At 48.6% G+C, this 63,223-nt stretch overlaps 1 protein-coding gene across 1 annotated transcript; it reads left to right on the plus strand.

Moving 5' to 3' along the window:
- The first annotated feature begins 9,207 nt into the window (after positions 1-9,207).
- LOC146019995 (cytoplasmic phosphatidylinositol transfer protein 1-like) lies at positions 9,208-59,357 on the plus strand. The gene is made up of 9 exons (XM_083152734.1): positions 9,208-9,359; positions 14,686-14,771; positions 45,097-45,245; positions 52,335-52,423; positions 52,936-52,943; positions 54,627-54,698; positions 57,295-57,390; positions 58,366-58,521; positions 59,220-59,357. The coding sequence occupies exons 2-9, from the start codon at positions 14,724-14,726 to the stop codon at positions 59,340-59,342; spliced, it is 741 nt and encodes a 246-aa protein (XP_083008860.1). The 5' UTR covers positions 9,208-9,359; positions 14,686-14,723; the 3' UTR covers positions 59,343-59,357.
- Positions 59,358-63,223: the final 3,866 nt, after the last annotated feature.

The following is a 63,223-nucleotide window of genomic DNA, read 5'->3' on the forward strand; positions in this document are numbered from 1 at the left end:
CCGCTTTAGACTGCGATTCCAATCGCTTCCCCGGCAGCACGGTAACTTCGGCGGCGCTGGGCATGCCCCCTTTTGTGACGTCGGCTGCCCGGAACCGCCCACAACTGTGACGTTGGCGGGCCCGGTCCGCCCCCCTTGCGCTGCCCCCGTGCAGCAGCGCCCTGCCCGCCCTCATTTCTAGAGGGAACACTACATATAATGACGGTTTCCTCTATTTTTTGTTCATGTTGGTGTTGGTTATTTAGGAGCAGCATACTAATTTGATTGATGCTGTGGTATATTGATTGATAGCTAATCCATAATTTAAAACTATAAATTTATTCTTTTGCGCCTAATATACCTTTGGTAGATACTGTATACCACAGCCAACAGTACGGGGATCCCATTTATCTCTATGGTACATGATATTTGGTGCGCTTCCTATGCTCACTGGATAGACAGATTTGAAACAATCTACTTTAATCTGATGTGGATAAATAAATTGTGTTATTTCGTGGATTCAGAGTCCCTTTTTTTCTATGGAGGAGTGTGAAGCATGTTTAATTTTGTGAGAAGTATTTCAATGCTATAAAAGGTACTGCTTTAAATTATAAATACAAAAATACCTTTATGGCATAATTACCTACCCTCCCCACACCTGCAGGAGGCTCCTGTTTCAGTTATAATTCTCCTGCTGGCCAGAATTCTATGTCAAATCTCCCAGATTCTCTTCGAATTCTGCCAGGGGTGCCGCTAACGGTGCCCACAAGATTTATAAACAATCCAATCTGTCGCCCATTTCCTTTGATAACCTGAACACTCAATTTCATGCCCACACACATCAGCGATGAGATGGGTCAATAAACGACTAAACATCATTAACATAATTAACACGACTACACACAGAACAATGTGTGCCAAATCCTGCAAGAAAGGTTGTTACCTTTCCGCATGTTGAAGGGATCAGAACGCTAGATGAATGACCAGCGGGTGTGCGCATTGCATCGACACACACATGAAAAGTTTATAAACGATTGGTTGTTCCAATTGGTCGAAAACGACCGTAGCATTTAGAATATCTTACGTGTATGCAGCTTAAAGAGTTTCTTTGCAAGGACGGTAATTTGCTGTAATCACTTTGATTTGTTGTAGCAAGAGTCCCTGCTGATGACTCTTACTATCCCCCCTTGTGGGAACCCATGATAAGAGAGAGCAGAAGCACATTATCACACAGGGTCTTCTTTTTGTTTGAAAGGCTTCTGACTGTGCTGGGGAGGCCGCAGGGACCCAGTCGCTGACTGCCCATCCACGGCAGGGACCCTGCTGCCTCCCCAGCGCTGCAAGGACCATGCTGGCCAGGTACCAGGGGAGGAGGGGGTCCTGCCTCTGTTCAGGGGGGAGGGAGGGGGGCGGTGCAGACCTTTTGTTGTCCAGGGCCCTCAGAGACCTTAATACGGCCCTGCCCTCTATAGATAAGCCACTGGACACACCCATATTTTGAGATAGACACACCCTTTGGGCAGAGTTTGACACGCCCCCTCCATAGCACATCCTGCTATAACCTCCCTGATTCTAATTTTTATGGCTATGTCCATGTGTGTGAGCCCAAGAGGAAAGTTAACTCTCCACCCTGAGCATTCCAAGACTTTGTACAAATACATTGAGGGGTATTCAATCTTTGTCGACCTCCCGCAGCCATCTCCCGACGGGGGAGATGGCTGCGGGGCCCTATTCAATGCTGTCTTCCCCGACAGCATTGAACAGGGTTTCTCCGCAGAACGAGCCCGACATCACAAGCTGTCGGGCTCGTTCTGCCGAGAAAAGCCGGAAATAGGCGAGCTCCTGGCCGAGGCTCGTCTATTTACGTCGTCAACTCGTGGTCACGCCCCCTTCTCGCCGCTTGGCGGCCGGGACATTGAATCCCGACTGCCGAGCTCCAGGAGAGCTGACCGAGAACGGGACAGGGGCACGGCTGTCGCACTAGCTCGACAGCCGTGCCCCTGACATTGAATACCAGCCATTGGCTGGGATGTTATGGGAGATGATTTTAGCGGAAGGTAAAAATTGCTTGAAGTCAGACATTATGGGATGCGGGGTGTTTTTGCAATTTTTTTCGCAAAAACTGCCAAAATCGCATGTTTTTACATTTTTGCATATTTAATGAGCTGCGAAAATGTGAAAAAAGTGCGAATTTGGCCAACAAATTTGACATTCTGGAAATACGATGGCTGTTTTTCGCAGCACATCGCATCCAGATGTTTTCACATTGCAAAGTATACAAATTGCATATTTAATGGTATGCGATTTGTATAAATGTATCTAAAATTCGCCCAAAAATCAGACCAGGTTCTGATGGGCGAATTAGCCAGAACCCTGCACAGATCATTGAGATCTGTGCAGGGTTCTGGTGGAAAAAAAAGGGTTAAACAGTTAAAAAAAAAAAAAAACTGCGCGGGGTCCCCCGCCAGAGCATAACCAGCCCCGGGCTCATTTAGCCGGTGCTTAGGGTGGCCAATCCCGGGATCGGCGGGATCCCGGGATTTGGCCTCCAAAATGCCGGGATTTCAATCCCGGGATTGGAGATTCCAATCCCGGGATTAGAAGACGCTGCCCGGCTTCTCCCATACCCGGCGTGCGGCCTGCGCAGCGTGATGAGGTCAGCTGTCACGCTGCGCAGGCCACACAGCGGAGCCGCCCACACACCCAGCAACCCGGCTTATCAGCACCCACCCACCCGACAAGCTACGCGACCACCCGAACAGCTACCCAGCCGCCCAGCTGAAGCTGCCCGCCCGCCCAGCTGAAGCTGCCCACCCGCCCAGCTGAAGCTGCCCACCCGAAGCTGCCCACCCGCCCAGCTGAAGCTGCCCACCCGAAGCTGTACACCCGCCCGCCCAGCTGAAGCTGCCCACCCGTCCAGCGGACATACCTGCAGCCCACCCGGCTCCCGGCAATATCTGCACGCTCGCCCACCCATCCAGCACCCGCAAATGTAAGTTCTGTGAATGTGCAGGGTGGCCGGGGCGTTTTTTTTTTTCAAATTAGGGAAGCCAATCCCGGGAATCCTGGTATTGAGCATTTTTCAATCCCGAATCCCGGGATTGAAAAAATGCCCCGGGATTGGCTTCCCTACCGGTGCTGGTGACATAAAATCACGGTCCCCGACAAATAGGGGTCCCCTTGATTTACTGAAACCAGCACCAGGCTCAAGGTCCGGCGCTGGTTCCCAAAATACGGGGGACAAAATGACTAGGGGTCCCCCTCATTTCAAGAACCAGACCCAACCAGCCAGCAGGGTAATGCCACAGCCGGGGGACACTTATTATATAAGGTCCCGTGGCCAAAGCATTATCCCCCTGGCTGGTCAGCATGGGCAGGGGTCCGGGGGAAGTGGGGACCCCCCCAAAGAAGGGGTCCCCCCCCCCCTCCAGGACTTACCAACCCATGCTGAAAGTCCGGGGCTGTCCCCGATGCCCCTGGGCGGTGGGCATCGGGCTGATGAAAAGTGTAAAAAAAGAATAAAAACTATTGTCTTATACTGTAGAACTATGAGTCCCAGCAAGCCTACCCCGCATGCTGGGACTTGGAGAACCACAAGTCCCAGCATGCGGGGCATTACAGGGCCCGCTGGCACTTGTAGTTCCACAGTACAAGAAATAGTTAAATAAAACACACTGACACCCAGAAAAATAAACGTTTAATACATCCACAGCCCACACATACTGATACTTACCTACCTTAAACCCGTGGGTCGGTCCCTGGATCTGGGGTCCGGGGCTCCAGGGCTGAAGAGTCTGGTTCCGGGGCCTTGGTCCTGGTTCCGGGGCTGGTCCGGGGCTCCAGGGCTGAAGAGTCCGGTTCTGGGGCCTTGGTCCTGGTTCCGGGGCTGGTCCGGGGCTCCTGGGCTGAAGATTCCGGGGTCCTCGATCCGTAGTAATCCTAAGGGGTACCTGAGGAAGGAAATCCTACTCACCTGGTCCCCGGCGACGACCCCGGCATCTTCAGCTCCAGACGCGCTGCTCCCGGCTGGTACCCGCTCACGGACTGGAGAGGCGCAGAGATGTTCATCTTCCGCGCCTCTCCTCAGACTGATTCTATTGGCCGCCTAGCGGCCAATCAGGAGCCGACTTTCTCAATGAGCCCGGGGCTGGTTATGCTCTGGCGGGGGAACCCGCGCAGTTTTTTTTTTATTTTAAATTGCGATTTCCTGCAAATGTGCGATTTTCAGACCTGAAAATCGCACATTTTCAGGACTAAATAAATCGCATCAAATCGCACTATTTGGCCCGTTTTTCGCATCTCATTAAATATGCGAAAAACGGCCCAATCTTGCGATTTTCAAAAGTGCGATTAGGTGCGATAAAAAACATGCGGATTTTACCGCATCCCATAGAATGTCACCCTATATGTTCAATTTTTTAATCAATAACAAACACACAATTCCAGCAAATTTGCAACAAATAAACATTTTTTAAATGATTTCTAACTTTAAAATCCCAAATATACGTTGATATCTCAAAATAGCCCATGTACTGTACAGGTTATTTTTCCATTTTTTGCATCTTATTCACAACATTATATGAACCGGACGCACAAGCAGCTTAAACTGATTAAAATTACATTTACAGTATACATTATATTCTGTGTGTACTTGCCACTGTATCTACATTGGAAATGTTGCACAACAGTGTTTTCTGGGTATGGTATAACTCTCCGACTGTCGGGGGATTCTGACGGTTGTTTCTCCAACACCGGATTCCCGAATGTCAGGAGCTAGCACCTAACCCCATCACCTTCTTCAGGTCCCAGTCCCATCACCATCCTAAGCCCCATCACCTTCCTCAGCACCCAGTCCTATCACCTTCCTCAGCACACAGTCCCATCAGCTTCTTCAGCACCCAGTCCCATCACCTTCCTCAGCACCCAGTCCCGTCTGCTTCCTCAGCACCCAGTCCCATCGCCTTCCTCAGCACCCAGTCCCATCACCTTCGTTAGGCCCCAGTCCCATCACCTTCCTCAGCACTCAGTCCCATCACCTTCGTCAGGCCCCAGTCCCATCCCTTTCCTTATCCACAGTCACATCACCTTCCTCAGCACCCAGTCCCATCACCTTCCTCAGGTCCCAGTCTCATCACCTTCCTTAGGCCCCAGCTTCATCACCTTCCTCAGGCCCCAGTCCCATCACCTTCCTCGGCCCAAGTTCCAACACCTTCCTCAGGCCCCAGTCCCATCAACTTCCTCAGCACCCAGTCCCATCACCTTCAGGCCCCAGTCCCATCACCTTCCTCAGCACCCATCACCTTCCTCAGCACCCAGTCCCATCACCTTCGTTAGGCCCCAGTCCCATCCCTTTCCTTATCCACAGTCCCATCACCTTCCTCAGGTCTCAGTCCCATCACCTTCTTTAGGCCCCAGCTTCATCACCTTCCTCAGGCCCCAGTCCCATCACCATCCTAAGCCCCATCACCTTCCTCAGGCCAAACTTCCATCACCTTCCTCAGGCCCCAGTCCCATCACCTTCCTCAGCACCCAGTCCCATCAGCTTCCTCAGCACCAAGCCCCATCACCTTCCTCGGGCCCCAGTCCCATCACTTTCCTCTGGCCCAACTTCCATCACCTTGCTCAGGCCCCAGTCCCATCATCTTCCTCAGCACCCAGTCCCATCACCTTCCTCCGCACCCAGTCCCATTACCTTCCTCCGCACCCAGTCCCATCACCTTCCGCAAGCCCCAGTCCCATCACCTTTCGCAAGCCCCAGTCCCATCACCTTCCTCAGCACCCAGTCCCATCACCTTCCTCAGGCCCCAGTTCCATCACCTTCGTTAGGACCTAGTCCCATCCCTTTCCTTATTCCCAGTCACATCACCTTACTCAGCACCCAGTCCCATCAGCTTCCTCAGCCCCATCACCTTTCTCAGTCCCATCAACTTCCTCAGAGCCCCAGTCCCATCACCTTCCTTAGGCCCCAGTCCCATCACTTTTCTCAGCATCCAGTCCCATTACCTTCCTCAGCACTCAGTCCCATCACCTTCCTCAGCACCCATTCCCATCACCTTCCTCAGGCCCCAGTCCCATCACTTTTCTCAACACCCAGTCCCATCACCTTCCTCAGCACCCAGTCCCATTACCTTCCTCAGCACCCAGTCCCATCACCTTCCTCAGCACCCAGTCCCATCAGCTTCCTTAGCACCCAGTCCCATTACCTTCCTCAGCACCCATTCCCATCACCTTCCTCAGGCCCCAGTCCCATCACTTTTCTCAGCACCCAGTCCCATCACGTTCCTCAGCACCCAGTCCCATCAGCTTCCTTAGCACTCGGTCTCATTACCTTTCTCCGCACCCAGTCCCATCACCTTCCGCAAGCCCCAGTCCCATCACCTTCCTCAGCACCCAGTCCCATCACCTTCCTCAGGCCCCAGTTCCATCACCTTCGTTAGGCCCCAGTCCCATCCCTTTCCTTATTCCCAGTCACATCACCTTACTCAGCAGCCAGTCCCATCAATTTCCTCAGTCCCATCACCTTCCTTAGGCCCCAGTCCCATCACTTTTCTCAGCACCCAGTCCCATCACCTTCCTCAGCACCCAGTCCCATCAGCTTCCTCAGCACCCAGTCTCATTACCTTCCTCCGCACCCAGTCCCATCACCTTCCGCAAGCCCCAGTCCCATCAACTTCCTCAGCACCCAGTCCCATCACCTTCCTCAGGCTCCAGTTCCATCACCTTCGTTAGGCCCCAGTCCCATCCCTTTCCTTATTCCCAGTCACATCACCTTACTCAGCACCCAGTCCCATCACTTTCCTCAGTCCCATCACCTTCCTTAGGCCCCAGTCCCATCACTTTTCTCAGCACCCAGTCCCATTACCTTCCTCAGCACCCAGTCCCATCACCTTCCTCAGCACCCATTCCCATCACCTTCCTCAGGCCCCAGTCCCATCACTTTTCTCAGCAACCAGTCCCATCACCTTCCTCAGCACCCAGTCCCATTACCTTCCTCAGCACCCAGTCCCATCACCTTCCTCAGCACCCAGTCCCATCAGCTTCCTCAGCACCCAGTCCCATTACCTTCCTCAGCACCCATTCCCATCCCCTTCCTCAGGCCCCAGTCCCATCACTTTTCTAAGCACCCAGTCCCATCACCTTCCTCAGCACCCAGTCCCATCACCTTCCTCAGCACCCAGTCCCATCACCTTCCTCAGCACCCAGTCCCATTACCTTCCTCAGCACCCAGTCCCATCACCTTCCTCAGCACCCAGTCCCATCACCTTCCTCAGCACCCAGTCCCATCACCTTCCTCAGCACCCAATCCCATTACCTTCCTCAGCACCCAGTCCCATCACCTTCGTTAGGCCCCAGTCCCATCCCTTTCCTTATCCCCAGTCATATCACCTTCCTCAGCACCCAGTCCCATCAGCTTCCTCAGCCCCATAACCTTTCTCAGTCCCATCATCTTCCTGAGGCCCCAGTCCCATCACTTTCCTTAGCCCCAGTCCCATCACCTTCCTCAGGCCCCAGTCCCATCAATTTTCTAAGTACCCAGTCCCATCACCTTCCTCAGCACCCAGTCCCATCACCTTCCTCAGGCCCCAGCCCCATCACTTTTCTAAGCACTCAGTCCCATCACCATCCTCAGCACCCAGTCCCATCACCTTCCTCAGCACCAATCCCATTACCTTCCTCAGCACCCATTCCCATCACCTTCCTCAGGCCCCAGTCCCATCACTTTTCTCAGCACCCAGTCCCATTACCTTCCTCAACACCCAGTCCCATCACTTTCCTTAGCCCCAGTCCCATCACCTTCCTCAGCACCAATTCCCATCACCTTCATCAGGCCCCAGTCCCATCACTTTTCTCAGCACCCAGTCCCATTACCTTCCTCAGCACCCAGTCTCATCACCTTCCTCAGCACCCATTCCCATCACCTTCCTCAGGCCCCAGTCCCATCACTTTTCTCAGCACCCAGTCCCATCACCTTCCTCAGCACCCATTCCCATCACCTTCCTCAGGCCCCAGTCCCATCACTTTTCTAAGCACCCAGTCCCATCACCTTCCTCAGCACCCAGTCCCATCACCTTCCTCAGCACCAATCCCATTACCTTCCTTAGCACCCAGTCCCATCACCTTCCTCAGCCCCAGCCCCATCACTTTCCTCAGCCCCATCACCTTCCTCAGGTCCCAGTCCCATTACCTTCCTCAATCCCCAGTCTCAGAGGAAGGAATGTACAAGAGTACTGTAGTGTGTGTGTGTGAGAGAAAGGAGTGTGAGAGCACTGTAGTGTGTGTGTGTGTGTGTGTGTGTGTGTGTGTGTGTGTGTGTGTGTGTGTGTGTGTGTGTGTGTGTGTGTGTGTGTGTGGAAGGAGTGTGAGAGCACTGGACTGTGTTTGTCAGGAAAGTGTATGAGAGTACTGTAGTGTGCAATAAGAGGGAAAAGAGGGGGCGGCGGTACAGAGTAGAGGGGGCAATAAGAGGGCAAAGAAAGGGCAGCGGTACGGAGGAGAGGGGGCAATAAGAAGCCCAGCAGGGGCAGCAATACAGAGGAGATGGGGCAATAAGAAGGCACAGCAGGTGACAGCAGCACAGAGGAGTGGGGGCAATAAGAAGGCACAGCAGGGGCAGGAGCACAGAGGAGAAGGGCAATAAGAAGGCACAGCAGGGGCAGCAGCACAGAGGAGAGGGGGCAATAAGAAGACACATGCAGCAGCACAGAGGAGAGGGGGTAATAAGAAGGCACAGCAGGGGCAGCAATACAGAGGAGAGAGGGCAATAAGAAGGCACAGGTAGGGGCAGCAGCACAGAGGAGAGGGGGCAATAAGAAGGCACAAGCAGCAGCACAGAGGAGAGGGGCATTAAGAAGGCACATGCAGCAGCACAGAGGAGAGGGGGCAATAAGAAGGCACAGCAGGGGCAGCAATACAGAGGAGAGGGGGCAATAAGAAGGCACAGCAGGGGCTGCAGCACAGAGGAGAGGGGGCAATAAGAAGGCACATGCAGAAGCACAGAGGAGAGGGGCAGTAAGAAGGCACAGCAGGGGCAGCAATACAGAGAAGAGGGGGCAATAAGAAGGCACAGCAGGGGCAGCAGCACAGAGGAGAGGGGGCAATAAGAAGGCACAGCAGGGGCAGAAGCACAGAGGAGAGGGGGCAATAAGAAGGCACAACAAGCAGCAGGTGACAGCAGCAGTACTCCACCACACACCACGTCCCCTGCACACATATAACGCCGGCTCCCTAGCAGCGGCAGCAGCAGCAGCACAGGGGAGGGGCGGCCTGGGGAGGGGGAAAACCGTGGCAACGGCATAGGAGAGAGGAGGAGAGGGTAATAAATACATCTCGCACATGTAGCTGGGGAGAGAGCAGGACCAGCATCCTCCGCACAGGTACAGGTAAGTCATGCACCTGCTGCTGCCCATCTGCCTGCCGGGACTATTACCCCTGCCTGCCTCACCTGGACTATTACCCCTGTCTGCTGCACCCCGGACTACTACCCCCCCCCCCCCCGCCTGCTGCACCCCGGACTACTACCCCTGTCTGCTGCACCCTGGACTACTACCCCCTGCTTGCTGCACCCCGGACTACTACCCCTGTCTGCTGCACCCTGGACTACTACCCCCCTGCTTTCTGCACCCCGGACTACTACCCCTGCCTGCTGACCCCGGACTATTAATCCTGCCTGCTGCACCCAGGACTACTACCCCTGCTTGCTGACCCTGGACTATCACCCCTTCCTGCTGTCCCTGGACTATTACCCCTGCCTGCTGACCCCGGACTGTCACCCCTTCCTGCTGTCCCTGGACTATTACCCCTGCCTGCTGACCCCGGACTACTACCCCTGCCTGCTGCCCCCCGGACCATTACCCCTGCCTGCTGCCCCCCGGACCATTACCCCTGCCTGACCGCTACAGTCCCCTCATTGCCGCACGGGCAGGGGTAGAGGTGCAGCAGCCACCGGGCGAACTTTGCCTGGCGGGGAGCGGTGCTGGGGGTGAATCACTTGCCGGCTCTCTGCTTCCCTAGCGCCGCCCTATACAGGTGCAATGTGCGGCACAGGGAACTAGAGTGCAAGCTCTGCGGAGCTGCTGGTGGGGGGTGAGTGACCCACAGTACATTGTGAGTGGTGAGAGATGTGGTCAGCAACCTGCCATTCCGGTCTGTATGTATATAAAATATACATACATACATACATACACATATGTATGTGTGTGTGTGTGTGTATGTATGTATATAGATATATGTATATATCTATATATATACACACACACACACACAAAATCAAATCATATCTGTAGCATTTTAATTATAATTATATATATATATATATATATATATATATATATATATATATATATATACATAGTTCTGTATGTTGGAGGAATATATTGGATACAGGAATAGGAACTTCACATCCGCTACCTCTAGTGACTGCCAGTACAGTATTAGTGACTGCTGGATGTTCCAGCGTCTGGTGTGATTACACATGTTCCACATGTAATGTGTCCGGCTGGGCACACCATCGCTGGACGATGTTTATTTTTCCTCTATTAACTCCTCTGTGTACATAGTGTATGTGTATTTTATTGTAAGATGGAAGCCGGCTGGGCGTTTCAGTGTGTCATTTATGTACTTTCCTCAGGGAGATGGGCCATGTTACTGTAGTATTTACGCCTCTTTCCTGTTTATATAGATCTGTACATAAGGGTCCTGCAGCTATATTAATCTCCCATCAGTTATCAGGGAGAAGAGGCTAGGCCAGTGGTTCCCAAACTTTTTTGAATCACAGCACCCTTGAGCATCAAAACAATTTCACGGCACCCCTAGGCCAAATGTAAACTATTGAAAAATTCTGAAAAAAAATATTAAATTATGTAAATTGTGTTTATATGTCATCCATCAGTTACATGGAAAGAGACAGGATTTGGTACTGTTTGTCCACGTTATAATTAACAGCACTGGTTTCGCCTGTGATATTGGTCATAGACAATTTTAATTGGTCCTGGGCCACCAACTAAGGGCACCCCCTGTAAGTGTCCTGAGGCACCCCAGGGTACCACGGTACACAGTTTGGGAACCACTGGGCTAGGCAGTACATATCCACCTTCTGTTGTGGTGTAATCAGAGCTCACAGTTTGTGACTTTTTTTTGTGTAGAACGTTTGAATTGTAAGCTTTGGTGATCAGGGCACTGCTTGGAGGTGTATTGATAAAAATGTTAATTGCTTGTGTATTTATTGTTGTGCGTTATTATATTGCTAAGAACGTTGGTTCATCTCATTGCACAGAGCTGCAGAAGATACTAATTCAGTATTAAAAACTTTTAGGCTACTTCACAAAATATTACTAAAACTTTTAGTCATATTGAGTATTTTTCTGATGTAAACGGGAACACCTTTAGGGTTGTTAGCTTGTCCACCTGTCGCACATTGCCGATATTCATGGAGTTCGGCCACAAAACGGCGCTGTTGCAAGTAAGATGTGCGGTAATGGAAACGTCTTGTAAAAGTTCTGGGTGGTGACTGGAAGGTGCCTGTGTAGGTCGCACCTAGATGGTCCGCTTTCTAGAGCTTGCTATGAATGTGTTGCGGATATGTCACACAGATGCTCTTTCGTTCCCATCGGAGGCCATAACCAGATGATACATCTTCACCTGTACATATATCTATGATGCACCCAATGGTGGTGCCTGTGAATGCACCAGGCGGCATACAAAGTGCCCATACACTACAAGTGCTTGTCTCAGGCCTTGCACCTTCAGAGTGGCAGACGGGCAACAGACAATACATACAGCCGCGTCCCATCCTCCTCGCAATCAGGCAGTTAGGGTTCATCTAGAGCAGGGGTCGGGAACCATTTGTGTGCCAAGGGCCGTTTGTATGGGGAAAAAAATCCTTCGGGGGCCATAAGTAAAAATGTCTCTTACAAATTGTCCTGCTGCAGCCGTCCCACACTCCGGCGGCTGCCGCTGAATAGGACTGACAGTCTCCGGCTGCTGTTGATTAAGAGGAATATCGCAAGAACTACCGACCTCTTGCGAGAATTCCCCTGTAGTTGACTCCCGGCAAAGCCGCCGGGCGGGTGGGAGGGCCACTCAGACCGGCTACGGGGGCCGCATATGGCCCCCGGGCCTTAGGTTCCCCACCCCTGATCTAGAGGTTATCTATTGTAGTCACCACCTGGATAAAGAAAAACAAAGTTATCTGAAGGTGCAAACAGATCACCGCACTTGTACGAGACGTGGTTCTGGCCTGACAGCGGCAAAATTGAACTAGTCCTAAACATTTCCTTATCCAAATGACGGTAAAGCAATTATTGTACCTGTGGAAATAATAGCAATACATTTTAAGTGTTCGCTCTTTCATTACGGCAGGTCATTGATCGGTGTATAATTAATATGAAAGCGGTTACGATAAGCCATCAGTAATGGGCGCGTTAGGATTTAATTAGGCGGCTTAAACCAATTAGAGGCATCCTTCTGCATTACTGGGGATAAATTGCTGTAGTACATGTACACTAGGAAGCCAGAATCACCAACTGATTACCAGATACACACGGACAGGCCTAATCATCCGCACACGCCTGGTAGAGGGGAAGCATGTACTCTGGTCTGCTGAGGACAGCATCGTGACATCACCCGGAGAGAGGTCTCTGAGGTGATTGGACCACTGTGATGGACGCTGAGATCGTAATCTACCGTCCAATGTCGTGCTTCCTCATGCCCAGGCTATAATTAGCAGCGTGAGGTTTATAATGTGAGTCATGTACTCCCGAGACGTCATTTATTTATCGGATATCATGCTGGAGAGGTATTACTTCTCTGACATGATATGAAGAGTCTTGTGGAGAACAGTGATTATTAGCTCGCTGATTTACAGCCAACTGCAACTACCAATCAGCTGTCGCCTCGGAAATTAGGCAGTGTAAGGAAGGATCTGATTGGCTGCGGTGGATTAGCCCAGAAGCATACTTGCCTACCTGACCCTCTCCATGAGGGAGAAAATGCTCTGTTCCTGGACTTCCCTGGTAATGTATGATTGCCATCACCTGTGGGGAGCTAGGTAATGGACAAGAAAGGTGTTTCACCACAGGTGATGGCAATCACACATTACCAGGGACTTCCAGGAACAGAGCATGTTATCCATCATGGAGAGGGTCAGGGAAAACGCAGGTGTGCCATGTGCGCCCTGTTTGTGGAAGAGAGGAGAAGGCGCTGGTTTAGATCACGCAATGAGTGTCAGAGTGTAACAGCAGGTTAAGACGGCCGTAAACACATTGCCTTACAGCACGCTGGATGCAGCTGCACTCCCCGGTGTTCTGAGGATGTGATAAGTCATTTAAAAGGAGAAAATATTATTTCTAAGTTTATCTGCGTGGATTACATGGCACAGCAGCTGGCATGTCAGCGCGTCTGCTGAGCTCAAATGAACTCTCCTCTATGGATTTGAAAGGATCAGAGGTCCTGGCATACACAGCTATAACGAGAACATTGGCCTGCTTTCTGGATAAGACTGGGTGCTTAGGTCCCTGATTTACAGCAGACGCCACTAGAGCACTTTACTGCACTGCTGACAATCTAATACTGCCAGGGGAATCCCAATGGCCAAATTCCAACGCATTTTGCTAAGCATGCTAATCCTAACCGTCCCCTTTTGCATCCTGCTAGAGTTTTGACCGCTGGTGTACCAGAGCCTTTATTGCGACCGTCAGAATGGTTGGCATCGGGATCCTGACCATATCCTCACTTCGAGATATGTTGGTGTTAAATAATGAATGTATACAACCTGATAGCAAAAGTGTTCACTTGTAGCATTGAAAAGATTGAGTCTGATACTGAAGCGACGCGTTTCTTGGGACACACTTTGTTTCATCAGGGTACTTCCAGGTTAGGAAGGTAATTTCTAACCTGGAGCCGGCCAACCGCTTGTTAAATGATATATACTGTACTTACAGATAGCACAACTGGCTGCAGGTTATGGGATGCAGACGGTATTGAAGTTATCTTGGTCTCCGACCTGTAGATTGTCATGGAGGCAGAACAGCCGGAATGAATAAGTACAGTGACCCAAAGGTTAAAAAACAATATATGCTACTAGTTAAAGGTTCACTTTGAGCTGTGACAGTTTTTAGCCCTCAAAACTCTCTAGCCCACCCCCCCCCCCACACACACACACACACACCCCAGTCACCATCTGCTTCTACCTCCAATCTCTGTCTTCACAGCTCCCGCTCTCCATATGCTGCAAGTTTGAGACAGATCAGTGTCCCTGCAAAAATTACTTTCACTTTTGGTCCGTGGAGTGGCCGCTAGTGGTCAGTGGCAACACTTCACATCGTAGAGGTGAGGAGTAGTTAGCCTTTTATATATATATATATAGATGCTTGTAACGGGACCGGCTCAACTGGAAATGTGGAAATTATTGGCGCTGGACTGCACACTCTCCTTTTAAATGTAATGAAGAGTGTTACCATGCTGAGACTTGTAGTTCCACACTGAAAAAAAGAGTATTTAGTATTTGAAGTGTGGAAAATGCATAAAGGTTTTATTGCTTACGTGGGGGAGCGTCAAAGCATTCCGCATCAACAGGCCCCGCCCCCCACTGCACAATGCCGTCTCCGCCCAGTTCTCCTGGGAGTCAGCGTGGACTCTCAAAATGGTGTCAGCAAGCATGAGATTACTGTTTATCTTGGCATTTTCTCATCCATATTCATTTTCTCTTAGAGCGCCCTCCAGAGGGGACTCCTGGCTATTACATCAGGATGCTGGTGAAAGAATACCGCATTTGCATGCCTCTCACAACAGATGAGGTAAGCCCCGGTTTTATGACACCGCTGAAGTTTTATATCATATGTTATCTTAACTAACAGCAATGCTGTTGTGGACTCAGCAACCAGGTAATAGGAGATAGTTTACAGAAATGTTGGGTTGTGTTTATTCATATTTTTCGGACAACAAAAATTTGAGGACGCTCAGATTTATTTATGTTTGTTTGCTTCCATCTTGCGCTGGGTTGGGAGAGAAAATGGCAATGGGTCTTTGGGTAAGAGTGGTGTACAGCGCTAGGTTTTACTGAAAGAAATGTACACTACCACATGTACATAATAATACCATTTATTATACAAAAAAACTATTAATGAAATGAGAGCTCTCATAAAAACATATATAATATATAATAAAATTATATAATAAAAACAGTGATAAGACAGAGGCTCTCTGATGAGTATAAAACTCCACAGTGTATGCACCAGCACATTAATAGTTACCAGGGGGAGACAAGAAGATGTAAACGGTCTCCTGGGTGAGGTTACTGCATGAAATATGTCCCAATCCGGATAATTTGCCCAGTGGAGTCCAGGTGTCAGATGAGGTAGATTAGGCAGTCCTTATAGTATGGGTGTACCAAGCATGATGTTGCAAATGGCTGCTGGAAGATGGACGTCCTGGAGTGAAAAAACTGGTCCGGAAATAAAGTGCAGGGTTTTAGTGCAGTCCTGGTCTGGTGCAAAAAGAGCAATAAGGTGCAGTGGAGTAGTGCTGGAAGCTGCTCAACGCGTTTCGACGCTGTCTCACGTCTTCATCAGGAGCTCAGGGTCTTTGGGTATTGCTTGCTCTGTCGTAGAGTTAATAATTAGGCGGTCCTAACCCAAAAGGGAAGAACCCGCGGATAAGGCGTGCCCAGACCCAGGAGAGGGAATGACGTCATCTCCGCCCTCAATCAGCCTAGGAATAGAATACTAATAGCCTTGCACAGAGTGGATTTTTGATCGCAATTTTGCAGAGCAGCGATAAGGTCTGAATAATCCCTTTTGTTATAAGTATACCAATCCGGTTCAAGGTTCCAAGCGGAGCACGGAGATGCCTCACACCTCCATGTGAGGATTGGTGCCTCAGAGATGCTGCGAAGCTCAAAGTCCTCAATACTGACGCGTTTTACTTGTGCCTCACATTTCATCAGGGTTAGTCTGAGTTATTAACTGAGCATTCAGGGCGGTACCTCATTCAGTTGCTGTGGCAACCGATACCATGATGTAGCCCAGGTAGTCTATGATGAAAATATAAACCAATGAGATTTATATTATTATTATTGTGATTATTTATGTATATATCATCACCATATTATGCAATGCTGTACAGTAGGTATTTACATCAGTCTCTGCCCTATCGGACTGGCAGTTTAAACCCCTTTCACATGCACACTTACACTCTGAAGACCTCCAGGTAGAATGCGTCCTACACTGAGGTTTGAGACACAACGTGAGCTGCCGGTCTCCTGGCATGCATCATTCCCAAACATTCCGGGCACCTCACCCGTGTAACAACAGTCCATCGCTCTCTCACAGGCGGTGGGGCCCTAATCTGGTTGACTCGGTCCCCGGCGTATTCACACCAGGGACTGCTGTTTTGCCTCTATTAGCAAACGCGCGTGAGCCTTTGGCTGCTTGCACAGTAGCTAAGACATTCACATATGGGGGGCGAGATGGAGACGGGCAGGGGGCGTTTGCATGGGTTTGCAAGACTGACTTATATTTGCGAACAGGGGAAAAATCATTTGACGGTCCCCTGTACGATCTCCCCACGAATGGATGTTAATGCAAAACCTCCATTCGCTATGTAACGGGGAAATTCGCATGGCGGCGGGGGGGGGGGGGGTGGGTGGCGATTTTACGCTGCTTAATGAGTCAAGCGCCCGAATCAGGCCCGTGGTGTATTATACATTGCTTTATATGCAAACACTGAGTGTCACTACTTGTCACCAACCTCACAGCTCCATCTCATTACCAGCGACCAGATTATTTATAGATAGACTCTGGTACTGATTTTTTTTTTTTGTGCTGAACTGGGAAACGACGCGCACTCTCCTAGATTCTGCTAACAGAGCAATTAGTCCCCGAAAACGAGACAGCTTTATTTAGAGACGTCAGCTGACGGGGTAAATGTGTTTGAATAGGAGCGTAGCGGCGAAAACCAACACGGAACACATACAAAAAAATGTATCCCTGATTAGGAGCCTTGATTCTCACTGGCGTCTTAAGAACCAGGCCCACGTCCTTTATGTATCTTCAGCGACTTTATCATTTTAGTGGGTTTTTGTTCCCGAAAATAAATCTTGATCGCAAGTAAATAAATAAATAAATAAAATATTTATTGCCAGGAACGTTCTCCTCCGGCAGTGACGGAGTTAAGTTGCTGCTTTGAGTTAATTGGGGGCGGAGGAAAGCACGACTTAGGGTATGACGATAAAGTCAGTGACAACATGTCAGGTCCCGAGTGTTACCGTAGTAACACCGGCAGGGCGGCATTGTCTAAGTGAGATTTGCCATTAGTAGGTAAATTACACAGGAGGCAACAGAAGTGCTGCGGGGAGATGGGGGGTGGGGGGGGGGGGGGATTAACACTTCCATAATAACTTTATCATATGATTATATAATACATATGTCATTGTTGTATAATACATTGGATGTGCAGCTATTTAGTTCAGCAGTTTACCTGCCACCGTGGGGAATGGGGGATCTTGCTTTGAACAATGCTAATGTACAATATTACAGCGCCTTATTATTAATGTAGACCAGAGGGCATAGGGTCACCAGGTCGACAAGTATTAGTTTGACAAGTATTAGGTCAGCCGCTGAAGGTTGAAATGCACGAAGGTCGACATGACTGAAGGTCGACATGGGTTAGGTCGACTGGAACATTATGTCGACATGTTGAAGGTCGACAGTTAAAATGTCGACATGGGGTTTTTTCACTTTTTTTTTGAGCCGACATGTGCCGACAGGCGGTATTTCATGCCCTACCATCCACTACAGTGCGGTGGGAGAATAAAATAGTGTGTTGAGTGCAACGAGCCATGTGAGTGGACGCGGCGCACTTTTTTAGTGTCCGTGTCGACTGTGTCGACATTTGAGACAAAAAAGGTGAAAAACCCCATGTCGACCTTCCCCATGTCGACCTAATGCTTGTGTTGACCTAATGACCCTGTCAACCTTCAGTCATGTCGACCTTCAGTAGTCGACCTAATGGTTAGACCTAATGTCTGTCTAACCAATGACCCGTACCCGACCGGAGCCAGAGTAAGAACTGATTGTTACCCTATGGGCATGATTCAGCCCTGTCCGCTAGGCTGCGTATACTAGCCCAGCGAACAGGTAAAACGCCCAACCCTACCCTGTTTATGCTAAATATCCATTCGCAATGTGCCTGAAATGTATGCGCGGCTGCGGGGAATGGGCATTTGCTCGACCGGCAGGCAGCATTAGTCAACCTGAATCACCCCCATGGGACAGGCTACAACAGCTGAAGTCAACTCCTGGCAGCTTGAACTTGAATAATTGTGTTCTGGATCTCACGCTCCTACCCTTTAACCCAGGGCTGGGCAACACCGGCCCTCCAGATGTTATTGAACTACATATCCCAGGATGCTTTGCATTAGTTTTGCTATGTGGCCATGCTGAAACTGATGCAAGGCATGCTGGGATATGTAGTTCATCAACATCTGGAGGGCCGGTGTTGCCCAGCCCTGCTATAACCCCATGTGGTAAAAAAGAAAAAAACGGTCAGTCCTAAGGGCGAGATGTATCAAATGGAAAATGCGGTAAAACCCTATAGAAGCCTATGGGCTTCTTTTCGCCGCCCGCCGCGTCGCCGCAACCCCGCCGCCTCGCCGACCCCCCCTCTCCCCCTCCCTTGGGCTTACCTTCTTGCAGGTCCTCCTGGACCCCGGAAGGTAAGCCCTTCCTCCCCCTATCAACGCAGCCGGACGTCCTTCCGGCTGCAGGGGGGAGGAGGAGGCGCCGGGGACAGCCTGCTTAGCTGTCCCCGGCGTGAAAGCAGTAGAAGCCGGCTGGGAGGTGACGGAGACCCCCACAGACCACAGTACAGGTATCGCGGGGGGGCCTCCGTCACCGCATCGCGATGCCAGCCGCATATGTTAGTACATATGCGGCAGCATCGCGGCGGGGGGGGGGGGGGGGCGCGAAGGGCGGCAATGTATTTTAATACATCCCGCAATAAATCCACAGAATTCCGTGGAAGCAGAGAATTTTGTCAGAACGCATCTCAGTTGCCCTGTTATGTGGATTGTCCTTCGGCACCTGTCATAGAGGTGAGAAGTAGGAAAGTGAGGCCAGGCGTAATGGAAAGTACAACAGGAGGAAGTGAAGGCTATAAAACAATCTAACACTGGAAAGCGTTTTCCTGGCCAGTCCTGTGCACTGGGCCCCTGGGTCGCAGAAGCTGCTGTCCCCTGTGTAATCTTCTCTCCCAGTGCAGGTGTCAGTGTATTTCCATTCAGATCTTATCACCTTCCCAGCAGATCAATGCAGCAGATGAAGCGTTCCCCTCACACAACTCTGCAAACATGCACTCAGAGCCGTCTCTGTGGCTCAGTCTCACACTGGGATATCACACCGACCTGACCTGGTTAATATCTGGCAAACATCCATTTCTTCACTAATCGCCCAGTCGTACAATCGCTCTCGTATGCCGTTTACCTGGGTTATATAGGGGTAGTGTGGGGCTGATTTATAGCAAAGAGAAATATTATCGTTTGCCTGTGGTAATAGTGACATTAGCTGCTAGGGTCAGACAGGACTTCCAAATAAAATGTGTACGGCAGAAAATAGTGGGTAGGATGACTAGAACTTCTTTAAAGGAAGAGTTGAGGAGTTTCTCTCAGCAACCAATAAGATTTTAGCAACCATTATTCTAGTACAGTGTAGGAAAAGATAGCTCGAATCTCATGGGTTGATCTAGCCCTATAGTTTATAAAGGGGGAGCTTCAAAGGAATGGAAACCGCAGTAACTGATAAATGATCATTTTGAAATCGCAGCTTATAACTGTCATTCTCCCATCTAAACATATATTAAAAAAATATAGATTTTAGTTTTACCCTGTATTTATCTAATGCACAGGTTCTGTAAGTCGGTCCTCAGGACCCCGCACAGTGCACGGTTTGCAGGTCTCCTCACAGAATCAAGTGAAGTAATTAGCTCCACCTGTGGATCTTTTAAAATGTGTCAGTCAGTAATGAGTGCACCTGCCGGGTGACCTGGAAAATGTGAATTGTGTGTGTGGTCCACAGCTCCGCCCCCTATAAGCTGCTTTGAAAAGCGTATCGGTACACAGTAGTGCCATACGGATACAATTCGCATTTGCCCCTTTCTTTCGAGTGAGCCGCTCTGTGTTTTCAGTTTATTTCCCAGTGTATTTATAGCTTATGTACTACTTTTTTTGTTGTTGTGATTTTACATAAGCTCAGATATTTCAAGTCGAGATACATCATCGTAAGTGTATATTAGGGTAATGACTTAAGCACGTACCCGTTACCACCGGAGACAGGGCTAATCTCCGGTTCTTAAATAGACTCGATATAATTTATTTCTGTCAGAGCTGATGCCAGGAGACAAAACATGAAAATGAATTTAGATAAAATGAGAAGATGTTACACGTTGTCAGTGATATTCTACTGAAATAACTTATTCACATGCCCCCAGAACATATTTGGGATATTAGGTCTAAAAATAATCTTTCTTGCCTGGAGTTGCTTGGCGCAATGTAATAAAGTGATAATGTGTTACAGCTTATTATATATATATATATGCTGCTGTAATATTCTAAGGTGAGGAGGAAGTGGCCGACCATTAACCCTTTAGCAGAATGAAACTCTGTAGTTAAGCTTTGGCTATTAGCTGTCCGGAGATGGTGGAACTATAAGTATCAGGATGCCCAACCAGCAACGTGCAGAATTATGTAAGCCTGTTAATGCTTGCCTTCATAAAAATAGTGTAGCCTTATTAAGGTACATTTCACTAGGCTCTTCTTCAACACCTGCTTATGTAAACATTTATCGGACAGTATGGGGTTAATTTATTAAGCGCCCGTCTATCGGCAGAGTTGCAGCTTGGCTGAATATGATCATACATAGGTCAAACATGCAAAATATGAAGCATGTACAGATCAGTCATAAAAAAAGGTCCCCCCTCTTAGTCATAACCAGCCTTAGGCTAGCGAAGTGCAGCATAGTGTAAAGTCCCCATACACTAGTACAATTTGGGCTGATTTTAAATCGGATGTGTGTGAGTGTGACATCTCCTCCGACCCGATGCGCAGTCCCGTACAGGGGCAGTGGTGTGCTGTGAGGAGGGGAATGAAGGCAGCAGGAAGCCACAGACTGAGAGTTATATAGTGGGAGGAGCAGGGTCCCCAGCAGCACAGAGTATATCAGGAGATGAGTGATGTGTCAGTGAGGACAGGGCTGCATGTGATGAGGCAGTGACGTGATGTGAGGAGAGGAATGGAGGCAGCAGGAAGCCACAGACTGAGAGTTATATATTGGGAGGAGCAGGATCCCCAGCAGCACAGAGTATATCAGGAGATAAGTGATGTGTCAGTGAGGACAGGGCTGCATGTGACAGGGGCAGTGACATGATGTGAGCGGGGGGGGGGGGGGGAATGGAGGCAGCAGGAAGCCACAGACTGAGAGTTATATAATGGGAGGAGCAGGGTCCCCCAGCAGCACAGAGTATATCAGGAGATGAGTGATGTGTCAGTGAGGACAGGGCTGCATGTGACAGGGGCAGTGACATGATGTGAGGAGGGGAATGGAGGCAGCAGGAAGCCACAGACTGAGAGTTATATATTGGGAGGAGCAGGATCCCTAGCAGCACAGAGTATATCAGCAGATGAGTGATGTGTCAGTGAGGACAGGGCTGCATGTGACAGGGGCAGTGACATGATGTGAGCGGGGGGGGGGGGGGGAATGAAGGCAGCAGGAAGCCACAGACTGAGAGTTATATAGTGGGAGGAGCAGGGTCCCCCAGCAGCACAGAGTATATCAGGAGATGATTGATGTGTCAGTGAGGACAGGGCTGCATGTGACGGGGGCAATGACATGATGTGAGGAGGGGAATGGGGGCAGCAGGAAGCCACAGACTGAGAGTTATATAGTGGGAGCAGCAGGGTCCCCCAGCAGCACAGAGTATATCAGGAGATGAGTGATGTGTCAGTGAGGACAGGGCTCCATGTGACAGGAGCAGCGACATAATGTGAGGAGGGGGAATGGAGGCAGCAGGAAGCCACAGACTGAGAGATATATAGTGGGAGGAGCAGGGTCACCAGCAGCACAGAGTATATAAGAAGATGAGTGATGTATCAGTGAGGACAGGGTTTTTAATAAAAATGTATTAATATCCGTCCCATCTCTTGGTGGTGCCTTTTACTTATGTTTCTAAATTTCAAAGAAATTAGGATGTCAGGTTTGTAAGTGAAAGTGACAGATTTGGTTGTAGGCTCCTTTTTACCGCAGCTGATTACAGTTTTCCTGGTGTCCTCCAGGTTTGAACAGCGCGGAACAGTGGAGACAGGGCCAATGGCCAGATGGCCCGCTTCGGCTTCATGTACATGCCTATAGGCAAAGAGCTTGACCTTCCAGCGCTCTTCTCAGCAGGCAGATTGTGACCCGTGAGGAGTGGCCATGCCCCATAAGGTGTGGTCACACCCCCTTTCCCGTGCACGTGGTCCGTCCCTGGTGCATACTTACTTTTACAGCATAGCGCTAAGAGGTTGTGAATCTTATGACCTACAGGACAGTTGTACAGGCGCGCGCCCAGCGTGGTGTAAACAGAAGCCTCTCAGCACAGACCTGCAGGCCGTGTCTTCATAAAAGCATATCATTTACATGCATGAGGAGGAGGCGATACGCACACGGGGTTCTGCGCTAAGGTCACTTCTGTCAGAGAGGCGGCAGATGGACCACCGTGGTGCAAATTAGCAAGTTCTAGACACAGGCATTGCATACTTTCCCCGTTGTAATAGCTAATTAACATTCCCAGGCTAATTGAGAATCTGAAAGCAGGATTTGCTTGCTGCGGACACCAGAAAGGCAGAGCATATTGACGGCCATCTGGCAGCGCCATCGCCTCAGCGGTTTTGCTATTAAGTCTAATTATTATTCTAACCCCCATTGCATTGTCCCTGTCAGAGGCCTGCTTCCTTTTATTCAGGCCTTAATTCTCCTGCAACTCAGAGGCCTCTGTTACTAGCCCAGATACTCTGCAGCCCTGCAAGCACTTTCTTCCCTTCTAATCGGGTGTTACGCTGACTGAGGCCCGATGCTGACTCGCTTGGCGCCGATATTCATGCAAACGGCGGTTCTCAGCTGCGCATGCACCTACGTTGCGTCCCGCAGTGTGTTTTTCACAGACCCAAATCAGATGTGTTTGACATCTCATCCGACACAAATGCGCGGTCCGGTGCGCATTGGGTCAGACCCTGGAGATTGAACCACCTGCACGTAACATCTATCGGTTCTGACCCGTCCGCCTCACATCGCGGGTGCTTTTTAACACCCACAATGTACTTGGTCCGACTCCTTACGTGTGTGCCAGTGGTGAAGCACCGCTGGCACAATCCTATGTGCAGGGGTAGCCTGCTGTGAGCAGCGGGGCTGACATCGGCTGAGCGGTGAGGTGGGCAGTGGGAGGTGTCGGGACAGGAACAGGAAGCCGCAGCACAATTAAAAAAAAAAAAAAACACTTTCAAAAGACTGGCCGATCACTGATTGGCTGAGGGAATTCTCTCAGCCAATCAGTGACCACCCAGATGGGAGTTCTTTTTTAAAATGTTGTTGCCGCTTTCTGTCCCGCCGCCCGGCACCTGCCGCTGCCAGCTGCCTGGCACCCGCCACTGCCCGGCTCTCCTGTTCCCCACCACTGCTGCTGCACCCCAGACATTTTACATGCGATAAATCAAGTGCCAAATTGTGAGTGAGCCTCCCGGGGAGCTGCCGGGGGAGCTCAAGGGTAATTTGGTTCAACTTGTCCTTGGGACAAGAGAAGAGCTAGTGGGGTGCTACTCACTGCCGTCATATGAAGTCAGACAGAAGACCATGTCCCCCTTTTTCAACCTTAAGCACTGTCTACTTTATACTTACTCGGCTGTATATGGTCAACCTACTCACTTTCATCCCTCTGCTGAACTATACATTTGAACCCATTCCAGACCAGTCCACTAATAGCCAACGTCGATGCTAATTAACGGGGAGATGTATCAAACCATCCAGAGAAATAAGGTGAATTTGCTGATATCAGCCAATCAGCTTCTACCTCTCATGTATCATAGTTTATATAATAACAGATATAATAAGATTGGTTTCTATGCGCAACATCACCTCTTTTTTCATTTTTAGAAGCTTTAGTAAATGTACCCCTTAGTTTGACACATATCACCCTAAATCCTTACCACCATAGCCCCAAAAGGGTGTACGCTGCCAGTGTTGGTGCCCCTCCATGCCCGCTGTTTCGCTGGACTGTACTGTAGGAGTGGGAACAGCTGCTGGGCAGATATAGGGAGAGACAGTAATTTGGGAATAAATGCTATAGCAATGAGGGACCCTGTGGCAGGGTAATAGACGGTCTGAGCCAGACAATGTGCTGGCGTAGATTGGGGGGTTTGTAACGTTTATTGGGTAACCATAGCAACGCAGACTTTCTCCTCACTTCGCTCACTCTCGGCTGTTTTACAATCTGTTTTAAAGTCTGAATTTCCATGTTGTCATTGACTACAGTATTTATACAGAATCTATATTTGTGGGGACGCTTATGTGGAAGGCAGGAATCTTATCGCAGAGATATTTAATTTGATGTATCTACGGGACTAATTCAGACTAGCTTTCAGAGCCCTGCAATCAGGTATACGCCCTCCCCCCCCCTTCCGCCAGAGGGAAATCCCGCCCCATGCAAGACTGCAAATTGCTTAACACGTGACTTCCCCTAAAATGCCTGCGTTTTCCCTGTAACAGCCGGATGCCACCCCCAAACGCTAGGGATGGCCATCGACCATCGATGATTTGAAATCATCAATGGTTTTTGGCCTATGTTGAATATTTGCCATCGATGGGGGGAGAACCAGATGGTTTCCCTCCATTGATGGAACAGCAAAACCGATGTTTTTTTTTTTTTCCAAGGTGCCGAAATACGGAGCAGACTGGAAGCCCCGCCCCCACATTTTGAATGGCCCACAGTCCAGTCAGTCAAAGACAATGGATGACCATCGATAGATAAAACTATCAATGGTCATTCATTAAATAGTTTGTTTCTATTGATGGCTGGTTGCAGTATCGCCATCTATGGCAATCATCGATGGCGACTGCACCAATGGCCATCCCTACCAAAATGCCAGCTTCCTGTCAATCACCTTGCATGTGGCCAGAGATCGAAAAAGTAGCGGGACGGCCTCACATGCGTACTATGTGGACCATACGCATGCGTATTCTATCGATAATCACCGGCCTCCTAATTTGCACCCATGCGATCAGATCTGAATTAGGCCCAATGTATTAACACAGAGGATCCGGCCTTATCCAGGACTGTGTATTATCATTCCAATAGAATGCTGGGACTAGTAGTTCGCCAACCATCCTCATGGGGACCAAAAAGAAGTTACATGATAAAATAATGGGCTGCCCTTAAAGTGAAATATACCACCTAGGGCTGCTAATCCTGGGGCATTTTTTCAAGCCTAGAATTCAAGATTGAAAAATACCCAATCCCAGGATTTCCGGGCTCAATGAAGCTGGGAGCCTGGCGGGCGAGTGGGTGGCCAGGAAGTGAAGCTGGGCGGGTGGGCGATGCATTCAGGAGGGGGTGGTTGTTTGTGCGCCCAGGACGGGGCTGTGCAGCTGCATGGCCTGCGCAGCATTACCTCTGACCTCGTCGCGCTGTGCAGAGACGCATAGCCGGGGACGGGAGAAGCCGGGCAGCGTCTCAGCACACACTTAGATGCTGCATGCGCAGTTTAATCCCAACATCTCGGGATTGGAATCTCCAATACTGGGATTGGAATCCCGGCGTTGTAGGGGCCGGATCCCGCCCATCCCGGGATTGGCCACCCTAGCACCACCCTAATCAGAGGCAGCATTAAGCAAGGTGTCTGAGGTTGGGGGGATTTCAAGTGTCTAGTGCACTGACAGCCAATAGATGGTGCCCAACGGAGTAATTAAAGTGTTGTTCCGTTCAGGTGTGCACAGCCGCCGGCACTAATATTACTGTTATGTCATTCCGTCATTCTGACGGGCCAGTAACTACTTCGGTACTCTTTACCTAGAACGGCGCCCAAGATTTGGATCTTGGGCATCGCAAGGTAAAAAATTGCGTTGGTGCGATGCGACCGACGCGATTACCGCGATTTTACATAGGGAACAATGTTAAATGGCCCAATTGACCCGATATTACATAGGGAACAATGTTAAATGGCCCACAGACCCCAAATAGAATAGAAAGTGTGGCGAGCGCGGCGAGCCACCGAGCCCGAAGCGTGGCGAGCGCAGCAAGCCCTGCGAGGGGATGCGGATACCTTCACAGGTATCCGTGTCCCCTCGCGGGCTCCACAGGTATCCGCGTCCCCTCGCGGGGCTCGCTACGCTCGCCACACTTCGGGCTCAGTGGCTCGCTGCGCTCGCCACACTTTCTATTCTCAACTCCACGCCGGCGTGGATAGTGGGGGTATGAAAAGGTCGGTGGACGCGTACCGCCGCCCCTCGTGGGCTCGCTGCGCTCGCCACGCTTCGGGTTCACGTTGATCGTGGGGTGGCGTTAACAATTGGGGGGGCCATTTCACAGTTGAGGGTGGCTATATGGGCTCTGTGGGCCATTTAACATTGTTCCCTATGTAAAATCGGGTCAATTGGGCCATTTAACATTGTTCCCTATGTAAAATCGCGGTAATCGTGTCGGTCGCATCGCATTCGATTTTTGGTCGCATGCGATGCGACCGACGCGATTTACATTTTAACATGCATTTCTATGTGAAATCGCGGGCATCGCATCGGTCGCATCGCATGCCATTATAATGGCATGCGATGTACATGCGATGTACATGCGATGCCCGCGATGGGCGCCGTTCTAGGTAAAGAGTACCACTACTTCTGTTATACATTTTATTAATCTTTCTTGCAAAATAGGAAAAAGTTATTCTAGGATTATGAATGTCCATTTGTAGCGTTATGCATGTTCTATCACCTACTGTATACTGACAAATATATATATTTATTTATTAACAGTTACTTATATAGCGCACACATATTCCACAGCGCTTTACAGAGAATACATGAACATTCACATTAGTCCCTGCCCCAGTGGAGATTACAATCTATATTCCCTACCACATGTACACGCACACACAGTCATTCTAGGGTTAATTTTGTTGGGAGCCAATTAACCTACCAGTATATTTTTGGATTGTCGGAGGAAACCAGAGTACCCGGAGGAAACCAGAGTACCCGGAGGAAACCCACGCAAGCACAGGGAGAATATACAAACTCCACACAGTTAGGGCCATGGTGGGTATCAAGCCCATGACCTCAGTGCTGTGTAGGTGAGGAATGTAGAACACTCTCCAAGTTCACAAATCAGCCTTGTTAAAGTTTTTAATGTAACCAAAATATCCAGCAAAAACATCAGAACAAAGTATGCCTGCCCCGGCGTTCGGTCCTAAATCATGGACCTTTATCAAGGATCTTAGCCATCAGAGGTAACTGCAATCAGCAACATGGAAACGTGTCCAGTAGTGGTCAAAGTATATATATATATATATATATATATATATATATATATATATATATACACACATACAGAGGTAGCTGGGTGAGACCAACCAGAACGATATGGAGCGTTGCATTGTGATTAGGTCAGTGTGGCAGCGTATACAGTATACACCCTCCTATGTGAAGTGTTGCCGCCGCTTTATCTTTTACAGCTGCGTGAGACAGGAAGGAGCCGCAGAGCTGACTTCCTCGCTCCTTGTGTTGCTGTGGAAACTTTTAGCGTCATGGAATCCTCCATGTTGGGTTCTCGTCCCCTCCGCTTCCCCCCCTCCCCTCGCCAGCACAGCTCAGCTTCTGATATAATTCTGGTATATATATATAAATAGTTAAATACATGTGTGTGTGTGTGTGTGTGTATTTATATGACAGGTACAGCATCTTTTTACATGAAAATAATGTGGAAGATCCAGTCAAGGTTTTAGAGCAGCAGCAGTAGGGAAACTGATGTGATCTGGGTTGGGCTGATTAGCATAACCTGTGGCTTCCTAATAAAAGTGTTTCCAGGGCAGAGGGTCATTGCTCCTGATAGGCCAGGGTGTGGGCTACGGTAGGGACCACTGGAGTGTTCTAAAGAGATGGTGCAATGCTGTGACCTCTGTATGCTGCAATGCTGTAACCACCCTTGCTTATGCTGATTACCTGGTATGCTCTGTACCTGCTACAGAATAATGAATCTTATCCAGTGTATGTGATTCCTTGTTTTATAGATACAGATGTAGCGCCTCTCAGCCAGCTCAGGGAATCGTCAGCTGGTGGAGAGGAGCTGCATATGACGGGGATGCGTGCGTGTCTCACACACAGATGCGCCCCCTTCACATGGCGGCTGGGTGCGGATTCCCTGTCCGTCTCCACTTCAGGGAGATGGGCAGGGTCAGTGCGGGGTGCGGGCAGCTATGGGGGAGCAGCGGGGAGGCAGCGGCGGGCTCCGTCACAACAGGGAGCGTGAGCATCTTGTGCACGCCCGATTGCATTCAGAATCGGATCTCTGTTATGATCATCGCTCTGGTATAGCATTAAACTTCCATCCCCAGGGTAATGGGCCGAACATCAATTAGGGGACGTATTTCTCCATACCTGCCCAATTGTTAGCGGGGGCAGATTAGAGTAATGGTAATACTTTCAGAATTAACAATTAATTTCCTACTGTCCTTGGGTGTCCTGGTATTTTCTAAGGAGCATGAATCAATCGTTTAAAAAAATATTAAGCCCCATACACACTCATATCGCTCAGAAAGGGCTTTTTGAGTGATGTTATGAACAATATCGCCTAGTGTGTCCACTCATTATCATTAACCGCGGCGTGCTCCCGCACGTTGTGAACAGCCCCCCTCCCTCGTCTGAACATGTTCAGATGGTGGAGTCCTCGTCACTCCCTTTTCCCCTGGCATTCTCGAGTGTGTATGCACTTGCCGATGCAGGAACCCCACTGGGGACTCATTTAGTGGGTATGGGGCTTAAGGGCCAGATACACTAAGCTTCAAAAGTGATAAAATGGAGAGTGATAAACTGCCAGCCAATCAGCTTCTGCCTGACATTTTTCAAACACCGTCTGTGACATGGCAGGTAGGAGCTGATTGGCTGGCTGTTTATCACTCTCCATTTTATCACTTTTGAAGCTTAGTGCATCTGGCTCTAAGGGCGGGATGTATTAATATACATCGCAGCCCTTTGACTGACAGCCGCCGCGATGCTGCCGCATATGTACTAACATATGTGGCTAGCATCGGTTTGCGGTGACGGAGACCCCCGCGATACCTGTGATGTGGTGTGCGGGGGTCTCCGTCACATCCCGGCGGCTGCCAGTGTCCCCCTGCGTCTCCTCCTCCCCCCTGCAGCCGGATGTCCTCCCGGCTGTGACACCTGCTGGAGGAGGAGGAGATCAAAGGAGGACCGGGGGGGGGCGCGGACGGCAGGCGGCGATAGAAGCCCATAGGCTTCTATAGGGTATCGCCACCACCCTGCCAGGCACAGACGGGGTGGACGGGTGATGGTAAATAGGAAAATGCGGTAAACCCCCCGTTTTACCTAATTTTCCCTTTAGTACATCCCGCCCTAAGTCTTTTTGGCAATGATTATTTCTTGCATAGTTTTTGAATGCATTCTACAGCTGGTGGCCTTTGTGTCAGCTGCATCAATGGATGATGTCATACTCGTAATGTGTGTTTTTGTTTTAGGTGATAAGGACAGCCTAGCTTAAGCACAGCTGACATAATTAGTACCCCAGTCACTTTGATTTAATGATCTGGGCTGAAGCATTGATATCGCTAACACCTGATGGTAGGGGGGGTTGTGAGGATCAAGTTTAAGAAAACACTGTCTTATAACGTAAACATTTAGGATGCTTTAAAAAGAACCGGTAATTCTGTAACATGTAAATGGAGATTTGGCACCTGAAATAATGAACGATTTTATGAAAATTGATTACTACAAGCCCGAAGTTACCTAGTAGCAGCAGAGCACGAGTGTCCAGCTTCTTGTGCTGTCACCAGTATTAAGCAGCCCCCCTTTGTAGCCCTTTTTCCCCACACCACAGCAGAGAGGCAAGAGGTCCCTCCACAACACAGTAAACCACACAGAAGTTAGTTGGTGATTCAGGATCGCTCGGAAGGGGCCAAATTCGTCACACAGCTAGAAATGTCCGACAGTGGTTGGACGAACTTGACTAAGACTTCCAAGTACTTCCCTGGCCCCCTAACTCCCCAGACTTGATCCCAATTGAGCATCTGTTGGACCACCTCGATCATCGTGTTCGCTCAGTGGATCCTCCACCACCCATCCTCCTGAAGCTGTGGGATGCACTGCAGTAAGCATGGCTTCAGATACCTGTGCCAACCTCGCAGCACCTTATTGAGTCACTGCTGGCCCGTCTGGCTGCTGTCTGTGCTGCACACGGCGGTTACTCCGACTGTTATCTGTGGTTATAATAATAGAACTCGACTGTGTATATTCTCGCAAATATAGATTCTCTTTTGTTGCACATTGTGCCCGTAAGGAATATTTTATATCCAGGGCTGGCTGTAAATAATACATTTTCCCTCTAAAGCAGTGTTTTTGTGTGTAAACTGTATTACACTATTGTTTGTCATCTTTTGGGCATTGAATCCTTGTTGCTAAGGTACGCAGCCAATGTAAGGTGTTAGGTTCACATAGGTACATGCTGGCGCTGCCAAAGGGTATTGCAGTATTGTGTCTCTGAAATTTACTGTGCGGATAAAAGTGACACCCATTGTAAAGTATCTCACTCGGGGACGATGAGTGCATTGTTGCTATGAATTTAATGCATAGCTGCCTACCCTCCTGCATTCGGCAGGAGACTCCCTGAAATAACAACAATCTCCCTCTCTCCCTCATTAGCGTATCAATCTCCCTCATTTCTCCTAACCCACATTACACTGTTACATTTTTGGGGAAAAAAGGTGTGAGAGACAGATACATGTACATTGAATCATCAGCACCATTTCCTAGCACTTTAGCAAGTATAGTAGCTCTTACTAACTGCTTTGGGGCTCATCTACATTTGGATATAAGTCTTTTTTTAAAGATTCCTCTTAGATGTAGCAGTACACAGCCACGCTTCTAGGTGCCACGTTCACAATCTCTTTTCACAATATCTCCATATATGGAACTAGACACGCCCTTCAAGTGGAGCATGACACGCCCCCTCAATGGGGCGCTGTGCAAAATTCTCCTACAATCTCCCTGAAACTAGTTTTCAAAAGAAGGCAAGTATGATTTAATGTATATATATATATATATATATATATATATATATATATATATATATATATATATTTGGCTATGAACTCTTGCCACATGAAATAAAACTTTTTTGCATCTTTACAAGGAGTGCTGCCTTAAATATGTCCTCTGGATATGATGTTTTCCTAAAAATTACTTATAAGGCTCCTGCACCCGTCCAAACTTCAACCATTAATGCTGCTTTCAGACCGCATAACTGGCTTTGACCCTGTATTTGAAAATGTTTCCAAAAACGGGTCTGCCAGGTAAAACCCCTTTCACAATGCATCTCTTAAACTTTAAGTGCCGTTTTTTTGACACTGGCAGACCCGTTTTTGGAAACTTTACAAATACAGGGTCAAAGCCAGTGCGGTCTTGAGCGCGCGCCCCCCCCCCCCCCCCCCCCCCAATGTGTTTAAGAAAAACGGCTGCCCCCATACGAAAGACAGGTTTTTTTTAAACAGATTTTCCTATGGGGCAGCCATTTTCCAAAAGTCATTTTTTTTATAAGCGTACCCGTCCATATTACTGCCGGGATCTGCAATGCAGGAGGTACCAGCTGCACGGAGGGGGATTTCTTAAATGCATTGGGAGGGGGGGGTTGTTAGCCCTAGGGGGGGGGGGTGTTAACCCTCGCTGAGTCCGCTCATTGGCTGGGTCCTAAATACTGTTTCAGACCCGATTTTGATGCCAAAATACTGGGTCTGAAACGGGTAGGACCCTCTATTTTAACCGTTTAAAAAAAATTATTATTATTTTTTTAAACGGTAAAGTGGTTCTGCACCTTTCAGACCGCACAGATTACCATTTTAAAACGGTTAAAAATCGTCAAAATACTGTTTTGTAAGTGCGGTCTGAAAGGGGCATAATGAGTGCTATCCCCACAAGTTTCCATATATATATATATATATATACACACATACAAACACACACATTGGTGTTTATTCTAGTTCATTCTTTCTGACAAAATCCGGTACTTATGTAGTATCTGGGCTGCCGATTTTTTGATTGTATGCCTTAAGTTAAGGCATACAATCAGATGCGATGCGATGCGATATCGCATCGCATCGCATACGATGCGATACGATGCGATGCGATGACCCGATTTTCCCATAGGATTCAATGTTAAAATGGACTGAGTCCATTTTAACATGGAATTCAATGGGAAAAAGGGGTCCTTTTCATACCCCTACTATCCAAGTGGGCATGGAGTTGGATATAAACCTGTGGCGAGCGTAGCGAGCCACCGAGCCCGAAGCGTGGCGAGCGAAGCGAGCCCCGCGAGGGGACGGTATTCTGTGTCCCCTCGCGGGGCTCGCTTCGCTCGCCACGCTTCGGGCTCGGTGGCTCGCTACGCTCGCCACAGGTTTATATCCAACTCCATGCCCACTTGGATAGTAGGGGTATGAAAAGGACCCCTTTTCCCATTGAATTCCATGTTGAAATGGACTCAGTCCATTTTAACATTGAATCCTATGGGAAAATCGGGTCATCGCATCGCATCGTATCGCATCGCATCGCATGCGATTTGGTCGGGTGCGATGCGATGCGATGGACCCGATTTCAAAATCGGCAGCCCAGTTACTACATAAGTACCCAAAATCCTTCTTAGATGGACAAAACCATGTGCACTGCAGGGGGGCAGATGTAACATGTGCAGAGAGAATTAGATTTGGGTGAGTTATTTTGTTTCTGTGCAGGGAAAATACTGACTGCATGATTTTACACTGCAATATAGATCTCACTTTGAAGAAAAACCCCACCCAAATCTAATTCTCTCTGCACAAGTTACATCTGCCCCACCCGCAGTGCACATGGTTTTGTCCATCTAAGAAGGATTTTGTCAGAAAGAATGGACTAGAATAACCCCCATGGTTTTGTCCATCTAAGAAGGATTTTGTCTGAAAGAATGAACTAGAATAACCCCCATTGTAACAGGGTTAATGGGGTTTCCCTTTTTTTAAGCACACTGCAGCAGTTAAACAGGGATCCAGTCCAGGTATTGGTTGCAGCTCAGGAACACTGCAGTAGAGTTGATTTGTGGCACCTGTGAGCTACCTTTAAAATACAGTTTATGCAAACAAGTTCAAGGCTCCTGACGGGTGTCTCGCTGCCCAGGTGGTAAGCTAGGGATTTGGAATTACGATGGAGTCCTGTGATTGTTACCTGGATTGTAACTTTGACAGCTAAAGAGAAACTTGTAACCTGTAACTACTGGAGTACCTGCAAATGTGCAAACTTCTTCAAACTTCATGTCTATGTGATACTTGTCCCTATATATATATATATATATATATATATATATATATATATATAAATCCTTTTTTGTATGAAAGGAGTATCTCTTGCGCTCCTGTATACGGCAGTATTAAGTGCCCTTGTCCTAGCGTCCTTCGTATGTCTCTTCTCATAGAGCTCTTTTAAGACCTGCACCAACCACCAGCCACTCAAGGACAGCCGCCGCTTGCATTATCGGGGATGGGTGTTTTTATTGTATGGGCTAAAGCTCTATTATCTGTGATCTATTATAATATCTATCTTGGTCATAAAGACTAGCGCCATACACTGATAATTCCGCTATGGTGTTTATATTACTATGACTGCGATTTTATATGTTACTGTGCGTGAATGCCTTCGTATCCTTGTGGGTATGTACAGTATGCACTTGATATTTAAACAATGAGGATGAATGTTGGGACTTAACGAGCGGCCATGAGGCCGCGCCATGTAATAATTATACTTCTCCTTGCTGAACATCAGCCTCTATTTCCACCGGTGCCAGGAGTATCGCATAAATAGGGACCCTATCTCACTAGTGGATTGCAGCCTTTACTCCTGCTCGCACCCCTCTTGCTTCTCCCCCTTTCTCTGACACCCTCTCACGCTCATTCCCTTTTACATTAAGCCTTCTGTCTCCCTCTTTTGCGCTCCTCTCTCTTTTTCGCTCTTTCTCTGACGCCCTCTTTGTCTCTCACCTCACTTGCTTTCTTCTCTCCCCCCCCCCCCCGTGAAAAGCATTACAACAACGGAGTAGGACCCCAACTTTTCATAGTTTTTTCACTGAGCGCAATCGGTGCTACAGTATATAGGCACTACAGTATATGGGCACTACAATATATGGGCACTACAGTATATGGGCACTACATTTTATAGCACTACAGTATATAGACACTACATTATATAGGCACTACAGTAGATGGGCACCATATTAGATGGCCATTACAGTATATGGGCACTACAGTGTATGGGCACTACAGTATATAGGCACTACAGTATATTGGCAATACAATTTATAGCACTACAATATATAGACACTACATTATATAGGCACTACAGTAGATGGGCACCATATTAGATGGCCATTACAGTATATGGGCACTACAGTGTATGGGTATTGCAGTAGATGGGCACCACAGTATATTGGGCCCAATTCAGACCTGATTGCAGGGGTGCAAATTCACACTGCGCATGGATATGGGAAACAATGCACGTGTGCCACGCTGGCCAGCAGTGATACTTTTTATATTTTAGTGGAGTTTAACACCACACCATTTATATTTCTTTCTTACTTGAACCGAAAGTTTAAAATATCATCCAATTTGATTCAGGGGAGGAACGCAGGGGCAGCAGCGGCTGCAATCGGCCAATGCTTCCAGGCTGCGCAGGCATATATCGGAATGATGCTTAGATCTGTTCTAACCAGAAGTTGGCGTGTTACAGTCAGGCACTGTGTCCAAAGACACAGCTGCACTGACCCCGGCGGCCATGTTGTGACGAACATTCTTCACCTCCATGGGGTATGAGCAATTTTTTCTGGCAGTCCCCGATAAGGACCAGTTACCACCACAAACGTCGGCTTCATGGCAGTCAAGTTGCGAGAGGATTGTGAAAAAAGTAATCACTGATTTTTGTCACTGTTTGTCCTTCCGCAACAGTGATCAGGTCTGAATAACCCCCAATGTCCGATGGTGCATCTTTGTGCACACAGCGACGGATTAGCATACCTCCCCAAATCTGTGTCTTGCTAATATGGACACGCCGCACGAACAACTGGAAAAAGGTTAGGTCTATGGGGAGGGGGCGTGGCCTGAGGACATGACATCCTGTGAGGCCACGCCCCCTTCCCATAAACCAAAACTTTTTTCAGCATCTTGTCGCGTCTGTGAAACAGACCTTAAGGGTTTTTTTTACCAGAGAAATCAGGCGGTTAATGATAAATAAGGCTCCTATGTCTGCTTATGTCTCTGCGTGACAGAACAATGAACACAGGAAATACAGAGCACACTCAGGAAGTCCCCACTCAGAGACAGGACAGCGCCTGCATCCTGCCAGGCCTCACCGCACAACGCTACCACACCGATTACCATGACATCACACCTAGAGTAACACCTGTCTGACTCCGTTTGGATAAGCTTGAAAAACCTATAAATGTGTCACCATGTGTGAGCTAAATAGACGGGGTCATTTCCTGAGTGCAGAGTAGTCGCACTCTATTTCGCATGTGGTTGCCATAGCGATTGCTGTTATAGTTTGCCATTCGCAGTTGCGTGTATTGGCTAATATGAGCTGCTTTAGCAGTACGCTGAGGGTCATCCGGTAGCAAGCAAGCTCGCAAATGCTATTTTATGCACGTGTCTGAACAGTAGGGTGACCAACTCATCCCTTTAATCCGGGATACATATTAATTACACAGGTTCTGTGGCGGCTTTCACCTGGTTTTAAACTGCCACACCTCAAGACTCCATTTCACCTGGTTTTAAACTGCCACAGAACCTGTGTAATTAATATGTGTCCCAGATTAAAGGGATGAGTTGGTAACCCTACTGAACGGCCATGCCTGCCCTGCACTTATGCGACCACGCTCCATTACAACCCCCATAGTCTACCTGTCACCCACTTTGCAACTTATCCCTCAGTGCGACCACCATCCCAATTCCCTCGCTGCGAGTGCACACTGCGCCTCAGAGACATACGCAGTAAGAAACCATCCACCATTTTGTGTCCAATATACGCTTCTGAATCAGGCACTCTGAGCAAAACGACATTACTTTAGCCTGAATGTCCTGGCCATTTGAATATGGTTGCAATGGCATTGTCAACCGGAATTAGAGGATCACCCAAGAAAAACGCCCCCTAAAAAGTTGATTTGATGGTAATACAGAAGCATTCATACCCACAATCTACTGGAGTATACAAAGTAGTGTGATTATCTCTGGAAAGGTGGCCTATTGTGTATAGGCTGCTCACAAAATGGCAGCCTCCCCTGTGTTTGAGCCAGTGGTTATTTTACTGGTTGCTGTGGGAACTACCGGTCTAAGTGATAGTGTCACGGCCCGCTGCAGGGGGACGCTGGCGCAGCAGGGCATTCCTGTGAGGGTGCTCTGGAGGGGTTCCACTGGTGGTGGGGCAGGCTGCTGGCGCTGGTCCTGTGTGGCCAGGTGTCCTCTCGGTGTGCAGACAGACTCTGGAAACAAGTGTAATGCTGTGAGCGCCGGACTCCACGGCGGGCGGCCATCTTGGTTGTGGGCAAACAGCCCATTTTGCCCTTACTCCTATTCTGGACGTCCCAAACGAGTGGGAACCGCCCCAAGGGGTATTTAGGAGGCAGGCCTGATGCAGGAAGTTGCCAGTGCAACGTCTCCACAGTCTAGTACTGTGGCCAACAGTTCTCTGTGCTCCAGTCATCCTGCAAAGCTACTAGACTCCAGCCTGACTACCGTCTCAACTGCTAACTTTGGTTACAATCCTGCCTGCCAGTGTATCCCAGCCAGCCTTATTCCGTATTTCCCGGTGGGTCCCTGAGCCTCTGCCTTCCAGTATTACCCTTCGCCAGAGTGCCTACCCTTGTGTCGGCAACGCTGACACCCCCAAGGGTAAACTATCTACTACTGCCACAGTGCTACCAATAAAGGAACCCATTCATGCAACAGCCGATCCTTCGTCCAGCACGTTTGTTATACAGAGGTCCAGACCCCCCAGACGTTCCCGTGCCAGTACCGGGTCCACAAAACCTCCTGAGCGTGACAGATAGGAACAAATCGGTTGTGAGCAGTGTCGGACTGGCCCACAGGAGGACAGGGGAAACTCCCGGGGGGCCCCACTGCCTGGGGGCCCCACCTCCAATTCTACGGATCAGGTTCCAGACTGTGCACATGAATTATACATTATACAAATGTTACATTATAATGCACAGGACTATGGTATATTTTCTACAGTGTACTGTTGTTACTAATGTGGTACATTATCATGCATGCAGAAGCAGTATTTACTATAGTTTACTATACTATTTTAAGGTTTTCCAAACTTATGTGGCAGCTGGCCACACCCCCTCTGGAGACTGGCCACACTCCTAACATGGGTCCTTATTACATCATTCACCGGTGGGCCCTTCATGCCACAGTCCGACACTGGTTGTGAGACCTGTGCAAAAGCAGTGCTTCGCTGTGTGCAGAGGCGGCTCCTGCTATAGGGCTGCAGGACTGCAGCCCCTCCAGTTAAAATCACAACAATAGAGACACAGACAGACAGCACCAGAATTCCGGTGCATCATCCCCCCCCCCCCCGTGGGCACCCCCCTCGGGAGCTCTGGTGCTGGCTGTCTGTGTTTCTGACACGTTGGTAACCTCCTCTCAGGCTTCATGAGGCAGCAGGGCAGACACAGCAACAGCCCAACCCTGTGGGGAGGAGGTCAGCATGTAGTAGATTCTTATTGGAAGCTGTACTGCTCATCATACACAGAGCTGGAAACTCCTCCCCCTCTTTGGCTGCCAGTACATGAAGCGATGACAGCAATAGCTTCCAACAGCAAGCCATTCTGTGCAAATCCCCAGAGCTACAGTGCTTCTATGGGCTGCTGTCTGTGCAACCCAGAAGCAATTCTCTGCAGTGAGGATGCCCAGACTTCAGTGAGTCACTCAGGGCCTTATTTTGGTTCATTCTTTCTGACAAAATCCTTCTTAGATGGACAAAACCATGTGCACTGCAGGGGGTGCAGATGTAACATGTGCAGAGAGAATTAGATTTGGGTAAGTAATTTTGTTTCTGTGCAGGGAAAATACTGACTGCTTTATTTTTACACTGCAATATAGATCTCACTTTGAAGTAAAACCCCACCCAAATCTAATTCTCTCTGCACAAGTAACACCTGCCCCACCTGCAGTGCACATGGTTTTGCCCATCTAAGAAGGATTTTGTCAGAAAGAATGAACCAAAATAAGTCCCTCAGTGTGATGCAGCTGAAGGAAGGTATGCATTGCACCAGAGAGGTGCATGGAAGTTTTTTTTTTTATTTGAATAATATTTGTGTGTAGATCTTTATTAAGAGTATCATTTTGTGTACTTTAATGAATATTAAAGTTATTAAAGTGTGTATTTTGCTCTGTACCTGTGAGTACATCATTTATTTATTTATATTTACAGTTAATGCACACAAACACTAGTACAGCGCAAATCAAACTAATAACCTGCAAATAATTAATGACTGCTTGCAACGAGCAGTACCCAGGAAATTGCAGCCCCCCTTAAGTCTAAAGGCAGGAGCCGCCACTGGCTGTGGGTATGTTTACCACACAAGTAAAAGTTATATTCTATGGACACATTGCTAATACACATGGAATATTTATATACTACACTAATATGTATAACTAGTGTCTACTAAATGTACGCACTATAACCAGTGGTGGCTTCAGATGGGGGCCGAAGCACATTTTAAAATTCATGTAGGGGAGCCACACCCACTGTCAGTGTAGAATGGCAGTTGGTGACAGTTAGTGCTGCTACCTCATTTGAATTTTGAAATGTACTGCAGCCCCTCCCCCTGGAGCCTCTCCTGACTATAACCCACCTTAGGGGGTCCCGGTTACGAGACGAGTCTTATTTTGATCAGTAGGATGTGGTGGTGAAGATTGGGGAAGACATTTACACTGTGCAAGTTGCCATGCCTCCGTAGGGTGCATTTCAGCAAATCCTTCTCCACAGAGTACACGGACACAGGGCGTTGTGTATATTGAGGTACGGCAAGTCGTCTCATGCATATATATTATCATTAGTAACAGTTATTTGCATCACAACACATTTCACAGAGAATATTTACTCATTCATATTGGTCCTTGGCGTGGTGGAACTGGCAGTCTGCTACAGTGCATCGTTCATTATAAAGTGTGACTCTTCATGATGTGGAACTCACTGTTTTGTTGCTAGATCTAACAGTGGTTAAGCTGGCAATGGGGGTAGTTCATGAAGCAATAAAATAGGACAATTTCAGTGCCTGCTCAAATGATTTCTGCGATCATTGTGGATATTTCACTATAACGTACCATTATGGGGGGAGGAAGGTCTGGACTGGCTATCTGGCTCTTCTGGCAAATGGACTGGACACACATAGCCCCCTATGTGGCAAATTTTTTGAAACGCGTCAAGAACAAGAACAGTGGTATGAGAGTAATATTACTTCAGAGGAACGGACCTGACTAGTGATTCGCCTCTGAACTTCTTTTCTCTGGTAGAAGATCTGGTTTTTAAGAATTTATTTTCTATGTTTGTTTCTTGTGTGATTGCAATGTATTATCTCTATTAAATGAAACAAAAATACAGCTGTGCACACAGTGGCGTAACTATACTCCCGCAGCCCCCGCGGTGGCGGGGAGGCGCTAAGCAGGTGTGGGCACCTGGGGGGTCTGCGGGACTATAGTTACCACCTGGTTCCGGCTCCCGACTCCTGCCCTCCCCCTCCTTACCCCATTGCCGCCGGCGCTTCTGCCTCTAACCCGACACGCAGATCTGTGTCGGGTGACGGGCGGTCCCCGGCTCCGGCTACAGTGCTAATATAATAAGAGACACTCGGAAAATGGCTGACCCCATAATGCTGTATGGGGGCAGTCATTTTCCGAGTGTCTGTTATTATATTAGCACTGCAGCCGGAGCCGGGGACCGCCCGCCACCCGACACAGATCTGCGTGTCGGGTTAGAGGCAGAAGCGCCGGCGGCAATGGGGACGGGTAAGGAGGGGGTTAATATTTCGGGGGGGGGGGGGGGGTGCCCGAAATGTCCGGCGGGGGGTGCGCAAAAAAAGTAGTTACGCCTCTGTGTTCACGGCATTGTGTTATATTTATTTTTGCGTGCATTCGGAGCCTGATTGAGGTCCCGGTGGAATTTGCGCCAGTGTGGGTTTTTGCAAATCATTTTATTCATAATTTTTCAATTTAAACACACAGGGCCAGATGTAATAGGGTGTGAGAATCAGAAAGTGAGAGATTTTGGGAGATTTTTTTTTTTTTTAAAGCAGCGATTAATTACATGGCAAAATCAACCTGGTGTTTCAGTGAAGTTGATCGCTGCTTTAAAAAAATGGGAAAACTCTCCCAAAATCTCTCACTTTCTGATTCTCACCCCCTATTACACTTGGCCCACTGTCTGTTGTCTCTGAGCTTTTTGCTGCTTATTAAAATGACCGTGCCGGTAGGGAAGCCGATCCTGGGGAATTTTTTCGGGATTGGAAAATGCTCAATCCCGGGATCCTGGCATTGGCTTCCCTCATACAAAAAATGCAGGTGCGGTTGGGAGCGGGGGGGGGGGGGGGGGGCTGGGTGGTGCGGTCAGGAGTGAGGCGGTGCAGCGCGCTGTGTGGCCAGGAAGTCAGTGCGGGTGGGCGATGCAGAGCAGCAGATGGTGCGGCTGGTGGACTGCACAGCATGAAATCTGACCGCGTCACTCTGCGCAGAGCCACATAGTAGGTCGGGAGCAGCTGGGCAGCGTTTGAGCAGGTGCTCAGATGCTGCCTGGCATATGCGCAGTCTAATCCCCAAATCCCGGGATTGGCCACTCTACATGCTGGTGTGTAAGAACTCTGATGAGATCCCATTATCCCATCGTTACCTAGCAAGAAGCAGAAGAAAGACAGAGATGCTCTTCCCGCTTCTTAAATCGACCTTGTGTGTTCCAAGAATAAGCCCCTGGAGTTCTTCTAAAGCTGTTAGTGAATTTTGACGCCTCACATTGCACCTGTAAGATGGGGCGTTGGTAACAGCACAGTGTTATCGCTGCAGATCTGCATTTACACGTCTAGTATGTGCTGCCACAATCAGCAGTTTCAGGGGGAAATGCAGTATTGTAATAGGTGGAGGTAAGGACATAGTGCCGCTTCTCTTCTTCTGTATACTGGATGCTGTTCACGGTGTCTTCTTTTGTTCTATGTGCTCGTAGCTAGGGGTTACATGCTCGCTGCCAGGGCTTACATGCTCACTGACAGGGGTTACATGCTCACTGCCAAGGGTAACATGCTCGCTGCCAGGGGTTTCCTGCTCGCTACCAGAGGTTACATGCTCACTGCCAGGGGTTACATGCTTGTTGTCAGGGGTTACATGCTCGCTGACAGGGGTTACATGCTCGCTGCCAAGGGTTACATGCTCGCTGCCAGGGGTTTCCTGCTCGCTACCAGAGGTTACATGCTCACTGCCAGGGGTTACATGCTTGTTGTCAGGGGTTACATGCTCGCTGACAGGGGTTACATGCTCGCTGCCAAGGGTTACATGCTTGCTGCCAGGGGTTTCCTGCTCGCTGCCAGGGGTTACATGCTTGTTGCCAGGGGTTACATGCTTGCTGCCAGGGGTTACATGTTAGCTGCCAGGGGTTACTTGCTCTTTGCCAGGGGTTTCCTGCTCTCTGCCAGGGGTTTTCTGCTCGCTTCCAGAGGTTTTCTGCTCGCTGCTAGGGGTTACATGCCTGTATCTAGCTTCTAGGGGTTACGTTCTCACTGTGAGGGGTTTCCTGCTTGCTGCCAGGGGTCACATGCTTGCTGCCAGGGGTTAAATGCTCACTGCCAGGGGTTACATGCTTTTTGACAGGGGTTTCCAGCTCGCTGCCAGTGGTTACATGCTTGTTGCCAGGGGTTACATGCTTGCTGCCAGGGGTTACATGTTCGCTGCCAGGAGTTACTTGCTCTTTGCCAGGGGTTTCCTGCTCGCTGCCAGGGGTTTCCTGCTCGCTTCCAGAGGTTTTCTGCTCGCTGCTAGGGATTACATACTCTTTGACAGGGGTTTCCTGCTCGCTGCCAGGGGTTACATGCTTGTTGCCAGGGGTTACATGCTCGCTGCCAGGGGTTTCCTGCTCGCTGCCAGGAGTTACATGCTCGTTGTCAGGGGTTTCATGCTCATGGACAGGAGTTGCCTGCACAGTCTATTTTTCTCTTAGTGTTACACTAAACGGGAGCGCGTATCCCGATAGAATGTGTCTGACACAGCACATATGTGATCGTTGTGTGAATAAATGTGTACGGCTACCAATCCATTCACAGACGCGCAGATTCTCTAGGCACAGGTAATCGCAGGTTCCTAATAGCCAGAGACTTACTCAGCGTCTGGGATGGAAAAAGGCGTAACCGGCCTGGATCTGACATCACAAACCCTCCCTGCGTTTTCCCGGACACTTCCAGCAGTTTCCTAGGCAGGCCTAGCGTTCCCCCCCCCCCCCCCCAAAAAAAAATAATATATATAGACTTTAGGAATAGTCAGGCGGCGTCAGTGCAGCGGTACTGGGAGAGGGTGTGCGACTGGGTGCATGGGGTCTGCAGGAGGACTGTGACATACAGCTTGGGAAGGGGGTATCGGAGGGCACAGTGTTACTGTGGCAACAGGGGGTGACGGACGCTTTCTGTGCTGTCACTGCAAAGGAATCCAGCGCTAATTGTGTCAGCCGCAGGTAACAATAAAGCTCGCTGCTCCCATCCCTCATTACTCTGAAGCAAAGGAGGGTCGTTAGCATAAGGTGACAAGGTCACGATTAACGCAGGCATGACATCACTGTGTGACGCAGGGAACAGAGCTCCTTAACCCCCGGCGGAGGCTGGGACAGGATTTAAGGCAAGGGTTAATCCCTATATCACCAGCTACTTATACGCTGCCGAAGTGCGGGCACGAAGAGGTTAACAAGGGTTCTCTCAGGATAACCCATTAAGTATCCATCCCTCTGGATGAGCCTTAATATAGCTGATTGGGAAGAACATCTAGATGAGGCCGGCATCAGCTCCTCCAGCTTAAAGAAGTTACAGTTAGGAGCTGAGTGGTTGCTATGCCCAACATTTCCACTCTCTCCAAAGCTTGATGCATGCCACCCCATACATACATACAGATTGTTTTGTGAAATCTATGTCATACAGGACAGACCCAGTTTGCAAATCTCAAAGCCTCATTATGTGGAGTGTCAGTGATGTCACTTGTTCGGTGCAAATTGGCAGCGTCCATTCTCATGGGTATTGGGTCGGACAGAGAGAATAGCCAGCTTCAATGTGAGAGGAGACGTCTTATCTCTGCCTCCAACCTCCTCCTGTGTCTTCTACGCAAATCATAAGCCTTGCATTCTTCTTTCTCTGCGACATTTAGTCTGATGCAGATCCTAGATAGCATCCCTCTCTTTATTGCAGACCCTACGCCTGATTGTACTGTGCATGGCTGTGCTAATGCGTAAATCACATCCTACTTTTGCACAGTAAAACTGCAACGTTCTGATATTGTGTTTGATAAGTACCGGCAGGTAGATGTATTATTTTGCTCACTCGGATGAAATCTGTGGCCCCTGGTGAGTCAGGACAGATGATGTAGCGGTGCAATGATAATACATTGTTTATTATGTTCCTGGGTTTTATATGTCAATACTTTACTGAAGCAAATGAGTCGAAAAAAGGGATACGGTCACTAGCCACTAGACCACTGAAAGTCGACATTGCATGAAGGTTGACATGATTGAAGGTTGACATGGGCTATGTCGACACACAGGGCCGCCACTAGTAATTTTGGGGCCCGCTCTGCTCCCGCAACACACACCCCCCGCACCCGCACCCTCCAGAGGCCGGGGCCGGGACAGCTGTACCCACAGCACCCCCCTGTCGGCGGCCCTGTCGACACAAGTATTATGTCGACATGAGGAAGGTCGACAGTCAAAAGGTCGACATGGGGTTTTTCACTTTTTGGGGAGCCGACAGGTGCTATTTTATGCCCTACTATCCACTAGGGCGTGCCCTTTTTAGTGTCCATGTGGACTGTGTCGACATCCAGAACAAAAAAAAGTGAAAACCAAGTGTCAACCTTTTTCCCCATGTCGACATAATGACCTTCCCCATGTCGACCTTCAGTCGTGTCCACTTTCATGCATGTCGACCTTCAGTGTTCAACCTAATGCTTGTAGACCTAATGTCTGTCTATCCAATGATCCATACCCATCTAAAAAGCTCAGATTTAGAACGTGACCACGTCTGCCTCATATTTCCTCGCGGCAGTTCCCATTCCGGCTAGTTATGATCAGATCATTTGGGAAACCACATGTCTCAGCATGCCCTGCATCTGGACTGTTTGTTTCGAAGAGTTGCCTGATTAAAATCGTTACACTGTAACGTTTAGCCTGCAATTGCTTCTTGTAAACTCAGAAACACACTCTGGCTGCCATTTAATAGGTGCATTTCAATCAATGGGCCATATGACCTATCTGCCAAATGGCAGCACAGTGTGTTTCTGAGTTTTCAACAGGTAATTTATTGCAAAAAACCCTATTTCAACTACTCCAGTAACTTTTTACACCCTAATTATTCATTTTATTTCAAGTATAGAACATTGCAGAAGCTAGATCCTTCTGTGAGCCCACGGAACCATTAGATCCACGGAACCAATGCAGTTGTAGACCAGAGCACGCAGCCAACAAGACTGCAGATACGGTTGAACATATTGTGATTCTGTTGGTTGTATTTGAATATTTGTCTATTCTTTTCCATCTTTAGGTTGTCAGCTTTAACCCTTTGTGTCTCTTACAGTACAGGATCGGGCAGCTGTACACTATCAGCAAGCACAGCCACCAGGAGAGCGAAAGAGGGGAGGGAGTGGAGGTGATGGAGAACCAGGCACATCATGATCCTGTGTATGGTGATGGGCAGTACACAGAAAAGCGGGTCCATCTGTCAAGGTAAGTGTCCCTTGTTCTTATTGCCAGCAATCAGCAGCATATACGCTGTAGCACTTGCCTTAGCCTCTTAGGTTTTGAAAGGTCCCAAATAACATATAATCAAGGAAATTGACTATCAACTTGCTATTTATAGAAAGTGCTGGCGTCATAGCAGAACATGGGGGAAATTTACTAACGAAAATATGCCTATGTCCAATTTTTTTGACCAATTTTGTTGACCAATTTCATTAATTTCGGCCAATCTGAACGAAATTGGTCAAAATATCATTCATTCTGAATGCGACGAATGATGATGCGCATACCCGACAGTTGCTCATCAAGATTGTTCGTCATCTGTGCACGCAGCGCAATTTGGATATCTTTCAAAAAGAGCCTATACAGTGTAGCTAGATCTTTCGTCTTTCATCAACATCTTTGGTCCAGGACACTGGGTTCAAGGGAAATTGGTCATCAATGTCTTTCAACGAGATTGGTCAAAAAATTGTACCACCTTTAGGCGTATTCGTAGGCAGTCTTATGCAAATACGATGGCCTACACATATTTTCGGCATTTACTATGCCGAAAATACCTCAATTCCGATTCATGGCACATTCGTCTTTGTATTTACGAACGGAGAATTAGACGGAGAGTTAGATTTGGATGAGTTATTATTTTGTAAATACCGGCTGCTTTATTTTTAAACTGCAATTTTGATTTGAACACACCTCACCCAAATCTAACTCTCTCTGCACATGTTACATCTGCCCCACCTGCAGAGCACATGGCTTTGTCCATTAAAGAAGGAGTTTGCTTTTACAAACCAACCAGAATCACGCCCAAATTGTCAAGGGGGAAAGAGAAACTGGGGGAGAGGAGGCAGTTGTTGAGTTAGGTGCCCAACCCTATTGTAGTTCTGAATGCCATGGCAACCACAGTTACATGGCATATGCGGCAGTGTGCAGATTGTAACACACCTCCATGCTCGCTATAAAGTCGTTCCGTCCTCATCTCACTGTGTCACATGACATGCTGAGAGTCCATGTGCTAGATTCATGTAGAGATTTAAAGCCCCCTGATTTTACCCCTGCTGGTTGGACATGAAATCGTGCGGTCACACAACATAGTTCCCATATAACACAGGAAAGTAACTTATATATAAATATATTGTGTATAGTGGTGTTGTAGAGGCTGTAAGCAGTGATCAGACCTGATCTAGAGAGCACTGACTGTACTCTTCTATGCCCTACATTATGGCGCCTCATTCCACTCGGCATTATGCTTAAGCTGTGGTTGGAGCACCTCTCACAGGACACTTCACCCATTGTAATGCTTCAAAGAAAACGCGCGGCTCGCTGAGCCTCACAGCACGTGTTGTTCAGAACCCAGCTACTAATATCATGCAAGAACAAAACCAAAGAAAAAGAATCGGAGATGATTCTGGATCACACGCAGGGATCTGAATACAGCTCCTGCAGTGATGGACGAGATTTGCGCGCGCGCATTTCTGAGCATGTGCAAACCTGACTGCGAACGGCCGCAGCAAGTTCGCAGTGGGGAGGGAGGGGCGGTGGCATATAGGAACGGCCAGCGCTTAATGGGTGCTCACCATGAAAACGCTGGGAGTTCCCATGTGTACACGGACGGGCCGATGCGTGCTGGGGGCAAGCGGCTGACGTCTTCGCATGTGCATGTGCGGTGGTTCAATAATCGCCAGGGTTGCAAGATCAGAACCACAGAGCCCTTAGTCTCTTATGGAGGTCTGAAAACCAGATTTGGGAAACACTGCTTTACCCTATTGCCAAGCAGGCAGGAGAGAACTTAGCATACGTGTCATGTCTGGCGGTTCAGGTGGACTGACGGCTTCTGGATTCTCGTTAGGCCGAGAGCTCTGCAATCCTCACACCGGTGGCATCTGCTGCTTAGTAACCTCAGCCTAGATCACAGCAGCTGTAAATAGTTCCATAGGCGCCCCATCACCTACAGGTACTAACCAAGTTACAGCGCATATAACGCACAGCCACCAGCTGCGGCCAATTACCCACGTCTTCTTGGATCATTCCGATGACTTCATCTTGAATCATAAAATCTTTTTTAAGCAGTGTGTATACAGTGAAATATTCAAATGAGATGATTCAGGGAGAAAAAAATATAATTTTGAGCTTAAGGGGCCGAAATGTCTACTTCCCATGATAACGGTCCATATGGCTTTTCCCTTCCCTAAATCTGTGGCCTGGTTTGCGTTCTCCAGACATTCGCAGAGTACGTCCGGGCCGCAGACTGATGCGTGATAAGTTATCCATGGGCTATACAGGGGGTTGGATAACACACACCCCTTCCTTCTGACTGTCGCTTTGCTTTCCCAACGTCCGCAGCTGGGAGAATGATGCATTCCGAGATGAGTCAGCACCAAGGACAGCGCACACGATGGGACACGTAGGGGTCATTATTTTTCCAGATGGATTAAGCTGTAATTGTATCAGAATACAGGGAATTATGGCTTATTGCCGGTTGCCTTATCACGGATGTGGGAGAAGCGCGCTGGGACGCAACTTTGTAAGTAATGGGTGATGAAATCCTGCAGCTGCCCCCATTATATTACGCAGATGGATTATTACGGTATGGGTGCTCGGGCTTCAGCCTGGGTTCTGTGTCCTTGCTGTGGTTACCAAGGGTGATGCCCGCACAGCAGGCAGCCTACACGGTGGCGTCTGAGTCCACATTTGCACTTAATATAATTGGATGGCACTACAAAAGAGGAAACATAAACCCAAGTTTATCAGATGTTTCTGAATCATAGGGGGAAATTTACCAAGTTGGGAGTTCTATTGAAGATGGGAGGTTGCCCCTAGCAACCAATTTTATTTTACTTCTTATTTAGCACCTTCTAATAGATGTAATCTGATTGGTTGCTATGGGAACATACCATCTTCAATAGAACTCCCACATTAAATTTACCCCATAGACTCACATGGACTGATTTGGATTTGGGAGCCAGGCAAAAAGATGAAGTGTCCACCTGGAGAAAACGACACTACCATGCATATGGTGCAAGTACATGTATTATGTTTGCATGCGGGGTAAATACTTGCTGCTATTCCATGTAGCCCCACAAATGCTGAAGCCTTTGGGCAGTATTCAGTGCTCTGGATTCACCGCTTTTTTCGGCGTATCGGGCTGTTTTCACTCCTTGCGGCTAATCTTTTTCACTGAAAATCTGATTCATCCTATTCAATGTTCACTGTTCGCCGAGAGCGAATGGCGGCCAGTTCTCCGTTTCATACTCGCTGCAATTCGCTGGTGTATTTCAATGGGGTTTTCACTGGGATTCGTCGAAAGTGTATTCAATACTAGAATGGAGAACTGCTTTCACCTTGATTCACCGTTTTGCATTCGACATAAAGGTTTATTTATATTTAAATCAGTAATTTTATTATGTGAAGGGTCTTGCTATTTGGATCCATGTACTTGCAGCAGATGACGTCACAGGGGGGCGGGGAGCCGCTCATTAGATATTCACTGCACTGGGCCCCGCTCATTACATATGCACGAGTGTGACCAGCTCCCTCCACCTCCCCGACTGCTTTGTCTCCCGGGGCGGCAGCTTCTGCTGCCTGTGTCCCCGCCAGCCCTCCTTCTCCCCCACACAGCCTCTGGCACAGGCAGGGAGGCTTCCATCTCCCTTCCCCCCCAGTGTCTAGGTTGACACCATATGACCAACATACATACGGTCGACATGGACAAACGGTCAACATAAGCAATAGTGGTTGTCACATAAAAAAGTCAACATCAGTTTTTCACAATTTTTTTCACACTTTTTTATCCACGGGGACTTCGATTGTGAGTGGAAACGGGTCTCAAAGCATAGCGAGCGAATCGGTCCACGTGCTCAGGTGTTGACATAGACATAAAAAAAACTTGAAAAACTTATGTCGGCATATTGCTTGTATCCACCTCTTTGGCCTTGTACACGTGTCCACCTTTTGGGGTCGACCGTTTGACCGTCACCCTAGACATTGGGCCTAATTTGGACCTGATTGCATAGAAGGTTGTCATAAGCATTAGGTTGACAATGAGGAGGACGACAGTCGACATGATTTTTTGACGTTTTTGTCCAGAAAGTCGACATAGACGACAGGGACATCATGTAAGTGCACCGCTTCCCCTCGCATGGCTCGATGCGTTTGCCATGTTTCGGGCACTATTATATTCTCCCACCGCGCCGTATTCTATGGTAAGGCATGAAATACCGCCTGTCGGCACAAGTCAGATAAAAAAAAAAGCTTGACCTTCCAACCCTGTCGACCTTAGCCATGTCAACCCTTTTTTATTGAGGATGGTCTTAATAAATACAGTAAGCTGTCAATATTTCGTATATCCCAATGTGATTGACATATTGCATTGTGACGGTAAGACCAGTTATCTCCGCGCTCCGTGATCATACCAGGAATCTGCTGCCCATCTGGCCACATACATTACAAGGATAATCATGCAGAAGATCAGGGCCCGTACAGCCTGGATTTATATTATTTTTGGCTCGGGGGCCAGTATTGTGCTGAGCGATATCCTTGCCGCCTTATCCCCCCATTGCACGGCCTGCCAACCTCCTCCACGTTCATTCTGGTTAGGGGACGTTGTAGAACGTTTTATCATTGTAAACAGTAACCCTTTGAGTGCCGAGGAAATTTGTCAAGGTAGGTGCGAAGAATTGCCAAGCCAACCCTTTTTTATTAACCCTATCAGTGCCAGCGTTGCTGCGAGAGATCCTCAAAATATCTGCTAAAAAATGCCAGCGCCGCTCACAGCGACTGTTCTTTTTTTTTTTGGGTGCAATATTTAACCAAACTTTAATTCATTGACTCGACTGCGTTTGTATTTGTTTATGCTAAAAGAACAGTCGCTGTGGGCGTCGCCTGCTGTTTTTAGCATCGTTGGCACTCAAAGGGTTAAAAATATCATAGCTGCAAATTTAACCCCCCTCGCCGCCTAACCCCTTAACCCCTGAATGGATTTCCATTCATATGCATCGTTCCGTGGCCTGCGGGTAAGACGATACGGAGATTCAGCCTCAGAGCCTCAGATCTTCCCTAAGAGGTTAAAAGAAATCTGGTGACGGGGATATTGCTGATTCCTCAGTGCGATATTATGTAAAACATTAATATCCCTCGTGTCAAGGCTAGATGGATCCAGGCAACGTTCTGCAGATCTCAGCCGAGGGTTATATATTACAAATCTGCGCAAATTATTACTAAAAGCCGTATGAATGAGCTTGAGGAGCGGATACTTTCAGTTTTCCCCGAAGAAAATGAATGGGTTTGCTGCGGGGATTCCTTTGCAGAACAGAAATTATGCACAAAACAGAGTTATTTTAAATCGGGAACATTGGAGGTGCTGGATAGGAGAGTTCGGAGTGCTCTGCCACTTCTGCACCCCCAAAGGACCGGCGTCAGTGTACCAACCACAATTGATAGCAGGTATAACTTTCACCTACTCACAGGGGAGGTGTAGGCAGGAGGTGAGGTTGGGGGAGGGGGAGGGGGAGCGCTGACAGCTCGGAAAGGCTATTTATATCCTTCTTCCATCGCACACGACTTCACGAGCTATATATAGTAACAGTAAGTGGGTCCCCGCTGGCAAGCTGTCCTGCATCATCTTCTTCAGAGACCCTCCTCCCCTCCTCTTTTCTCATTCACAACCTTCATCAAGGGGGCCGGCTGCCAGAGTCAAACTCCAATACTATAGGGAGGGGGGGGGGGGGGGTAGGGGGGGGGGGGGGTTTAGGGGGGGGGGGAATGACACTATTGGTTTGCATTGATTTTCCTTAGGGGTCCGAGTCACAGAGGAGGAAATGATAAATGTTCACCCAGTCGATGGCAAAGTTAGATGAGAATATTGATGGTTTTTCATTTAATTTTGTCATTTAGTAGCATTTGCATAGACACGGTCAATATATCCGACCAAATTGCATTTACAGGAAAATGCGCGGTACATGCGTCACGTGGCTGCGCAGGGTTCCGCCGAGTGCATCATTAAATATGCAGCCTTTTCATGATTAGATTAGCATTTTGTTCTTATTCTCTGTAACAGATGGTGTGCACAGTGTGTTGTTATTATCGCATATGGCGCCACAAGGGTTACGCAGCGCCTAACGATATATAAATGAGCAAAGTGTATAGCAGCTTTGGCTAGGGATGGCCACCGACCATCGATGGTTTGTAAAATGACATTGACGGTAAATGGTTTTACTACCGATGGACGTTCACAGATGGCGATCATCGGCCGTGGAGATCCCGTCAGATAGCGATAGCTTTGATTGCCGTTCCTTACATCAGGGGCGACCAATCGCTCATCCAGCGATGTTTTCCTCCCGATGTGTAAAAACCGTCGACCTAATGATGGTTAAAATTGCCATTGGGTCTCGTCTTTGAGAATACAGGTTCCTCCTGGTTGCCTGCTCTTACCCAATACCCTTTGGGAGCGAATGGCTGCTCCTGGTAGTGGGGGAAGTCCTGGTACAGGAATCCTGTTTTGTAATCCAATAGTAGGAAAAAAGAGGTTGGGTTATCTGTGCCTTGGCTGATGCGTTTTGCTGGGGGGTTGAAAAAGCTGGGAACCCCCCAGCAAAACGGGTCAAGAGGAATAACAGGGGTGTCTTAACCATTTTTTCCCAGTATCCGATTAACATGAACTGTTTTTAATGTTTTTTCACTATCTTTCCTCAAATATTTTTTAAAGATCTTTTATTGAAAGTCACCATGTTAATAAATGTATCCATATGAAGTTACCATCCGCAAGCTGTGTGATAATCAGTTTTATTTTCCTCTAAGCGCAGCTATCTTTTCTTTTATTCCTTTTGTATCTATAGGGGAGTGACAACCACTTTTTTTGTAGCTGCTGCTTATTTTGAGTAGAGAGCCTATAGTAGCGCCTGTGTTACTGTCCTTGAGACAGTAAAAAAAAACACCTTTTTTTCGGGTCTTTGTACTAAGCTTTGGAGAGAGATAAAGTGGACATAGATACAGTAAATGACCAACCAATCAGCTCCTAACTGTCATGTTGCCGGCTTTATTTGAATAATAACAGCCTTTATTCTGTCTTCCTCTGTTTTACAGCAAATTACCAAGCTGGGCCCGGGCCGTGGTCCCCAGGATGTTCTACATATGCGAGAAGGCCTGGAATTACTATCCATACACAGTGACAGGTATTTCCCAGCTTATTACACATACCCTACCTAGGCTGTGTTGGGAACCTAGAATGAAAGTGGAATTGTCAGACGAATACCCCACATTTTCCTGACCCGCTATGCAACCCCCTTTCCTCCATCGGAAAGATTACAAGTGCTGCTTTACGGCTTGTTGGCCAAGTTCTCCTCCATGGCCTTAATATTAAGCAACTTTTGCGCATTAACAGATAGGGGTTAATGCAAATCTGTCTGTATTCAGCCGATTCCGGTATCCTCCCGTACTCTCCCCACTACACCGCTACAACGTTTTTCTGTCCACTAACGAGACGGCCCATGACCTTTATAGGACACATCTATGAAGCACAATGATTATCTAGTGAATGTTATTCTCAATATTGGATATATAACCCACTAACAGCTTTATGTTCTATCCTTTCCTGTACGTTCTTCTCACACCTGAACTCACCCTCTGTCTCACCACACCGTCCTCCACCCAACTGGCTCCTCCCCCGGCAACGTGCGACCCGCAGAGTACACAGTAAGTGGAATGTCCGCGCCTGGGCTGGGGGATCTGGCGATACTCACGTTCATATAAATATTGTATTTTATTGTTTGTAAATATAAATGGGAGATCTGGTGCCTATTATATGATGGTGATAGGATTGTGGTGTCAGTGGTGGTGCACGGTACTCCGCTCTATGAAGTGCTTATTTTTGGGTTGCATTATTTATTTATTTAATTAATTATGTATGTATTTATTGATTGATTGATTTAACTATATATGTATGTATGTATTTGATTACGTATGCATGTATTTATATATTTAATTACATATGTAATTATTTCATTACGTATGTATTTAATTATGTATGTATGTTTTTATTTATTGCCGCCGGAGCAATTACTGTAGGCGCCAGCTTTCATTTACTAAGCAGGCCTAAAAAACTATCAACTTGACAATCTGATTGGCTGCCATGGTTACCATGGTTACATAGGCTCGCCTTGTGCTGTGATGATAAATAGGCAGCTTTGCTGAAAGGCAATAGTTTTATCAGCGCACTTATCTCCAGGATTAAATCTTAATCTAATCGGTAAATAATAAAGAAATAATTAACGTACTCAGTGACGTCATTGTGGCTCAACAGGGTTTCAAACTCTTATTTGTAACTTGCCTTCTATGTCAGGGCCGCCATCAAGGGGGGGCTGTGGGGACCAGATTCCCTGGCCCGGGCAGACAAGGGGGCCCGGGGGGTCAGCAGTGTCACATAGACGGCGATATCGTGGGTGCTTCCATGTTCAGCCACCCAAACCCCGCCCATGCACTTACGTGAAACTTTCCGAGCTGTCCCATCTGCGTGTGCGTCCTAGCCTAGGAGTCGGGCTGGCTGCGTGCAGGCTGTGCAGTGGTTGGGGTAGGCATTTATACTTATATGAAGACATGATTATCCATTAATCAAAACCCACCGCCATTGTAACTCCTCCCACCTTTGCCCCCCCACCATCGACCTATGCTTCCTGGGAGAGGGGGGCCCTGACAATTTTGTCAGTCCCGAGCCCCACGGTTTCTGATGGCAGCACTGCTCTATGTAGTAACATTGGGAGACCCCTCCCATGACAGAAAGCCAGGCGCTGTATTGGTGTTTTGGGCGAGGATGAGCACCCCTCATCCTGCAGTACTAGATCACTGCGTGATCACGCTCTGAGATTCGGGGAGAGGGACGGCGCGGGCAGTGGCATAGCTAGAAATTTTTCTCCCCCCCCCAGCCAAAAAAATTCTGGCGCCCCCCTCATCCCCCAGAAGGGGCGAAGCACTAGCATACGGGCGCCACTGGCTGAGCTGACAGGTAACCCAGGCAGCAGTGAGTGCTGAGGTGGTCCTGCTCCGTGCATATCTAATGAGCGGGGACCCAGTGCAGTGCATATTTAATGAGCGGGTCCCCGCCCTGTGCATCTGTAATGAGCAGGACCCGCTAATTACATATGCATGGGGCGGGGACTTATTCATTCAATATGCACTGGGTCCCCGCTTATTAGATATGTACAGGGTGGGACCAGCCCAGTGCTCACTGCTACCTGGGTCACCTGTCAGTTCAGCCAGTGGCGCCCACCACAGACCCCTCTGGCACCGCTCCCCCAAGCCACCACAGGGTCTGCCGCATATGTAGCTATGCCACTGGGCGTGGGGGATATTATTAACATATATATTCTCTCCTCCTTGCAGTGCTCTTTCCTTCCTAAATTCTCCATCCACATTGAGACAAGGTATTCTGATGACTGCGGTGACAATGACAGTGTAAGTGGTGTTCGGTGGCCCCTTCCTATATTATTTATATACTTAACACACGTGCATCCTCGTCAGCTGCAAACACGAGAAGAACATACTGGGGGGGAAATGTACTAAAAGGGTTCTGTTGCAGATGGGATGTTGCCATGGCAACCAATCAGCTACTATCTATAATCTTCTTGAAGGTGATAAATATATAAGAAGTAGATTCTGATTGGTTGCCCAAATAGAACTTCCATCTTAGTAAAATTTCCCCCACATTGTAGATATGAGCCACTTGGGCTGTAAAGAAGCAATGCTCACTACTGTGCCACACAGCCCTGTAGATCTACCTCAGGAGATTATAATACAAACAAATGAAAGACATCGTCAGGCAACAGAAGATAACGATGAGATTGTCACGGTAACCGTTACCTAAATACACTGACCCTATTAGGCCGCTGCTGTATGTAAGCACGTACAGATGAGATTTCCACCGCGCCAGTTCTGCTGAGAAACAACTTTTTTCTTCCCCCAACAGAAGACGGCAGAAGAGTTAATTACAATCATTTGCAAATCATCTCAGTGGGTGCTTATTAATTAAAACACAGAGTCCTCGTTTAAACCTGCTCCTTTTGTTTATCCCGCCAGCTGCAACAATTCACTTTAGGAAAAGCAACTTTCAGATACTTTAATAAACTTCCCAGCCAATGAGCGTTTATTGTAAGTGAGTCTCCAAGTGACAGCTGTGATCTGGATACACAGTATATAGATGGAGTGTATTCACTTACGGGGTCATTTGGAGCTGCTTGTACAGCTGTGAATTGGCACAGCAGATGATTATCTGGGATGCGGTCAATTGGTCTACAGCATGATGGTCGACATGGGAAAAGGTCGACATGGTTCTAGGTTGAAAGGCCATTAGTTCGACAGGTCGTTAGTTCGACAGTGTCTAAGTCGACAGTCAAAAGGTCGACATGGGGTTTTTCACTGTGTTTTGAGCCGACATGTGCCGACAGGCGGTATTTCATGCCCTACCATCCACTAGGGCGTGGTGGGAGAATAAAATAGTGTGCCCGGCGCACAGCGAGCGCAGCGAGGGGATGCAATGCACTTTAAACTGTGTCCATGTCGACTGTGTTGACATTCAGGTAAAAAAAACCTGTGAAAAACCCCATGTCGACCTTTTGACTGTCAACCTAGACATTGTCGACCTAATGACCTGTCGAACTAACGACCTGTCGAACTAATGACCTTTCGACCTAGAACAATGTCAATTTTTTCCCATGTCGACCTAGACCCATGTCGACCTAATGACTGTCGACTATCATGCTGTAGACCAAATGATCCCAACCCGATTATCTATACACTGCGCGTGCGTATGGGCCGCAGTGCGCAACGCCTCGCTGTGATGGAAGCCTGCTGCTATGTTTGTTCGCTAGCCGTTTGCAAGGTGGTTGACAGGAAGTAGCCGTGGGTGGGTGGTAACTGGCAGTTTAGCGGTGCTAAGGAAAACGCAGGCGTGTCAGAATAAACGCTGGGAGCGTCAGGGAGAACGCAGGTGTGCCAAAGTCTGTTAGAGGAGGGAGTGTGCCTTCACCTATGGCCTCGATCAGGCTGATTTCCTCGAACCGTGGACCCAATTTCCCCTGAGCTCCCACGGCAGCTCCGGGGGCAGGAAATGAAAAAAAAAAAAACCTGGTGAGCGGCCAACTCTCAGCCAATAAACGGCCAGCCTGTCTTTTGAATTTCTTTTTAAATTCTTCTGCCGCTGGCCGCATGTCAGCTGCAGCTCAGCACTTCCCGTACACTGCACGCCCCTGCGCGGTCATCCCCAGGTGCTCAGCCCCTGCACATAGGTGTGTGCCAGTGGTGCTTCACCTACAGATTGGACCAACACATTGTGGGTGCTAAAAGGCACCCTCAATGTGCCGCTGATGGGTCCGATCCGATGGATTGAACCTGGATTGATGCAATGGATTGACCTGCTGATGGATTGAACCTGCGGCAGTTTCAATCTGTGGGGTCCGACCCAATGTGCATGGGAACACACATGGGGTCGGATGGGATTTCAATTCCGATTTCTTGGGATCGGGGGAAATTGGCCCAAATCGGATAAGTGTATGGGCACCTTAAGTCCTTGGCTACTCTGAGCCTGATGGTAAGCATCTTATGAATGGAGTTAAACATTTTCGCACAGCTGCAATGTCTTCCATGGCCATACGCCTCCATTAGCACGGGGTACACATCCATTAGCACGGGGTACACATCCATTAGCACGGGGTACACCTCCATTAGCACGGTGTACACATCCATTAGCACGGTGTACACATTCATTTGCAAGGTGGGATTTCACTATAGCAGGACGGCATCTACCTGATCTCTGCCTGCTGAACATTAGCGGCCTTGCGATCAGGTTTGAATTGCCCCATTAATGCAAAGCGGCAGTCAGCAGGAGACTCTGGTGCCCCCTGTTGTTGCTGAACAGAACAGCCAGTAGTGTCTCGGCCATATACCAAGACCAAGTCCTCCGGCCTCACCTTATTGTGATATATGGTTATTAAATGCAGAGTTGACCTGGCGGTATGGTACATATAAGGCTTATAGTGATCCTAATCTATTGCAGATATTTAATGCAGACGCAGCAGAGGAGGGGCACGAGGTGTCACACCTGGACGTCGCGTATGATGAGATTCCAGAGCGATATTACAAGAGCACGGAGGTAAGTGCCATATCATTATTTAGAGGGTTTATTTATTTCGTTTTGTAATTGCCCCTTTTAATTATTGAGGAATATTTCTATATAAATACTAATTTCCGTGATGCAGTACAGTTGCCATGCTTTGCCTTCTTTTCCCCATTCTCCCTTTATTTTTGCTCCAAATTCTCCGCTCAGTCTTAATGCTTGAGATAATCTTGGTAATCCTCACCATAGAGTCACTTGGGGGCGTGGTTATCTCAGGGGGTGGAGTTTGGCGTTATGAGGGAAAGCACCATGTGCCTGATTCAGACACGGTTACATATCCGTTTGCATGCATTTTCCTGGACACTTCCAGCGTTTCGTTAGGCGCGCCCACCATTTTTACAGGCACGCCCATGAAATGCCTGGGATTCACCCCTACACGTCCTCTCCCTGTCAGTCATGCTTCGGGTGGGTTACAATTGAAAATATTTGCCGAAGTTGCTCACAGCTGGGCCTTGCCCATTGCAACCAATGCGCAAACATCAGCCAAGGTCCGAATTCGGACCTGGCTGAATGAATCTGAATCAGGCCTTCAAATGTTAGGCAGAGAGCCAGAGTAGAGACAGAACCAGGGGTGTACAGGGCCCTTATTTTGCTATGACATGCACACACCTCCCTATATAAAACAATGCAGTGTAGCTGTGTGTCGGGCGCATTCTTACATGCTGGAATAAAATAGTCATTACTGAAGGTTAATTTACTTGCAGCCAGAGGGAAGTACAAAGGGTCTCTTTATCTCATATACTCAGGTCCTGCGTACAGTGCTGTATACACTCTACAATTCATTGTTAAACCGCGGATGGGCTCCTGTCAGTGCCTCCTGTCAGAGCCTCCTGTCAGTGCCTCCTGTCAGAGACTCCTGTCTATCGTCTCTAATTTATTGCTCATTTATATTCAGAAACCGGTCTCACCGGCACAAAGAGATTGCTTCATTCTCCCCTTTCTCTATCGCAGGATCTGAGGCATTTCGTCTCCACCAAGACGGGGCGAGGGCCTCTCCAGGAGGGCTGGAGGTGTAACACAAGGCCCATTATGTGCTCCTACAAGCTGGTCAATGTGAAGTTCGAGGTCTGGGGGCTTCAGACAAGAGTCGAGCAGTTTGTTCACAAGGTGTGTGCGTACATGGAGATGGGGGGGGGTCCATGTAACGGTGACATGGGGGGGGGAGTATAAGGAGGAAGCAAAATGGCCATTCACAAGTGACAAGCTCCACGGTGGGACAGTGCCCAAAAAAGGGGGACTGTCCTGCTGGTATTGGGACCATAGGGAGGTATTTGTATAGGACCTGGAGACGGCCTGTGCCATTGTCTCTGCAGAATGGGCCAGGGCTGGAATTACAGGGTGGATGTGCAGTATCAAGCAGTGAAGATCGGAGGGGTAGTAAGTACGTTTCATTGACCACTTAAGTGGCAATCTCGGAAATCTTCTGTGGCGAGCTGCGCTGCTGGCACTGGGCACCCTGGAAGATTTCCGGGCTTGGTCACTTTTTGATCCCCTGGGGACTGACCCCTGGTTCCTATTGTTAGAGGGGAGGCTAACTTTGTAATGCTTTATGCTGATTCCCAGGTACATGGTAGATGCCGGTTGGTCATTTCTCAGCTGGTCCGTTTCCGCAAGGTTTTCACTGCTTGATACATCACCCCCTATGAACCTAGTCAAGCAAATTCTGTAAAATGTGTGTGTGGGCCGCAGCATAGTAATACTAAAGGTTCAGAATTATTTTTGGTGGTTTTTTTTATATTTTGTTATTTATTTAGCTGCACATAAATCTACACAAGCCCTTACATCTTTTTCCTCTGTAACCTCAGGTGATCCGGGACCTGCTGATCGTGGGGCACCGCCAGGCCTTTGCATGGGTGGATGAGTGGTACGGTAAGTGCAGCGCTTCTTCTTGTAAATCAGTAACGTTACCTGCGGTCAGTAGCTTCTGAGGCTAGCGCCATTAGGTAAAGAATTGTCCCAACTCCCCCATGTGGTGTCGGTCAGTTTGGCCAATCATTCTTCGGAAACCCTCAAGTCAGTATGGATAATGATGCTGATTGGTGGACCACATTAGTGCCGGCAGCGGCTGATTCCAGGCCTGCAAGAAAGAATGGACCTCCAAACATCTTCGGGTATTTAACTTGGGCTAAGTACACTGTGTTGCCCAGAGCAGCAGGCACAGTGGCAGTTACCAGTCCGATTGTGACCGCACTTGGTTTATCTCATTGGCAGAAGGGAGGTGTTGGTCTGTTACTTAGAGCCTACAATGCTATTGATTTATCCTGGAAAAGAATCAGGGTCCGCCCCCCCCCCCCCCCCCCCCCCACACACACACACACACACTTTCTCAGGAGACAGACGTAGGTTATAATAAGTGTGCAGCTTCCTAGCCACGGTGCTGTTTGCTCTATACCCAGGAGCTGTGATGTCAGGAGAAGCCATTGCTGAAGGGGCCATGCACAGTCTGACGCCTGATTCACAAATAATTAACATAGAGGCAGTGGCGCCGAAAGAGGGGGGTGGGTACTAATTACCTGGGATCAGGTCTGGTGATTAGGACCAGTTGGGCTCCTGTTACCTGACAGCAGAAGCTCATGCTTCTGTGTGCCGGGCTGCAGTGAGGCCAGGGAAGTGCATGGCCACACCTCCCATGATTAGGCCACAACCCTTGAAAAGTAATGGTGCCCAGCCAGACCCTCTACTGTCCTGCATGATATTGTACAGAGTCTCCCCGGGCAAACAGGGGGACAAAGGGAGTCTATGCAGATTCATTCTTTATGAATGCCTAGTGCCCTATATACTAAATTAATTCACATGAATCCAGTCAACTGGTTGACGCTATTTCCTAAATACTCTGCAGCTCCCCGTTCTCTTACTGCACGCGAGTGTCGCCATGTCATGCTCTGTTTTGGAGCGGGCGGCTCAGTTTATCACCTTCCTCTCAAGGGCCAAAACAAAAGGTCCAATTACTGCCTCATGCATCAGCTTCTCTATATTGTGTCGTGTCAGCAGGGCCGAGTGTAAGCTCTTGGGAGCAATCGCTCATTCTGCATTCAGCAGATGTTTTATATTTAGTACCATACCGCCGTTCTCAGGGCTCCACTAGACAGATTCGCTGTTAGATCAATACTAGAACGATACCTCGGAGGCGAAGCAGGCGTACAGAATCGTCCGCAATAACGTAATAAAGCAAAAGAAATTACCAGCAGCAATCATAGAAGCAGAATGTAATACACTATACACTGGTGGCACATACTATAGATGTTCTGGTATAAATGGAGATATGTAGTGATTTCTACAGGTGTGTCCTCATACATCATGGCTGAAGTCACGCCAAACAGCCCCTCTAGGCGCGCCACGTGCCAAGAGACTCTGGCAGCGCTGGGCATCCTTTTTGCGGGTTAGATGCAATATGGATGTGAGTAGGATGAACTGGAGACTGTGCTGAGTAATGTGATATGTGACACTTGTAGATCTGTGTGCGACTGAGACTCTGAATCTGCATATGAAGTGCAGGATGCAGCGGCCTCAGCTTTTCCCAATGCAAGTTCCAGACTGGGCGGGTCTTACCTTCTGGCAAATTCTAGAAGGCTGCTGGCTTGATGTGCCGGTCTAGCACAGCAGTTTTGCCGAACAGCTCTGCTCCACCGCCTTCCGGCATTTGGCTCCCCGGCACCCAGAGGCAGGGACTGAGAGTGCGGTTCCACCTCCCGCTGCCTGGCATTTAGAGACAGGGACTGGCAGAGCAGCTCCACCTCCTGGTGCCCTGCATTTAGAGACAGGGACTGGCAGTGCAGCTCCTCCTCCCGGTGCCCAGCATTTAGAGATGGGGACTGGCAGAGCAGCTCCTCCTCCCTGTGCCCAGCATTCAGAGACAGAGACTGGCAGAGCAGCTCCACCTCCTGGTGCCCGGCACTCAGAGGCAGGGACTGGCAGAGCAGCTCCACCTCCTGGTGCCCGGCACTCAGAAACAGGGACTGGTAGAGCAGCTCCACCTCCTGGAGCCCAGCACTCAGAAACAGGGACTGGCAGAGCAGCTCCACCTCCTGGTGCCCGGCACTCAGAAACAGGGACTGGCAGAGCAGCTCCACCTCCTGGAGCCCAGCACTCAGAAACAGGGGCTGGCACAGTAGCTCCAGCTTCTGGTGCCCGGCACTTAGAGACAATGACTGGCAGAGCAGCTCCACCTCCTTGTGCCCGGCACTCAGAGACAGGGACTGGCAGAGCAGCTCCACCTCCTGGTGCCCAGCACTCAGAGACAGGGACTGGCACAGTAGCTCCACCTCCTGGTGCCCAGCACTCAGAGACAGGGACTGGCACAGTAGCTCCACCTTCTGGTGCCCAACATTCAGAGACATGGACTGGCAGAGCAGCTCCACCTCCTGGTGCCCGGCACTCAGAGACAGCTCCACCTCCCTGCATTTGGATGAAGGGCTCCCAGAGACAGGCTTTGACACAGCAGCTCCACCTCCCAGCGCTCTGCTTGGCCACTGGACATGCAGAAAGAAGGAGACGTGCTGCTAGGCCACGCCCCCTTGTCGTGTTTGCACCATGCTGGGGCTGTTCCAGGCCCTTAGTCCCTCCTTGTACACAGATACAGTGTATGTGTCACATATCGAATTCATCAGCGCAGTGTCATGTGCGTTCTAGTCACATTGCCGGCTAGGATGCATTTGTGGAAGAAAATATGCCCGACCCTTGCGGAGTTCCACGGGACCTGTCGGCTGACTATTGTATTGAGGCTAGATGTATAAGGAAGCCTCTGTAGTTCTTACTGCAAAATGAATGGCCATAAATCATAAGTAGAGACAGGATTATATGCAACATAAAAAGATTGAAATATGCATGCAAATATGCATGAAGAATACTTAAAATATGCATTAAAAGTGTTAAAATAGGCTACATTAAATAATAAAAAGTAATTTCTAACTTATTTATTTAAAAACCAGCATACAATTAGTTGCAAATAAACCTCACAAATAGGCCCACCGCATCTGCAGATGTCTAGTGCTGTACACAGGATTTTCTTTCTTCCTGGCTGCTACAGCATACTGCAGCGTCCTAGGCTCTTCTTGCATCAACTCCACGGACATAGACGTGCGCACGGGGGGTGCCAGGGGTGCCCAGGCACCCCCAAATGGCCGGCACCCCCAGCACCTCTAATGACCAGCAGTGCCGTTTTTACCTGTAAACGGCCATGCTGTGACACGGGGCGCCCGCCGGCTGCTGACAGTGGAGCACCCGACGGGGCCCACCAGCTCCGGCATTTCATCCTGGAACCGAGCTGAGCGTATTCATTGCTGTGTAGCGCCGCCCCCTGCTGAGACTCCACTTCCCCGGCGTGACAGGGGGCGGGGCTACACCGTCAAGTCACACACACACTGCCAGCTGCCAGGCAGCCCAGGCCCCAGCAGCATGGAGGAGAACGGAGGCTTGTACTGTACACAGCGAGTGTACAGTATCTACCCTGCATAATGTGAGGATGGAAGAGGCACTATATAGTCTGTGTGTCTGTGACTCTATTTATTTATGTATGTGTGTGTGATAATTGTGTGTACAAGTATCTGACTGTATGTGTGTGAATAAATGTATGTATGTGAGTAACTGTATGAGACGTGTGTGCTTTTGTGTAACTATGTATTTATATTGTATATATGTATGATAGACACGCCCAGTAGGTGTCATAGATATGCCAGTAGGCGTGTTAGACACACTCCTCAAATGCTGCACCCCCTAATAAAATGGGCTGCGCACGCCTATGTCCACGGACCCTCATCTCCAGCTCCGATGGATCAAATGTCAGCATAGTGTGAGGGCGGAGCAGTGGAAA

This window comes from Crinia signifera, chromosome 7 (genome assembly GCF_055691185.1).
Source record: "Crinia signifera chromosome 7, ASM5569118v1, whole genome shotgun sequence".
NCBI lineage: Eukaryota > Metazoa > Chordata > Amphibia > Anura > Myobatrachidae > Crinia > Crinia signifera.

Bases quoted from the DNA above. Each gene is read 5' to 3' on its own strand.
- LOC146019995 (XM_083152734.1), top strand. From the start codon at position 14,724: ATGCTGGTGAAAGAATACCGCATTTGCATGCCTCTCACAACAGATGAG. The intron at 14,772-45,096 runs GTAAGCCCCGGT...TGTCTCTTACAG, and splicing joins TGCCTCTCACAACAGATGAG to TACAGGATCGGGCAGCTGTA. The intron at 58,522-59,219 runs GTGTGTGCGTAC...CTGTAACCTCAG, and splicing joins TCGAGCAGTTTGTTCACAAG to GTGATCCGGGACCTGCTGAT.